The following is a 72,089-nucleotide window of genomic DNA, read 5'->3' on the forward strand; positions in this document are numbered from 1 at the left end:
AATTAAAATTGGGTGAATAACTTCAAGGTAAGCAAGGTAATATGCTCATGCATAAATTATTTTCCAGACTTAATTACTTATTTAAAATATGCTAAAGCCTATAGTAAAGATTTTGAGATGTATAATAAATCATAGTAAAATAAACTTGAAGCTTTAGATAATTTCCTTCTCTAATTCATATTTAATTCTCCAATAAACATCCTAAGTATCTATAATATCACTATTTACATAAGAGAAAACAGAGCCCCTAAGTAGGTTAAGTCATTCACTGGAGGCTACACAGGTACTAATAATATTATCAGGGAAGAGTGTTCTAAGTCTTAATCCATCACTCTTTTTCGTATATCATATAGACTCTTAGCCACAAAATTTTTCTCCTTTAAAAACTTTTTCATTCAAGACTGAAAACAACCAATATCCAGAGGTGAGTAAAATTAGGTTTGCAGTTGGGAGTACATGAAATAGTTTATTCTTATATTATTATTTATTAATTATTGTATTATTTATTTGTATTACAATAGTAAAACAAGTGTAAAATTTGACCACATTATCAAAAACAGCCATTTAAGGGCTCTGGAAATTGAACAGAGACAAACAACAAATCACATAGCGCTTACACAAAAAGCTGCAAATGTGGGTATTTCTGTCTTCTCTGTGAGAAGCTGCTCCCATCCCTCTATACCCAGCTCTGCTGCCACTGAGCACAGTACAAAAGGACTCCATTCAAATCCTTTTAAATCAGGGAAATCTGTTTACAACATTATCCTATATAATAAAGAACTAATATACAAATTGACCATCACACCCTCTCACAAGATAGCCACCTCCATGTGGGCACAAGATGGCCACAACAAGATGGCCAGCAAGGGAGAGCAGTTAGGGGTGACCAGTCCGGCAGGGGAGGGCAGCTGGGGGCGATCAGGTCAGCAGGGGAGAAGTTAGGCATCGATCAGGCCGGCAGGGGAATGGTTAGGGCGTGATCAAGCTGGCAGGCAGAAGTGGTTAGGGGTAATCAGGCAGGCAGGCAGGCAGGTAGGGGAGCGGTTGGGAGCCAGTAGTCCTGGATTGTGAAAAGGATGTCAGACTGCCAGTTTAGGACAGATCCCACAGAGATCGGGCCTAAACCAGCAGTCAGACATCCCCCGAGGGGTCACACATTGGAGATGGTGCAGCCTGGGCTAGTGACACCTCCCCTCAGTGCATGAATTTCATGCACCGAGCCCTAGTATGTATATAATCATCTATATCCTATATAATAAAAGCCTAATATGCAAATCAACTGACCGGCAGAATGACCTGGTAGAACAACTGGACGTTATGATGCACACTGACCACCAGAGGGCAGACGCTCAATGCAGGAGCTGCCCCAGCCCGTAGGCCCCAGGCCAACCAAGGTGGGTGCCAGCAGAGGGCCCCCCAACCACTCCGGTGGTTGCACCACATATAGGCCCTGATTGCCACTCAGGACTAGGGACCCTACCCATGCATGATTTTTGTGCATCAGACCTCTAGTCTATACTAATAAAAGCCTAGGTGGTCTTCGCACCCTTGTGCGACACCCTCACGTCATCACAAGATGCCTACCCCCGCATTGTCACAAGATGGCCACCACAAGATGGCAGGCAGGGGAGGGAAGTTGGGAGCAATTGGGCTAGGGGAGCAGATAGGCGTCAATCAGGCTAGCAGGGGAGTGGTTAGGGAAGGGGTCCTCAAACATTTTAGACAGGGGGCCAGTTCACTGTCCCTCAGACCATTGGAGGGCCAGACTATAGTTAAAAAAAAAAAAAAAAAAAAAAAAAAACTATAAACAAATTCCTATGCACACTGCACATATCTTATTTTGAAGTAAAAAAACAAAACGGGAACAAATGCAATATTTGTATTTGCATGTGGCCCTCGGGCCGTAGTTTGAGGACCCCTGGGTTAGGGGGTGATCAGGCTGGCAGGCAGAAGCAGTTAGGGTCAATCAGGCAGGCAGGCAGTCGAGTGGTTAGGACATCTCCCGAGGGGTCCCAGATTGGAGAGGGTGCAGGCTAGGCTGAAAGACACCCCCCCAGTGCATGAATTTTCTGCTCTGAGCCTCTAGTATATATATATAATTATGCTTTCACTTTAAATATCCTACAGTTTTGTCAATAATTGAGGGGAAACAAAGTTTGCTACCTAAAATGTGTCTTTCGGGATATTAATGATTTAAACTGGTTATTTTTAAGAAACAAAACATTCAGGAAAAAAGCTTCCTTACCTGCCTAAAGAAATTTAGATAGATAAACAAAAAGGAGGGAGCTGTCATCTTAGCATAACATAAAAGCATGGCGGACAGAGAAGAAATGGCAAAGTCTGTTTGGCAGACGCCGCTCTCTGTCCCATTGTTTCTGGGTGGCCCAGTAAGAAATTATTTAGCACATATTTGTTCTTTCTTATCTACCTGTGCGTTTCCTACTTTCCCTTTGAAATCTCAGACCCCTGCCTTCTTTCCTTATATATCCAAAAGGGCATATAAGCCTCAACTGCTCAATGTGTCCTCAAGGCCTATTCTTGTATGGAATATCAAATGCACATATGTAATAAATTTGGTCATTTTTTCTATCAATCTATCTCATGTTAATTTGATTATTAATTCGGCCAGAAGAATTTAAAAAGGTGGGAGGAAATTTATCTTTTTTTCCTCTGCCACACAATTATACTTCAATAAAAAAAATAATAAGTTTCTATAACAATCTGGTGATACAATTTAAAAATAATAAAAGGCCTATACTAAGCAAAACAAAATATTATATAGAGAAGATAGAGTATCTAAACAGTGGTTCAATAACACATGCACATTAGTTGGAAAACTCAATATTGTTAAAATGGCAATACAGCACTCAGCAAAACAAGTTAAGGATTCAACATAATCTCTATCAAAATTATGTTCAGCATTATTCATAGAAATCAGTAAGTGATTTATAGCACATATATGATCTAGTTCCTGCTGGTTTACCTGCTTCATCCATGGCCACTTTTTCCCATATTCTCTGTACTCCTGCCATTTTAACCTTTCTACGTCTCTTCTATGCTTTATGCTAAGACAGGCTTTTTGTATCTGCTATTTCCTCATGAGGGAATAGTCACCCCCACCTTCACCTAACTGCCTTCTTCTAGTTGTCCTTCAGATTTCAGATGAGATGGCTTTTCCTTAGTGAAATTTTTCCAAGCCAATCTTCTGTCTGTGCTGTGTGCTCTCCTATTACCACTTATCTCTCCTCTAAGGTGCTCATTGCAATTCTACTTAAATAATTAATTGAATAACTCATTTATGTCAGTTTCTCCAACTGAAATGTGAGCTTCAGAAAGCCTTAAAAATAACTTTGAGCTTTCCATGCCCATGTGCTGGGAATTCAGTGGTGCTGTTGGCTATGACGAGAAGTTAAGGGGCCTCACTTTGAGTTGGATGGTAGTCACATGGTGCTAGTCCTCAAGACCCCTCAGTTTGTTATCTGTGGGGTGCTCTCTGTCCCCACATGCTGCTGATGGAAGTAGGCTTCTTGGGGTTGCCAAGAATAAAAATTTCCGGAGGCCCCCATGGAGGATGAGGTATTGTGGACAGTTTTATTGATGAGCTAACATTAAGGGAGTTTCCTTCTAAGGTCCCATATCTCTCCTTCCTGCCATGTAAAAAGTCCCAGTTGGTCTTCAGCAGAGCCAGGATTAAAGCCAGTGTCCAGAGTTTTCACTCCAGGTTCTGGCTACATTAGCTTGTGTTCCCAGCTGCAACCTGGGGCCACATGGCAGGAGTGAATGAGGGTCATGGAGCAAGTGAGATCAGGAGCACAAACCACAAAAGGAACTAGGGAGCGATAATCCCATTGTCTGGGGATTGTGTACCCCAAACATTCACAGGTTTGCATGGGGGCCTCACTCCTGGCCAATGACCTTTGTTCCCCAGTCTAGACTGACAGGGAAGTGCCTTTCCTATGTCATCCAGACTTCAATGCACAGGCACCCATCTTCCCCCTTGTTGCACACCCCCCCCCCCGCAAAGATTTGCAGGGAATTCACCTGTGGTTCTCTGGGTGCGGCGGGGGGTGGGGGTGAAGTTACAGGTTCCTGGTAAAGCTGCCCAGATGACCATGCTTATAATGTCTCACCTCCCCTGTAATCCTTTCTTATTATGAATATTAACTAGCTAGTTACAACAGTAACAAGTTCAATTTTACCTTTCTTTATGTGCACGTCAGTTTAAGTCCAAGTATTGCTATTGGAGAGTATACATACATTTCTTTTTGATGGGAAAAAAAGCATTATCTAAAAATGATCTCCAGTTATAGTTGACTACTTAATATTCAGGATAATTTAATTGATGCCAAATTAAAAATAACAGAAAACATCATTATATTATTTTTAATATAATAAATGCATATGGGAACCAATAGTTTTATTACATCAGGAATTTCAAAACATTCTATATGTATTTTAATTAAACATGATTAGTTTCTTATGGTAAAAATATTACAGATTTCTAAACAAAAATCTTGGCACGTACTATTATATCCCATCTGTAAAATAGGTCATATATTTAACAGTCCTTTCTCACAGGTTTCTAGTGAGGATTAAATGAAATAACATGTTTGAAATACCTTTATACACTCTAAAACACCATGCAAATGTTAGTCACTGTGTGTCCGTTACAGAGAAGAGATGAAATAATTCTATTTTATGTTCCCAGTGGACATAGACTTGAAACACATTTCTTACGCTGTCAATATCTTCCATGGGAGTTCTGCTAGCATAAGTACTGCAATAGAAATGCATTATTAGACCCAAAGGAGATATTTTATTCTTAAAAATCATGTGCATGCAGCAACTATAAATGTGCTTGACGTTCCTCTGCACAAGGTGTAACTGTACACATCTACAATGCCACAAATTCGATTATTTAAGTGATGAAACCTTGATGTGACACATTGAAATTTCACACACACACACACACACACACACACACACACACACACAATCTCTAACTGAACTGAATCATGTCTATTTTTCCTCTTCAAGCTAGAGAAAGGGTGCTGATTGGTCCACCTACAAACTTGAAGTTTCAATGTCCATGGTATTTAAATTGTCTGGTTAATGAGAGAGTAATGCCTATTAGTACAGAATCTAATGTTTCTAACTGTTAATATTGACTGTTACATCAGATTAGAGAGTATAGAAACAACTAAGTTAATCAGCTACATTGTGTCCTTTGAGAACCAGGAAAATTTGTTCTCTAGTCTACTCCAGGAGCATATCCTAGTGATGGGAGAAGAGGCATAAATTTAGAAGTATTATGTCCTCCTCCTCATAAAATGCATGAGCGACTTCATTTTTATCTGAGCAATGATGCAGGACTAAGGCTCTGGCCAGTCCCACAGCACACAGAATCACTGCAGGAGAAATCTTCATTTCACATACCCGTACCCTGCCTCTGATTCTTGATTTAAGAGGCATCCGTTCATTTTGTGTAAATGTTGATGATAAGCTAAGCTTCAGCAGTTATTTGGGGGAAAGAAGGTTTGGAATAGCTCAAATGAATTTAATGAATATCTAACCTGTGAGCAGTAATATCAGAGCTGACAGCAGCAAAATTACAGAAAATTACAGAATCAGAGAAGCCAGAAACATTAAGGTGCAACTGGATGACATCCTTAGGACCAGGATTTCAAAGGGTGGCAGCGACTCTTGTGCATATCACATTAGTCACCAGGTCAAATTGCAAGTGAATTCACCTTCTGTGTAAAACTCTGGAATTCCCACAGAGAGGACTTGGAAGGCAAACATATCCCTAGGTGAGCAGTCAGAGCACCTGATCCTGTATAATTACATAGAATGAGAATTTGATACATGACAGTAATTACCTAGCTGAAGTGCAATTAGCCATTCGTGACCTCATTCTGAGTGGCAACTAATTAACCCTTAATGTCAAAAATGTCAACCTTCATCAAGGCACCAAAGAGAACTACTACATGATCAGCTAATACTTGTTCCAACCTATTAATGGTTGAATCTGTCATTAGAAATGTGAATATATCATTTTTACATAAGCATTGTATGTTAAGATATAGAATATGCTTCATTTCTTTTATTTGTGACTGCAATTTTCTTCCATATGCTTGTATGGGTAAAAGTCCTTTTCTAAAATAAGAGTAAGTTTCCATATGCATACAAAATCAACTTACTGTGAGATAAAACACGGGAGGTATAGAAAGAACTATGACTTCTCAGTGACATGTGCTGTCTCGGGGTGATGGAAATGGCACCGAATCTGAAGAGATTTGTGACTGTGCCACTGTTGTCATCATCAGTGCCTCTCGACTCAAATGTTGGCCTCTTTGGAAACTGATTCTGAAACCTTGTTTTTATTGTAAATGCTAAAAATATAAGAAACATTCTCTGGGATTATATGGGGAAGCCTAAGACCATGGCCCTTTTTTAAACCACCAAATACTGGGTCACGATTACTACCAGTCTATTTTTCTCCTTGTTATTTACTATCAATAAAATCACAAATTTGAAAATTGACATAATGTATATGGGTTTTCTTCAAATAAGGGAATGTGCTGTATATTTTCTTCATAATAGTAGAGTTCAGAGGCCGAAACCGGTTTGGCTCAGTGGATAGAGCGTCGACCTGCGGACCGAAAGGTCCCGGGTTCGATTCCGGTCAAGGGCATGTACCTGGGTTGCAGGCACATCCCCAGTAGGAGATGTGCAAGAGGCAGCTGATCGATGTTTCTAACTCTCTATCTCTCTCCCTTCCTCTCTGTAAAAAATCAATAAAATATATTTTAAAAAAAAAATAGTAGAGTTCAGAGAAGTAACCTCAAAGACAATTTTTCAAATAATTATCATAGACTTATAGTCATTTGTTCTGGAATAAATCCAGTTATTAAATAAGATAGATGTGACAAATATTTACATTGCAGGTTAAAAACAACATTTATCATTAATGTTTCATTGTTTTGGATTCATCATTGGAAGCATTTGATATGTGCTGCTGAAATTCCGTAGGCTGTTCAATTTGATTCTTCCCTTTCTTCAAGGTTTTTTTAAGGGTCTACACTTAATCCAGGTCATTTAATTTTTTTAAACAGAGAATCAAACTGTTTTCTCAAGTACCATACAAACTCATATGTCTGGAGCAGTGAGTGGAATAGAAAGAAGTACACAACAAATCTAACATCATATTCTTTAACTTGTGTGTGTGTGGCAAAGAACTCTGATCTCTTTGTGTAGAAGTTCAGAAAGGATAACTGATTATAACTTGTTCAAAATTATATTAACAATTTTTATTATTCAAATTGCTCTAAAAACCTATTTTTGACTTTAAATAAACATAAGAGGAAAGACATGTCATTTCAATACCCTTAAATAAAATCTAAAATGAAATATTTCCTTGTGTGTACATTTAGAAATGTATTTCATAGCCTTGCGATTAGCTGAAGCTACCATGGGAACCCATGTATAGTGGAAGTTGTTATGCTCAATTCAAGGTGAGAAACAGCTTTAGAGATTCAATAATCTTTCAAACCAGAAAGAAGGTAAAACCTCTTGTAGAGACAGAGAAGTGAGGGGTAAAAACAAAGAACAAAAGTTCAAGTACTACTTACTAATTAATGGAAGAAAACACAAAACTCCTGCTTTATGATGGGATATAAAGTCATGTGGTTACAGGAGATGCTCTGTTTCCAAGGAGTCACTGTGTTTGTTCTTGTTTTCCGTTTGTTCTGGTTAGAAATTAGCACTACGCAGCACAGACTGTAAGCTTAGCCACCAGCATGGCACATTGAACCAGCCTTTTCCACTGCTTGTTTTAGCTTTCATAGCCACACTTCCAAGGCCCACAATATTATCCCTGTCTCCTCCTTTCCAGTAGTGGAGGGCCATTGTGGGCTCCATAAATGAGGGATAAACCCCACTACTCAACAGGTGTGGATAACCACTTTCTCAAAGTTACACTTGTTTATTCAAAAGCATATACTAGTATTTCCATGTAACATGTGTTGGCCAGTGGAGAAATTTACACATACGTCTAAATGACAAACACAGCTCTTAGAAGCTGATTTTGGCTTTTCTGACAGAATCACACAATAAATCTAGGAAGCTTGTCCATACTCGGACATTTTACATGCGTAAATATAAGTCACTTTATCATCAACAAGGTTTTCACTGTTATTGCATTCTATCGGAATGCTTTCTATAATTGTTAACTGGGTAAATAGTTAATAATTAAATATCTTAACATTTGGCTCAATATTTCAAAACACTAGTTGTGAATTTGTTTTATAGCTAAAATATTTTAATTAGGAAAGATAAAACATTGTCATTGTTAAGAAATCATAAATTATTTTTTTTAAATATATTTTATCGATTTCTTACAGAGAGGAAGGGAGAGAGATAGAGAGTTTAGAAACATCGATGAGAGAGAAACATCGATCAGCTGCCTCCTGCACACTCCCCACTGGGGATGTGCCCGCAACCCAGGTACATGCCCTTGACCGGAATCGAACCTGGGACCTTTCAGTCCGCAAGCCGACGCTCCATCCACTGAGCCAAACCGGTTTCGGCAATAAATTATTTTTAAAGTAACATAATAGAAGAGCTCATAAGCTATAAGAGTTCACAAATAAATTTCTGCATTAGCCTAATTTTTAAACTATATAGCAGCATATTTTAAATTGATAGTTTATCTATTTCTAGTCTTTTAAAAAATAATGTTCACTCTTATTCATGGGATTAAACTTCCAAATTCTGGAACTATCATTTACACTCTTTTAACACAAATTTTAGTAAGCAAGGAACTGAATTTCAAAAGCAAGGGGCTGCCATTATCTCATTTGCAAATAATAACTAGATTTTAGAAGAAGGGTGGGAAACCTTTTTTTCTGCCAAAGGCCATTTGGGTACTTATAACATCATTCACTTAATATAATTCACTTAATGTAAATTTATGTTGCTATGAAAAAAGCTCCTAGATTTATTGAATTTCTAGTCCTGCCTGCAGTTGCCTTGGTCAGGCCAGACCAAATGATTCTGTGGGCCTTAAAGGCCCTCGGGCCGGATGTCCCCCAACCCTGTTTTAAAAGAACCCAAAACTTCCTAAGAAAAAGTCAGCCCTGTAATTGAAATGCAGAATGTGTTATATTGTTTTTTCTTATGGAGAATATCTCATAGCAATCTACTTTTTGTGTTACTTGTCAGACAAATCATAGAGACAATTGCACACACAAAATTATAGAGATGTATGTAGATACATATTGTTATCTAAGTCTTTCTCATCAGTTGATATTCAGAAGGGTGAGGATGTTTGCTGTTGGAAAACATAATTATCTTCCAGATGGTCAGAAGAAAAGATTCAAGGAGAAAGTTGCTTTTGAGAAAGTTTTGATTTTGAATCTCATCTAAATGTGAACAGTATTTTTTGCATTAGAGAAATGGAAAAATAATGTTCCTAAAATATGTGCATGTATGTGCACTTGTGTGTGTGTTGGGGGGGGGGTGTATTGTGTGTGTTGGTATGGAGGAAGTTGAGTACAGAGGTGAAGTTCAGAATAGATAAATCCATAAAGCCAGAAAGTAATTTAATGGTTGCCAGGAATAGGTGGTAGCAGAGGATAGGAGATTTTGGCTAATGGACAGGGTGCTTTGTTGGCATGATGAAATTGTAAAGGAGTTGAGTAGTGGTGATGGTTGCATGACCGTTTGAATATACTAAAATTCATTGAACTGTACACTTTAAAAGTGTAAATTTTATGATATGTTAATTTTATTTCTTGAAAAAAGTTTCAGGGAATACCATCAAAAGATATTAAAACTAAAAAGCAAATCTATGATTAGAAACATGATATTTTTGAAGCATAGTAACCCCCATCTTGTATTAAAACTGCTGTTTAAAATTCTCTGCTATTGTTAGATAGTTCCTTGTTCTGTAAACTCTGTCATTTTTAGACAGTCTCTTATTCTGTAGCATAACTGTTTTAGTTTGAATAACAGAAAAAGATAAAAACTTAACTGTCTGACCTTGCAAGCTAGCCATCTAACGTAATGGACTAATACTGATAATAATTCCCATATCTTTATGCCAAATGTTTGTTCTTTATGTATCCAAGATTACACACTGTCTGTAACAATAACTCACAGAGTTCTTTGTAAAATCTGCAGACAATGAAGCTCAAAAGATATAAATACGGAAAACTTCTTGTGTGACTTTGCTCAGAGATTTGGAAGAAACACCTCCCTCTGGGCCACTTGCAATAAGTGACGCCTAATTAATTGGCTCATTAAGGTGTCTTGTATCTCACCCGCTGATTTACGACACAACATTTTCATTGTGTTTTTATCTGCCCACCAAACAAATCCAAGAGCAAAACAAAATGCATATTTCTTAAGTGTGTAAAGACGTATTTTCTCTCATACATGTGTAAAAGGATATGTTATAGACAACAATTAACACTTAAGCTAGGTCCATCCTATGTCACAGCTAAAGAGATCATCGAATTTAAAATTTACCATCTTCCATCAATTATGACAATGCTCTTACTCATGCTCCCATCCACAACCTCACCCTTCCCTCTGAGATTTATCAGTCTGTTCCATGCTTCTATGTCTTTGGACCTATTTTGTTCGTTAGTTTATTTTATTCATTAGATCTCACATATGAGTGAGATCATGCGATACTTGTCTTTCTCTGACTGGCTTATTTCACTTAGCACAATACTCTCCAGGACCCTCCATGTTGTCTCAAAGGGTAAGAGATCCTTCCTTTTTACAGCTGCATAATATTACATGGTTTAAATATAGCATGGCTTTTTTGCCACTCTTCTACTGATTGGTTTGTTTCCAGATCTTAGCTATTGTAAATTGTGCTACATAGAGGTGCATATTTTCTTTCTGACTGTTGTTTCAGGTTTCTTAAGTATAGTTTTAGAAGTGGGATCACTGAGTCAAATGACAGTCCCATTTTTAATTATTTTAGGAGACTCCACACTGTTTATGTAAATACACACATTCTGATAAATAGTTCACATTTAATTTTGCAGCACTCAAAATGTCAAATAATATTTACTACAAAGTTCTTAGAAAATATGTATACAAATACTAGTCATATTTAACAATGCGAAGTTTATAATATATGACAATATTATAGCCTAATGCAGTATAGCTCAATGCAAAATAAAAACATAAAAAATAATTGAAAATAAAAAAAAAACTAATGAGATTTAACAGGTTCAAATATTTAAACAAAAATTTTCAATAGAAAATGCAAAGTATAAAAATTTCCAGAAATACACACACACACACACACACACACACACACACACACACACTAGAGGACTAGTGCACAAAATTTATACAAGGGGCTCAGCCCTTGCAGCTGCGGTGGCTTGCCTTGACCCTCGCAGCCCCGGCTTCATCCGGAGGGTCATCCAGAAGGACATTGGGAAGGATATCCAGAAGGTTGTTTGGCTGTCCAGTTTAATTAGCATATTATGCTTTTATTATTATTGAGATATATATAGATAGATGTATACATATGTATATACACACAGATGTTTGCATATAGATTATACATACATACATATATAAAATATATATATTTATGTATAAATTATACATAAAAGTTTAAAGGGGGAAAAACATGAGCATCCATATATTTCCTAGGCCTTTCAAATCTCTGTATTCCTGTTGCAAGGCACCTCACCAAGCATGTCACCTCCTACCCCACAACAGGAACCCCTATACTGGCCTGTTTCCTTATTCACCCATTCTCTAAGAAAACCATCCTTTTCTATCCTTGTAATGTTGGTCACAGATTTTCTTTTCATATCCACAAACCACCCTTTCAATTTCCTTTACCTTCTAATAGTTTTTGACAATATTTCAAATATATTTTTGCCAACTTCTAAAATCATTCTCTAAGTATACCAACCAATAGTGATTTCTATGATTGTTGATCTCCCATGAAAACAATTCAATATATTTTTAATTATTTAGTAAATTATATCTAGCTATCACACTTATGTAAATTTAAGGCCTACGTCTTATATCCACATATACTTACGTTTCTCAAGAATAGTGAATTTACCTTATGTTGTTTTTCATATTCCAACAAGAGACATACTAAGTAATGCCATGCAGAAAGATTTGCAAATTGAGTGAATGAAAAGATGAAGGAATGCCGAAACCGGTTTGGCTCAGTGGATAGAGCATCGGCCTGTGGACTAAAAGGTCCCAGGTTCGATTCCGGTCAAGGGCATGTACCTGGGTTGCGGGCACATCCCCAGTAGGAGATGTGCAGGAGGCAGCTGATCGATGTTTCTCTCTCATCGATGTTTCTAACTCTGTATCTCTCTCCCTTCCTCTCTGTAAAAACTCAATAAAAATATATTTTTAAAAAAAAGATGAAGGAATGACTACTAGTGGTCAGAATGTGGAAGGAATGTCATTTGAAATCTGACCTATTTATTTGTTACCACCAAATCATTGCTAACTCTGAAGAGAAAGAACCAGAAGAAATTAGACTGAGACCTAACAATGCCTACATTATCTCATGTGGCATATCAGTGTATCAGGGATTCCAATCATCTTAAACAAAGCATAACACATAGCAACACTATAAGCCATGAAAACTGAGTTTTCAGACCTGTTATAATTCATTTGAGAAGCTAATCATTATGATAAATTATATTTGGGAAATGTATTGGTCTTAATGTTCAAATATTTATTTTAAACATGCATCAGCAATTATAGTTGAATGCCATAAAAATTAACTGTGATCAATTCCACATTTCTGGAACTGTGCAAAGTCACAGAAATGTATGGTGACCCATCATCAAACATCATGCAGGCCATGAGATATTTTAGCCATAAGGTGCTTACTTAGTCTTTAGTAGCATTATTATGAGTGAGAGAATGGAAAACTAGTTCTGTGTCAGGTGATTTTACAGTTTGTTGGCTCAGCAGTCTATAGGAAAATGTAAATGCTCAACAATAAACACATTATAAGGAAGAACTCTAGCCTAGTTATTCTCTTGTGTCTTTTACACATTCAGTAAACTTCAACTTGCAACAATGTAGTTTCAAAAATAAATGAAACAGGTTACAAGGCTAAAGAAATTTAATTTTAAGATTTTTCTTTTCTTTACAACAGAGGAATTTAATAGAATAAGAAAATTAAACTATTAAAATATGTGTGTATATGACTTTCAAAGGAATAAAGAAGTACCAAAAATTCACTGAAACTCTTAGAAAAAAAAAAATGTCACCAAGTTGCAATTGGTACCTTTGAAGAAAAGACAGATTTTGGAGGGAGAAATGTTCCCTTTTGTAGTCTACATATTAAAACTTTCAGTGTAGGTAACATTGTATGGTGATTAAGACCACAGCTTCTGATGTCACACCATCTTGGATAAATCCTGGCTCTTCCACTGATAGGTGTGGGACTGTTGCATCAGTTTCTTCACCTGCAAAATGGCATAACTATACTGCTTACCTGTGGCAAAACCTTCTGACTGACAATACTTATTTTATCTTTCTTCCTTTTAGTCTCAGAAACCTTTGGGTTTCAACTGGTCATATGGCATGCTACAGAGTTAAACTCCAAGCCTCCCTTGCAACCAGTTGTGACCATGTGTCCAAATACTATATAATGGTATATGAGTGTTCTGGGTCTCCCCTTATGGATAAATAGCCTGTCTAGCTTCTTTGTTTGCCCCTTATCACTAGTTAGTAATGGTCAATAACTGAAGCAATGGCACTAGATCTAGAGGTAGAAACTACCTATTCAAGATGACAAAGCCATTACACTATTCTGGGTCCCTAGACAATGACAGAGAGTAGAACCTATGTCACCAACACAAACTAAGAACAAGAAAAAATAAAATTCTATCTTCTTTAAGCACTACAATTATGTTATTTTTCTTGTGGTAGCTTAACTTATGTTTGTACCATTACTAAAACACTATTATATTGTATTATGATGAGAATTAAATGACCTAATATGTGTAAAACATATAGAACAGTGCCAGAAAAATGTTAAATTCTATAGAATTGTTTGTTATTACTATTTCAATAATTGTTACCATTTTTAACCACAAAACAAACAGAAAATTGTACTTAGTACCATTGTACTAAGAACTCTAAGTCCTATATAATAAAGGCCTACTATGCAAATTGTCCCCTTGACTGGGAGTTCATCTGGGAGTTCTACCAGCCGGGGAAAGAGAGGAAGACCCTGGGCTGCAACCAACAGCCACTCGGGACCCTCCAGTGCACGGATTTCATGCACTGGGCCTCTAGTAAGGTATAAAATTAAATAGAATCTCAATACCCAAGATTAGCTACTCACCCTTAACTCATGTAATACTGGCTGATTCATTTTATATCTCACCATGACACAAAAGCCAGAGGGAATAGGTGTGATACTTAGAAAGCATTATGTTTAATCTATTTTGTCCCTTTTTTCCAATTAATGCATAGAGTAAGAGAAAATGAAAAGTGATTTGATTAATAGTGTGATCTTTGAAATCTTAGCTCATGCTCCAGCTCTAAAGATTTACTGCCTGGGCAAACCATTTGAATTTGCTAACCTTCAGATCCTCCTCTATAAAATCATGGTAATAATAGTATGTACATAGCTGGCATTTTATTGCCTCTTTGCATCCCTTACTCTCCTCCTCATGTGGCTTGGCCTTCTCTCAGATCCAACACTGGGTCTGATTGGTCTGACCCAATATGAGTCACCATCACTCCCTTGCCATAGTGATTAGTTCATAAATCTAAGCCAATAAGCACACGGCATCCTTTGGCCAGTGGTGTGTGTGTGTGTGTGTGTGTGTGTGTGTGTGTGTGTGTGTGTTCAGGGAGGATAAAATTTATATGAAGCCTGGCATTGCATGAGGGTGTGCAGACAACCAATGCATGTTTCCCCATGTGGCCAAGGAGGTTAGAGCTCTAACGGCAGCTTGAAGCCACCTTCCAAAGCTTGTGCAAATTCGATAGCCACACAAAGCGGAGTCTTAAGAACCTTATGAAAACAAGGCCGTGGTTCTTATTGACCCAAACACCCTCTGGACTTTTCAGTCTTGTAAATTGCCTTTAAGGTTTGAACCAGTTTAATCTTGGCTTTTTTGTTAGATGAAATCAGAAGCAGCATAACTGTTTTAGTATTTTTATTGTATATAAATAAACTGTTGTAGGAAATACAGTGACTGCATATTGTGGAAATCCATTTACTACTAGATTTATAATGAAATATAAGAGTAGTTACATTTATACGCATTAAGATATTTGTGAAATACTATTATTATTTGAAAGAATGCTATCCAAATATGTATATGGAATGAAGCTGTCATATGCTTTCTTTAAAAATCAGTATATGCACTTTCCAAAATACAATATATCATTTCCATAACATGGTTTCTAGAAGAAATTTCCCATACTGCCTAGGCCATAGGAAGAGCTCACTGAATGGTAATTTTCCATTTTATACATTAAATACCATTGAATCCTAAATCAAACTGAGTCTAATTTTAGTCCATCCATTTTTAGCTGTTATTGGCAGTTAGGTGTATCTCAGGAAACCTCCTGCTTAAACATGGAAGGCTTGAATATGGCCAGTTGGAAACTTTACTTCTGAAATTACTAAAAAAGAACTCAAATTGGGTAAGCAAAGCACAGACTAAAATTAAACGCATTCCATACAGCAGTGCAATGTAAGATGAAAAGCAGAGGGATGCTAGGAGAAAGGAAGCTTGGCTTTAATTAAAATGGAGCCTTGGGAGTTAAAATGTAGCTGTTTCTGAAAAGACAAATCCAGAGGGTGAAATTTCAATGGGGTATAATCACAACCTTTGCTGAACAGCACACCAGGAGACAGGGCCTCATGGCTAACAGATACCTACCACACACAAATTATGCTACACCACACCTATTACCTTCCTGGTATTCCTTAAACATCCACTGTAGAAAAATACATCTATTGTATTGGCTGTGCTTTTATTACCTTTCCTTCTTTGATGAATTGACCAGCTCTGTGACCGCCAACAGTCTACTATATAAAGGAAGCATTACTGATAATAAGTTCCAGTGTTGGGATATTTCAGGTGCGGGCGGGGGAATCCAAGCACCATGCATGGAAATAGAAATCTTGCTTTGTTTAATAAGCTAAAATAATCAATAATCTAAATCAATACTGTGCAATTCAAGCATGTAGAAAAGTAGAGCTAGTATTAGTAAATGATAAATTACAGAAGGGAAAATTATGTAAGAAATTGATATTTTTGAAAGAAATAAAAAAGTGGGAATTCTTTAGTTTCACTTTGAGGTCTTTTTGGTTGTTTTTGTACAATCAGCCGCAGCTATGTTCAGAGCAATACTAAACGCATCATGGCTTTGGGTTCAGACAGTTCTGAATTCCCTTCTAGGTCTGTGATTTGCTGGCTCTGTGATAAAATCTCACTTAGCGTATTCATGGTACAATAGAGGTTTATCCTTTAGGCTTGCTCTGAAGATTAAATTTTAAAATATGTGAGTAAAATGGTTTGGAAATTACAAGTCACTGAATGTCTATGTAACATCCTCCATTCATTGAATAGGGAAGATTTAAAAGATGCTTAAGCTCCTAAATAAAGGAGCTCTCTTTCTTGCTCTCTTGGGACTCATGTTGCAGGGGGTGTGCTCTCACGCTCCTGCAACACCTACTCTGGCCAATGACCTGTTCTTAGGTGTGGCTGACAAGAAAGTACCTCCCCTATGTCACCCAGCTTTCATGGGCATGCCTATAATATTTGGCCTTTCCTTTGATCCTTTCCAGTGATTAATAACTAGGTTAATTATACTGAACCCAGTATCACTTTCATAGAGCTAGTATTGAAATACTTAGGCCATATTCCAAGTTGTCACAGGCTCAGTTTTACCATGGCATATGGGTCACCAGATTTCAAAATGCCCTGGTATATATGTTTGTTTACCACCCACTACACTACCACTATGTCAATACAGGGCATGTGAGTATTTTAACATTTTTATTACACGTTTACTCTACTTCAGGTTTTAATAGTTAGGGTTTGCTAGCTTCTAAACTTCAGTAGACTCTAAAATTTCATTCATACAATAGAAGTTTATTCTGTTCTCACTTAGTCTGGGTGTGAGTGAGGGCAATGGGGCACTTTTGTTAGAGGAAAGAGACCAGAGCACAGTATGAACTCAACGGGGCCGAGACAAAGGGTACTTTAAAAATTGGATGAGGGGAGAGCATAGACCATCTTTGTTTTCTAATTCACTTTCCCCAAAAGCAAATTAAACAGGTGCTTTTATCTTCATGACAGGAGGTGGTTTGACAACTTGGAGGACGTCCCCGGGTCAAATCTGGTCATATTAGGCTACTGTCCTTTAAAAACCGAGAGATAATAGCTTTCCCTTCCTCTATGATTGCATTTCAGAAGGATGGCCTTCAGGTCCTTGAGAAAGACATTCCTGGGTTGTAAAACTGACAAGAACCTTTCTAAAAAATTTACATCTCAAAGGGGCAGAATAAGAATTTACAACTACAACTTTCCTAAAACAAACGCCCTATGAAAAGGGGGGTCAGGACCCTAGAGTCTACAAGAAGCCTGCGGAAAGTTCCGTCAGGTTGAAGAGCAGGCTGAGGCCTTGTTGGTCAGTAGGCACTCAGATCGCCAGGCCGATGGCATTCTGTCACCTTTAGCGCAAGATTTCCAAGGCCACCTTGAAAGGTCAACAAAAAGACAAACAGCAGAAAGGAGCTGATCAGGGATTTTTCATCTCTTCTATTCACATGTCATGAAATGCGTATAGACATATTTCATTAGAGGGTACTGGTAACTTCTTAAGCATAGCTGCAAAGGAGGCTCAGGAATGGAGCTGAGTGCCCAGTGTAGAGATGGGATTTTGGTTGTGCACGTTCTCTACCACCATCAAGAAGAGAACAAATACAGAAATATTTAAAAATCATTCCTCCCTCACATGAAGCAGCAGCCAAGCTGAAGAGGGTAATGAAAATTTAAACTAGGAAGGAATACTGAGTGATTTTTAACCACCATCAATAAACTGATCACGACAGCATGAAAACTTTACAGACAGTAGACTTCAGGAGGACACTGCAGAAAATAGTGCATAGTGAAGATTAATTTTTAAGAAATAAAGTTTAGGTCATCTAAATAGAAAGGAAACTATTTTTTAAAGAACTATTAGATAGCAGTGGCCAGTTTTTCTCAGTTGCTAGAATGTTGGCCTGAGGACCAAAGGGTCTCGGGTTTGATTCCTGGCCAGGGCAGGGTGCATGAGGGAGGCAACTAATCGTTGTGTTGCTCTCACTTTCATATTCTCTCTCTTTCTCTCTCTTTCCCTCTCCCCTTCTCTCTCTCTCCCTCTCTCTATCACTCACTCTTTCTCACTCTCTCTAAACATCAATGGAAAAAATATCCATCAGTGAGGATTTATAACCAGACAATCAATGGGTCCTTGCTGCCTGTCACTATTTGAGCCAGTTAAGCAGAGACAGTGTTGAATCATACACAAGCGCTTATTCCAATACCCGGCAGTATGGGAGAGCAGCAGGCCATTCACAAAAACCTGATCTTCCCTCTGCCCCCCTAAAGCTAGCTGCTTATATGAGACAGAAGGAGTAGGCAAAAGGTATGCCAAATGGGCACTTTACAGGTCTGGAGGTTTGCAAAGGCTGGGGGTCTTCAAAGAGATAGTGATATAAAAAGGGCTAGGATCTTCAAGGAGCTTAGTGATATGCAAAGGGCTGAAGTCTTCAAAGGGCTGGTGGCTCTGATTTCTGCAAGAGGAGGTTGTTAATCTGTCCATGGTAATAGGCAGCTCCCTGATGGGGAGGATTGGATGCATTTCAGGTCCCAGGTCCCATAAAATTCCCAGCCTTCTGTGATCAGAACAAGCACAGTTAACAGAGCAAGATTAATATTTTTTACAATTATAGCTGGTCCCAAATATTTTATTTCTACCCCTAACAGATTGACAAAAACTAAAATAAAAATAAATAAGTAAAAGCATTAAAAATAATTTTTTAAAAAAACCTATTAGATTGTTCACTCAATATACAGAAGTCTTAGAGAACATTCCATTAAAAGCTACTCACTAAATTCAAACAAAATTGGCTAATGGGCAGAGGCAATGTTTTTCCTGCTGATTCTGTCATCACTGGTCACAAGAGGCACCATTAGAGTGAATGCTGATACTGAATATGAATATCAAATATGATTTAAAGGAATTTTAGGGATAAAATAGGAAGATTTTGATATGTGATTTTTGGACTGGAACACACCGTGTTTCCCGGATTCTTTGTTCATTGGAGTTGTAGAATGAATCCATGGACTGAAGTGGTATAGCAAAGGTGGAGATTTATTGAAGAACAAGTACAGACTCCCACATGGGGAAGGAGAAAGAATCTCACAGCATGGGCTACTACGAGGGAGGGGGAAAGAGTCCCACCGACTTCCTATTTCCACGGTTTATAAAAGCCCGTGTCCTGTGTCCTGATATCCCTTCTTGATTAGTCAATACTCCCTTTTGAATTGGTTACTATAGTAACTCCCAAGGCCCTCCTCCCTCATTGTCCTCCTATTCCCTCTGGGATTGCTTCCTCATTCTTTATTTTATAAATATAGACCTTTTGACTACTCCCAGTTCCCTTATCCTATGTACTAGCAAATGTACCTTCTTCCAGCTCTTTTGTCTTATGGAAATGTAACTTCTCCTAGTCTGTAACCCTGTGTTTTTTCCATGGATCCCCAATTCTAAAAATTCCCTAAACCTGCCTATATCCCCCTAAAATTCTTATTTCAGTTTAGGGAGTTTTAGGAATAAAGATGATCCATAGGGGAGGAATGCATAGGTGAGGGCTTGGAGCATCCAGAAGGCATACAGTCACAGAGAATAGAAAGGAGCCACATGATAAGGGGAGAGAAAGACATACATTCACAGAGGATCAAGAAAAATCAGAGTATAGGGGAAAAAGGAAACATACTTTCACAGAGGATGGAGAAATGACTACAAATGCTGGGAAAGGGAAACATGTTCATAGGAGATAGAGAAATGTTGCAAGATAAGGGGGAGAACAAAAAGGGGACACCACAGTGGGTTTTGGACTTTGAAGCTGATATTCTGCAAAAGACTGACCAATTAAAAAAGCAAAGGTCATAAAATGGGGAAGGGGTCCAGTTAGAAGGGAGCATGAAGAGACAAAGAACTACAGCCTTTATAAACCTTAGCACAAAAAGAGCTTAGCGGGTTACCCTCTTGGGAACCTCCCCCCTATGTGTGAGTCTGTATTTACTTCCAATAAATTCCCACACTTTTACTAACAAGTCCTTTTAGTTCTTGACTTTTATTTTCAAACTTAGTGAGACAAGGACCCGCAAGGGGGAGATCTCCTTCTCACACCCCATGTTTCATTATTGTTGCTACCTCTTCCAATTCTTTATTGTTTGCTTCTGTGTGTCAATAGTGGCCCATTCAAAACATGGAGTGGGTGCATCCAATTGGTAGCCAGAAGGTCATAGTTTCATATTTTAGTTGCAAAGTTAGTCTGGGAAATTTAGTATCTGGCATTTTTGAATTTCACAAAATATGAAGATGGATTCAAAAGATTTCATAAATATGATAAATGTGTTATGGGACTGAATTGTCAAAAATAAATAAGCAAGTAGTAGTTAGATAAATAAAAGAGAGGTAATAATGGTTTCAGGTTATATGATCCTAGTTATATTATCAATTCAAGATTAAAAGACAACCTCTGCTTATAGAAAATAATTTATTTTTGGAAAAAAATTTAAGGGATATACTTTTTACATAATATATATATATTTTTTTATTTAGAGAGTCAAACTTTTATTTTTTAAAAAAAGAAACAAATGAAGACTCCTTAGTATGATTCATAGTCTACAAAAGACCCAATTTTTGTTCAAGGTCACTTTCTTATTCACTACACAGGGACTTGAATAAAAATTCAGAAGAAAAATATAATGCATTATCACTCAAAATAAAGATATTTGTATCTTAGTGTTTACTTTATTATTTTGACAGAATAAAATTTCAACCATCAAATTGACAAATGCAATGTTTGTCTCACAGTATTGAAAAAACCAGACACAACTGTCATTTGGACAAATTCAACTAAATCTATTTATCTTTAAGATCTAGAAAAAACATGATCAGATAAGCAAGCATATTGAGACAGGGAAAGTATGAGCTTTTGTACACTATGAGCCTCAATGAAAGATACACAGGTGTAGGTGATGACATCTGAATCAATAAGAATCACTTTAAACTTTCTGGACACTGAAATGCTAACTCTGTGAGCTCAGTTTCCTGTCCATAAAGATGGATCAATCCTGGTCACAGCCTTGTCTGGATAACAGCTAAAGATTTCAGTCCTGGACAGGTGCACCTCATCAGTCTCAGGATTATGTACTGCCTGATATAATTACTAGGTACTGTCCACAGAAAAACAAGTCCTGAATAAACTTCCCATTGATCCTTTCCAAGCTAAAACAATGTAAGATATGAATCTTCACAAACCCCCTGTGTTAGGATTAGAACATGGGTGAGTTGTACAGAAGTTTCTCAGAGTTATGTTAACAGACACTTTAACCAATTATTTGGGAGGTGAAGGGAGAGGGAATTGGTAGGGAAGTGAGTGGCTTTAATAAACCAAACATTTTAAATACCAAGATAAAGCAAGGTAAACTATTTACAAACTGATTCTAAACATCTAAACACTAAAAATGTAATATAGTGCTTTTGTGTAGTGATTTATGTGTTTCAAAATATCTTTGCATAGCAAATTCCTGCAAAGGAATTTAGTTAAGTTGTAGTGCAAATTAAAACCTAGGGAAATAAAATTATTTGCACAGGAAAAAAGAATGATTAGTGTTAGAACAAATATCAGAAATTAGGTTTTGTAATTCTTAACCGGGTATACAATGCACTATAATAATGTTACTTGATATATATTTCAGACCAGCAAACCTAGAATTCATAAACAATTCTGAAAAAAATATCAGGATCACAAATCTCAGAATAGTCATTAAAGTTGCATTTAATTTATTTACTTTACGGTATAACAAGATGAAATTTCATGGCTTCCATCTGTGAATTAGGACAGAGTTAGAGCTATGTCATCCCAAAATAAGCTTGTTTGCTATTAAATGGATGGCGCATCTAGGTTTAAAAAATGCCATTCATCTAAACAGTGGATAGAAAACTTATGGTGGGACGGCTTTTTTAAAACATAAATTTGTACAAGTTTTAGCACAGATAGGAAATCCTGACTACAATTCTTTCCTAATAGAACTGCTATCTGGAAATTGATTAAAAAGTAAACTTTCCCAAAACAGCTACTAAATAATTACCAAACAAGCTTTCAAGTGAAGACCTAACAAAAGGACATCACAAGAAAACGAGTTATTCTTCCACAGTTCAAGATAATTAAGTTTTTCCTTGGGGCCCTCCTACTTCTCTATTAAGTGTCCTTTCCTCTGACTCCTAAATTGTATCCAGATCAATATTTTCAAGTGATTTTAAACTATTACACAATCAAGTATTATTCCATAGAAGTCTAAAATATTAGCACTCTAATATTACATAGTGGGGCAAGTAGGTTTAGAGTTGTGAGTACATGAACACAGAGATTATTCTTATATTATTATTATTTATTAACTAATGTATTGTTTTTCACATGAATAACTTTAAGAACCTCTTAAAGAACATGCTTAAAGTACTGGCTCTTATCTTCACTAACCAAATCCACTTTTTAAAAAAAGATAACTCTTGATAGTATTATATACTAGTGGCCTTGTACACAAAATATGTGCACATTAAAAGGGATTAATTAGAGGAAATATTTTAATATTGCTATTTGGCCTTTCTCTATAATAGAAGTATCAGAGATGAAAGAAAATTAGTAAAATGTATATGAAAATCTCCCTTCTGTCAGAGTCTGGGGCGCGCCGTGGGACCCAGAGTCCAGTCCCCACCCATCTTCATGTGCCTTGAAATTGTGTGAGATCCAGACCCGGCCAGCCCCACCCCATCAAGCCCACAGGGTAGGGGGCCCAGCCTCAGGTCCCCTGACCCTAGCGCGAGGGCGCGGCGAGAGTGTGCGAGGGCACAAGGGCATGATGACCATTTGCATATTACCTCTTTATTATATAGGATATCCCACTTTTCCCCATTGACCCCCTCAAGTCCGCCCCCTCCCCCTACCCCACTTTTTATAATTATCTCGATACCTCCAGATATCCTTTCATGGACCTATAGTCATGCAGTTTACAAATCCGTTAAGGAAAAATTTAAATCTCCTGACCCTACAAACAGTGCTCTTTCTATTACACTTTATCAAAACAATGACAAACATCTCAGTGAAAAGGGGAAAATTGATTAGGCTGCTTGCCTGCAAGAGGCCAAACAAATGGACATTTTAAACCAACTGGATGGAGGACTGAACATTTTACATTTTACCCAAATATGAAAAGTGAGTTTATATCTATTATATATAGAATTGTAACAACAAAGACAAATATTAATATAACCAAAATAAAAAAAAAAACAGAGTCAAGAGCCATTTTCATGTTGTTTTAGTTGACAGAAATGAAAAATATCATGTAGTTAAGGTCTACTATTTAATACTGCTAGCCAATGTCTTTAATATGTAAATAAACAAACTAAAGTGCATGTAAACATCTTTATGCAAAACTAGTACTGGTAAAGAATATTACAAACTCCAACTCCTACATCCTTTCTTGACAATATAATTTCTACCCAAAATGAAAGAGGAGACTCACTAAGGACTGAGCCACAAGGACAAAGATGAATAAACAGGGGAAATAACTAGCTTTCTAAAAGTAATCCTGCCTAGTTCTCTCAAGGATTGTTTTCTCATTTTATGTTAATGACTACTTAATCAAGCTGTATTAATTTTTCCCTGAAATGGTGAAAAATTCAGGATTAAAATTAAAGCAATTTAAAATCAACTGGAGAATATTTTAAGGGTAGGAAATCTTAATAAATATGAGTGATGAAATGACAAGTTCTGCAGCAGTTGAGGATAAGCAGAATATGAGAATAATTTAAATCAACTATGCATTTAGGATTTTTAAATGACAGATTATCCACACATTCACTGTTTAATAGCCAACTCTTGGGTTTATGAAGCCTACTCACTGGGACTCCAGGGAGCTCTATGTTTGCCAAGAGATGCAATGAAACCCTCAAAACATTCTTAAGGAAAAATTAATTACTAATATATATATATATATATATATATATATATATATATATATATATTCACAAAATAAATTATTAGTCATAGAATATGAGTTGTATTACTTGACACAATACTAATTACATAGCTGTTGTGAATTTAAACAATTATTGATAAGGAAGATATTGAAATTCAAAAATCTCTTGGGTATATCTAACCAATATCAGAAACACTAAGTTACATTTTGTTTAGAATTTATGGGGAAGCTATACTGTCTATTCAAAAATTATTTTTACTACAATCTGTTTGAAATATATTATAATGTCAAAGAACATATCTGCTTTTCAGGAAACACACTAAGAAAGCTAAGCTGAAGGGAGGTGGAAGCGCTTGAACATCACAGTTGGGGAGAGTAATCCCGGAGAAAATATAACAAGAGGTCTTGGGCTCTGACATCAGGCAGACCTGACTGCAAATCCTAGGTATACTAGATATACCTCAGGCCCATGATTTATTTTTATCTAAAATTCTCCAAAAATATGAAAAATAAGAAAATGTTTTCTTTTCCAAAATGCATCTGGAGACAAAACCTAATCTGATGTGAAATAATTGATAGTCATTAGGGATGCTCTTTACTGTGAGTATTCATCTATTGATTTGTTTAATTACAAGATATATCTAGACCAAACTAGGATGTTTTGTATTATAAAGCATACACTCTATCAGCTTTCTAAAGCTAAAAATTTTCATTTCCTAAATAAACGTTTGTAGGAAAGGCCTGGACCTTTCTCTGTGTATGTGTGTTTATGGCCACTCTGGCCTTGGATAGCAGCTCTGCTTGCCTCTGGGATAATTATAGGGCATGGGGAGAGTAAACAAGGTCATGTTGAAAAGTGCCTGGGACACACTGAGGACTCGTTACACGGCAGCTAGTACTACTAACCTGATGCTAGAAAGTGTGGATGGAGGCCAAGAGTAATACTTTCTCTCCATGGAGAGAAATTATTTTCTTTATTCATACAAACTATATTTCTTGAACATCTGAGTTACATTTTGGGGATACAGTATGGCCCTTTCAGTCTAGAAATGCAAGATGGATCCTTACAATCCATGTCTTAAGACTATATGGAAAGGGTATTTATACCCAGTGATTTGGGAGCTCAAAGACAGGTTCCTGGAGGTTCTGTCTGAGCTGTTTTAAGAGAAGAGTTAGTAGGAAAAAGTAGGCAGGATGAAGAAAAGCCACATCATTTTCCAAGCATTGACCAAGTATGGGCAATCTTAAGGTAGAATTAGGTGGTCAACATTTCTTGTTTGCTAAGGACTTCTCTGGGAAATCCCATATCTCTGAGCAAAATGAAATGGCTAGTCATCCTGCTGGAAATAGGGCGTGACAAAAGACAGTGAAAGATTAAGCTAGAGAAGTTGGCAAAAGGTAGATAAGTATGTCTATTTTTATCTGAGACTGTTTTACTATTTTAAATATGCTTTTATTGATTTTTAGAGAGAGAGGAGGGGAGAGGAAGAAAGAAGAGAGAGAGAAACACGAAACATTGATCCACTGCCTCCTGCACATCCTGTACTGGGGACCAAGCCTGCAACCAGGGCATGCCCAGGCTGGGAACTGACCCGGCAAACTCTTGGTGCTTGTGCCAATGTTCAATCACTGAGCCACAGCAGCCAGGCTATCTAAGACTGTGTTAATTTAGATATATGGCTATAGAAAGGTCATGATTGCCCTCTTAGAGCTTAAAACAAGAGAACATAAGTACCATAATTAAATAATATAGCCCAGTGTTCATATCTGAGAGTATCACAGTGGATAGTCAGAAACAAATCTGCCTATGCCCAGGGTGGACCAGAAGACTAGAGGAAAAGCAGCCCCGCAGACTACAGACATAGAGTGAAGACATGAGAGAAGATTGATTCTGAGATTGATTTGTTAGTCTGTTGCATGCTTCCATGTCTCTGAATATATTTTTTTCATCAGTTTATTTTGTGCATTAGAAGGCAGAAGTGGAAAAATTGACATGGGAACTTATATACACACTAGAGGCCTGTTGCACAAAAAGATTCGTGCAATAGGCTTTCTCTTTCCCTGGCTGCCAGCACCAGTTTTCCTCTGGCACCCGGGACCCAGACCTTCACTCTGGCCACCGCCTTCCATCTTCGCTCTGGACCCAGTCCTCGCTGTCGCTGGAGCCTTCAGTCTTTGCTTCTCGCTCCAGTGGGAGTCTTCAGCCTCCGACCAGAGCTGCTCCTGTAGCTCCTTCCACGCCCCACCCTCCCCCTCATAGCTTGATCACTGCTTCACCTGCAGACCTCGCAGAAGGACTCCTGGGTCCTGGGGGAGCCGCCTCGCCTGAGGCCCAGCTTTCAGATCTAGATCAGGATCACGGGCTTCGGGCAAGGCAGTTCCTGGGTCCCGGGGTTACCACCTCGCCTGCGGCCCGGCTTTTGGATCGCAATCACCGGCTGGGGGGTGGGCAAAGGCTGCCCTGGTTCTCTTGCCTGCCACCTGGGTTATCTGTCATCGTTCTTCTGTCCTTCCCCTTTTGCCTCCCATCATTGCACCTACGTATGCAAGTTAACCGCCATCTTTCTTGGCAGTTAATTTTCATATTGCCCTGATTAGCCAATGGGAAGCATAGCGAAGGTACAGTCAATTACCCTTTTTGTCTTTTATTAGATAGGACTAGAGGCCTGGTGCATTCATGCACTGGGGGGGTGGGGGTGTTCCCCTCAGCCCATCCTGCCCCCCTCACAGTCCAGGAACCCTCAGGGAATGTCCTACTGACAGCTTAAGCTCTCTCCCCATGGGGAGCAGGCGTAAGCCGCAGTCTGGCCTCCCTCTGCGGGAAGCGACCAAGCTGATCAGGGGAAGGCACCACCCTCATCACCCTGCTGCTGCTTCTATTGCCGGCTGCCACAGCTGCCAAGGTGTTTTCATCAACACTCCAGTCCTTTCACCACAAAAAAAATGACAACTTTCTTTAGGCATTTTCAAGATGCCTCTTTCATAGGATATGACATTTCTTTTTCTTTTTTTATCCTTATCTGAGGATATTTTCCCACTGATTTTTAGAGAACATTGAAGAGAGAGGGAGAGACAGAGAGAAACATCAGTGTGAGAGGCACACTTTGATTGGTTGCCTCCTGCATGAGCCCTGACCTGGGCCCCAGCCAGGGAGGAGCCTGCAACCTAGGTACATGCCCTTGGTCGGAATCGAACCCGGACCCTGCAGTCCACAGGCTGAGGCTCTGTCCACTGAGCCAAACCAGCTAGGGGAGGATATGACATTTCTTAGCCCCTCCAGCAGTGGACCTTAGTTTTTTCCTCCAGGAGTGTGGTGGAAAAACCCTAGATAACCTTCTGGGATTCTCATTTCCCAAGTTACCAAGAACACTGTCAGTGGCGTACCGGGAGATTAGCCAATGAGCAGTCAGAAAAGGTGTTTCCTCTGCAGCTCCCACACAGAGGCAGGACTGCTGTCGTGCTGAGGCCACAGGGCTGCAGGGGGCCGGCCCCCCTGCCGGTTTGTGTCTGTCTCCAACCGGCCGCCCCCCCACCCCACCCCGCGCCGTGGTTTGTGTCTGTCTCTGCTTTGGCCCCCAGCAGCCCAGTGCTGCGGCCACGGGGCTGCTGGGGGCTGGGCTGTCCCTCTATGTGTTGTTCTCTCAGGCTCAGGGCCCCGCCCAGCCCCTCCCCTGAGCTGGTTGTGACCATTAAGGTGTCCTGGACTAATTTGCATATTACTATATATATATTAGAGGCCCAATGCATGAAATTCGTGCACTGGGGATGGGGTGTCCCTTAGCCTGGCCTGTGCCCTCTTGCAGTCCGAGACCTCTCCCTCCTTACCACCTGCTTGCTGCTTCCTACCGCTCGGCTTGCTGCTCCTTAGTGCTGCCACGAAGGCTCCCGCCACCGCTGCTGCACTCGCCAGCTGTGAGCCCTGCTTCTGGCTGAGTAGCACTCCCCCTGTGGGAACACACTGAGCACCAGAGGGCAGCTCCTGCCTTGAGCGTCTGCGTTGAACTACCCCTTGGTGGTCAGTTCATAGCCACCAGTCATTCTACTATTTAGCCAATTTGCATATGAGGGTGTTATTATATAGGATAGGATATTGAATGTGTACTGTAAATGAAAAATAAAATTTAAAAAAGAACCAAATAAAATTTTAGATCTGAAATTTTTTTAAATTTATATATATATATATATATATATATATATATATACACACACACACACATATATATACATATATATTTAATTCTCACCTGAGGATGTTTTTGAAATTGATTTTTAGAGAGTGAAACTTCCATGTGACAGAGAAATACCAGTAGGCTGCCTCTGCACCTGCTGACCCACCGGGATCTAACCTAAACCTAAGTACGTGCCCTAATCTAGAATCCAACAGGAAATCCTTTGGTGTACAGGTTGAGACACTGACCAAATGAGCCACCTGGCCAAGGCAGATCTGAAAAAAATTTTTAAGTGTACCTTCAGGTCCTGGTCAGTGTGGATCAGTAGTCAGGAGTGTCCTCCCATGCACCAAAGGGTAATGGGTTCGATTGCTGGTGAGGGCACATACACAGGTTGTGGGTTCCATCCCTGTCAGATGCTTGGGGAACATTCTCTCTCCCTTCCTCCCTCTCTAGAATCAATGAAAAAAACATATCTTTAGGGGAGGACTTAAAAAGAAAAAAAAAAAGCTGGTTTGGTTGAGTGGATAGTGCTTCTGCAGGCGGAATTAAGGGTACTGGGTTGGATTCCAATCAAGGGCACGTACCTGGGTTGCAGGCTCAATCCGGGTCCTGGACGGGGATTCAGCAAGAGGCAACCAACTGATGTCTCTCACATTAGTTTCTTTCTTTCTCCCTCCCACTCTCTGAGAAAAAAAAAAAAAAAAAAATCAGTGCAAAAATGTCCTCAGGTGAGGATTAACCAAAACAAACACCCATCCCCAGTGTGATTATTGAAGGAGCATATGAAGTATTTGTTGGATGAGAGGGAAGGGATGGGATTTTACTTTCTAACTTTTTAGCAACTCTGCAAGCCAGAGGGTTTATTTTTTATTTTAATTTTTATTGATTATTTTAGAGCGAGGAAGGTTGCGAGAGAAACACCAGTGTGTTGTTCCACTTACTATGCTCTCTTTGGTTGCTTCTTGTCTGTGCCCTGACCAGGATCCAACCTGCAACCTTGCTGTATCAGGAGAAGGTACTAACCCACTGCTCAGGGTGCTGCCTGTCAGGGCCCCTCAACAAAACTCCTCTGTCTGCCCTGGCCCCTGCAGTGGGGTCAGAGCTCCTCTGCCACAGAAAGGTTTGGGTTCCATTCTGCCAGGGCACCTACTTAGGTTTCGGGTTTGATCCCCGGTCGGGGCTGACTGCTGCTCAGGAAGTGACTGAGGACTGTGTGCTCTAGTCATTCGGTGGGAAGCTGGGGTTCCATTGCCAACCTGGCCGACTCTGATCCCCGCTACCCCCGCTCCTACATCAAGGAAAACTTCAACTATGGCAGCTGCGTGGCCAGCGTACACATCCGCATGGGTAGGTCACCCTCTCCGTGGCTTGCCAGGCATGGCTGCTGCACAGTTGCCCCAGAGGCGGATTTCTGGGTTCCCAGGGAGAGCGCCTTCGGGCTGGACTCCCAGGGAGAGCGCCTTCGGGCTGGACTCCCAGGGAGAGCGCCTTCGGGCTGGACTCCCAGGGAGAGCGCCTTCGGGCTGGACTCCCAGGGAGAGCGGGGTCAGAGAGAAAGCACTTCGCCTGGAGCAGAGCACCCGTCCTGTGCAGGGCTCCCAAGGTTTGTGTCTCCAATCCTGCCCCCAGCAGCCCCAACACTGTGGTGGTGGGGACCACTGCACTCTTCAGATAGACAACCTAACTTTTCATTTAGTGAAAGAAGCTTCAATATCCAACCACTAAGTCACAGATGAATATGGAAGACTTATGGAAATGTACTTGCCAGATTTAACCTGTTTAATTGTCGGAAAAATCTCTGGGATTACATATATTTAGTTTTATAAGGTAGAATTTGTAATGAAAATATTGTCCTGGACTAGATTTAACCAAGGATGAATAAGTGATGTTGAGTGCTTTACTCTTTCCCATTGGCCTGGGAGAAAAAACCTACTCTCCCTATATAATTGAACTTAAATAATTTTTAGATCAACATATTTCCCTAAAATCTTCAGGATGTCTTTTATGCCACTCCCCATGCAAAGGCTAGATTAAAAAAAATAATAATAATAACTCCAAAGAAATAACAACAAAACAAACAAAAAACAAGGAAAGAAGAAGCTCAGTGTGGCATGTTGGGGTGACATGAATATAGCTACTGAGAAACATGAGGCCCAAACTACTACATCCTCTCTTACCAAGCTAATGTGGATAGATTTTCTCTTTTGCAATGGGAAATCAACTAAGGATTACTGTATAATGAAGCACCATAATGATCATCTGAGTTAGGGCAGCATTATTAGAAAAAAGAAAGGAAGGGATTAATTCAGAAGACATTAGGACAATAGAATCATCAGGAACAAGGGGCTGCCTAAATGTGAAGGGGAAAGCTAAGAAGGCTTATTCTAGGTCAGTGATGGCAAACCTATGACACACGTGTCAGGGGTGACACGTGAACTCATTTTTTTGGTTGATTTTTCTTTGTTAAATGGCATTTAAATATATAAAATAAATATCAAAAATATGTCTTTGTTTTACTATGGTTGCAAATATCAAAAAAATTCTATATGTGACACTGCACCAGAGTTAAGTTAGGGTTTTTCAAAATGCTGACACACCAAGCTCAAAAGTTTTGCCATCACTGTTCTAGGTGCTAAGGGCTAGGTGTCAAGAAATACTTCTCTTTAAAAAAAAAAAAATCCTATCTAATAAAAAGGGAATATGCTAATTGTCCCTCACAGTGTCCAAAGATGGCAGCACCCACAGCCAATAAGGAGATAATATGCTAATTGTCTGCCACACCCTCAAAGATGGCGGTGCCCACAGCCACAAGATGGTGGTAGCTCCCAATCCCCTTAGCCCCACCAGGGCAGCATGCACCTGCCTCCAAAGTCCCCCAGTCCCCTCAGCTCCCCAGCTGCCCAGGGCCAGCTTGAGGCACAGGCAAGCCTCAGATGGCAGCTGCCCAGCTGCCTAGGTCTGCCCGAGGCTCAGGTAACCAGGGCTGCCTGAGGCTTACACTGCCAGCAGTGGCAGCAGGAGAGGTGTGATGGGGGCATCGCCTTCCCCTGATCGCCGGGTCACTTCCCACCCCTGAGGGCTCCCAGACTGTGAGAGGGGTCAGGCTGGCTGAGGGATGTCCCCCTCCAGTGCATGAATTTTCATGCACCGGGCCTCCAGTGTTTAAATAAAGAGCTGGATTACTTTAAAAACATATCAAGTTAGTTTTTTTCCTGTTGAGTTTTAAATCGTTAGCAACACTGGATTCCATTTATTGAACACTTTTTAGAAAATAATAACAAAGAGTAATGTATTTTGAATGTCAGTTGGTGAGTCAGAAATTTCTGAAGATCTTGTGGGGGAAAAATACAGATTCTTGTACCCAAATATCAGATTTTCATTTAGAAATTTAGTGAGTGCTCTGGGAATCTGTATTAAAAACAAAACAAAACAAAAATCTTCTGATAATTCTGATATGGAGCCAGGTACAGGAAACACAACTCTGTCTTTGGCTAAACACCTAAAACATTTTAGGGAATTTTTACTGAATAAGAATGCTGAATGATGTGAAATATAAATAATGGTAAATATGTAGGTGTCAACGAAATTTCATGATTAGAGCATAATTTTGAACAAAAAAATTAAGTAAATATATTTGGACACATTTAGAGGTCTAATAAATTTAGTCTCCATTACATTTTTATTTTGAATTTGGAGAAAAATATGATTTATTTTTTTAATTTCCTTTGTAGTCTTAAATACCTGCTGTTTAAATGAATTAGACCTTCTATTCGAAATTTTACAAAATAGCTGGAGGAGATTCTTCTTTTTCTGTTGCACAAAGGCATTGGTTCATGGAATGGTTATTTTAGTAATGTTAATATTTATCTAATACAAACAATGTGTTAGGTGTTGACAAACTCTAGTCATTTCACAGTAGATATACTATGGCTTATCTTACTTATGCTTCAATTTAAAAGTTCTTATCGCTTTCTTGGTAAGCCAAGAAATCCTTCTGTGGGTATTTACGCTAAATTTTTCAGGCCTGGTACCCTATGTGTTATTTGTCATGAATAACTTTACACCTAAAAGTGAGATGATACAAAAATAGAATAAAAGAACCTTTTAATTTCTTGGAACATGGTATAAAATATCAAGGAAACGAGGGCAATTAGAAAAGGCATTAAGAACAAATTATATTCGTTAAATCCCCTGGCATTATTCCAAATGGAAATTCTTTCGATAAGAGAAAACTATGTGATTTTTAACAAAGAATGAAGAATAGTAGGATGAATCCAGGGTAAATGTTATGTTTTAGAATGCTGAGACTTGTATATAAAGGTGTGTTTGAGCAGAAATATTTGTGACTTGTACTGGCTGCATCCACTTAGATGTCCAAATTAACCAATGTCCTTTACTCTGAAAATTAACCAAGATTCTACCAGGTACCATCCTCTTTGGCTAACAAAAAGGGATCTTTGGGGTGGAAAGTTGAAAGGGCTCTCAGCTTTCAGCAAAAACTCTGACAGGTTCATGACAAGAACAGTTAAATTCAAGAAACTTGAAAGTGACCCCTCCTCACCTCAGAGCTATTTCAAGCTTTCCAAGTACACATCCAAAATTACATCTATTGATCTTTATTTTCAGGGATAGAAGACACTGGTTTTCAAGAACTTCTTAAAATGTGTGGAGCAGCTGTAAACAATTTTTCTAGACAAATTTTCTTTGGGAATAGAGTTTCTAAAACGGATCAGGAGGTCTTTTCACCCCTGACAATTGGAACAAGCAGATAGACACCGTATTACATGGTTGCCACCGGTCATTAGTTTTCCTAGGCAGGATGACCAAGTGGACTGAGTCCAGTCTGAAGTCCAGTTTACAGTCAAGTCTAAATTTAGCATCCCCTATGACTTTCCTATTAACCTCAGACACAAAAATTAAGCCACAGCAGAGTAACCCAGCTGAGTGTATAAAGTAGGACCCATGTCCATCTTCAGATATGTTGAAGGCTTACAGCCTATTTTTTTTTGGCTGAAGGAAGGTCAAGAGTATCCCAAATTGAATCAGGAGACTAGAAAGGAATGATTTTACTGGTTAGACTACAGGAACAGATATGACATCCTGTGGAGAAAAGGGGGCAAAGGCTAAAGCTGACAGGACAACTTTTATGGCAGAGAACAGCAGGGAGTAAGAGGGACATTTCTTAATTCTGTGCTTTCAGTGCAGTGACCCATGAACCACCGAGAACTGGCCTCTCACAGATGCTGCAAGGGGACTCTTTCCAAAAGTTTGAAAGCAGCAGCTTAAGAAGCTGCCAGAATGGAACAACATAAAGCAAGGTTGTGGGATCACTTTTAAGCCACCTGAGTCCTGAGTATGTCTAGACACAACCACCCAGATTTAGTCGGGGAAGATCGGTCTTTAATAACAGAGATGGGGTAAGAAATTAGCACTATATTTCATTATTACCTACAGTAGATGAGGCTGAGAACTATTCAGATTTTGAAACTTTGTGGATGTCTTCTGACAATGTAATAATAATAAATTTTCCATTAAATTTTTGAATAATCTTTTTACTTTGGAATAATTTTAGTACAGAGTTCATATATACTGTTAGCCATCTTCTCTAGTGTTAACATATTACATAACTGTTATATTTGTCACAAGAAAATAACTTCAGCATATAAATATGTATTAATAAAACAATATACATACTTTATTAAGAAATCACCAATTTTTCCATTAATGTCCTTTAACTTTTCAAGGATTTGATTGAAGTACATAGAATTTAGCATGATTTTTAAAATTACACAGTAATTATTTCAAAAATATATTCTTTTTACCTAAGTAGTGTGAGAGGCAAAAATCTCTGCCTTCAAAGATATTACAGTATAATAAGAAAAATAACCAAAAAAAAAAAAAAGGTGTTAATTGTTGTATCTCATGATAAATGATATGACAAGAGGAGGGACAGTATCATGTGGAATGGAAGACTAAGATCGCTTGGAGGAGGTGACACTGAACACTGATTCTGAGATCCTCAAAGGCACTTGGAGGAGGTGACATTGACTCTGAGATCCCCAAAGGCAGATAAGAGTGAGAAGGCAGTTTACAGAAAGTACAGGAAGCTGTCCCAGGCAGAGGAACATATTTTAGGTGAACCTCTTTTAAATTTCACTAAACTATATACACAAATGGCTTTGAAAGCTACTTTTGTTCAATTTTTCATAAAACATATTTTTATCTGTTACAATGCTAAAAATGTCAATTATTAAACATTGGCATGGGTGGTTATGGGTAAATTTATAGGTATTTAGATTCTTTAGCCTAAATTGTCTTATTATTTAGTCTTAATGGTGGATGCATAATCCTGTACTGTATCTTAGTTTTCTATTTTAATATATTTTTGTGTATTATTTTAATGTTAATATTTTATCACAATTATTTTAAACTACAGGCCTGGTGCACAGATTCATGCACCAGTGAGGTCCCTTGGCCTGGCCTGCAGGATTGGGCGAAAATAAGCTTTCTGACATCCCCAAAGGGTCCTGGAATCCAAGAAGGTGCAGGCCAGGCCAAGGGTCCCCACTGATGCACAATTGGGGCTGGGGAGGAACGCGGGAGGTTGCCCAGCCAGGGAGGGACCATGGGAGGGCTTCAGAGGGACTGTGGGAAGGCCCAAGAGGGACTGTAGGAGGGCTCCAGGGTGCGTCTGGCCCATCTCACTCAGTCCCAACTGGCTGGACCCCAGCAGCAAGCTAACCTACCGTTCTGCCCCCTGGTGGTCAGTGCATGTCATAGCAACTGGTCAACCGGTCAACTGTCTTCCACTTGGTGGTCAGTGCACATCATAGTGATTGGTTTATTGGTCGACTGTCTGCCCTCTGCTGGTCAGTGCACGTCATAGCGAGTGGTTGAGTAGCCTTAGCATATCATTAGCATACTAGTGGCCCAGTGCACGAAATTCGTGCACGGGGGATGGGGGTCTCTCAGCCCAGCCTGCACCCTCTCCAATATGGGACCCCTCAAAGGATGTCCTACTGCCGATTTACAGGGATCTGGCCTAAACCAGCAGTCGGACATCCCTCTCACAATCCAGGACTGCTGTCTCCTAACCACTCACTTGACTGCATGCCTGCCTGCCTGATTGCCCCTAACCACACTGCATGCCAGCCTGCTCAACCGCAACTGCCCCCCTGTGCCAGTGTGCTCACCCCCAACTGCCCTCCTGGCAGCCTGCTCGTCCCCAAGTGCCCTCCCCACTGGCCTGCTCATCCCCAACTGCCCCACTGATGGCCTGTTCACTCCAAATTGCCCCCCGCCCCCCACTGTCCTGATCACCTCCAACTGACCCCCACTGATGGCCTGCTCACCCCCAACTGGACTCCCGCTCATCTGCTTACCCCCAACAGCCCTGCCCCCCATCAGCCTGATCACCCACAACTGCCATCCCATCCTGGCCTGATCACCCACAACTGTCCTCCCCTCTTGGCCTCTAACCACCTCTACCTTGGCCCTGGAATGTCTGGAAGGTCTCCCAGTCTAATTAGCATATTACCCTTTTATTAGTATAGATAGAGGACTGGTGCATGGGTGGGGGCTGGCTGGTTTGCCCTGAAGGGTGTCCTGGATAGGGTGGGGGTCCCCACTGGGATGTCTGGCCAGCCTGGGTGAGGGGTTGAGGGATGTTTTCAGGCTGGCCACAGCCCCTTTAAGCTGGGGGTCCCCAATGGGGTGCCTGGCCAGCCTGGGTGAGGGGCTGGTGGCTGTTTGCAGGCTGCCCACAGCCCCTTCAGGATGGGGGGTCCCCATTGGGGTGCCTGGCCAGCCTGGGTGAGGGGCTGGTGGCTGTTTGCAGGCTGGCCATGGCTCCTGGCGACCCAAGCTCCCAGACCCTCCTTTTTTTCTTTTTTTTTTCAGCACCTCCTTGAGTGGAGGGAAGCAGGTATCTGGGATTTATCTTCTATAACTGAAACTTTGCAGCCTTGAGCGGAGCCAAGGGCCTGTCAGGACAGGCGGGAAGCTTGGCTTCCTCCATCACTGGGGCAATCCAAGCCTCCTGCTCACTCCAGCTCCATGGCCGCCGTCATCTTAGTTGGGTTAATTTGCATACTTGCTCCTGATTGGCTGGTGGGTGTAGCAGAGTGATGGTTAATTTGCATGTTTCTCTTTTATCAGTGTAGATTATACTTTGATTGGTTGAACGGACAACTGAAGAACCAGACTCTTAGCATATTAGGCTTTTATTATACAGGATATAATATGCAAATTGACCGAACAGCAGAACGACATGAGGAACGACTGGTCTCTATGATTCTCACTGACCACCCGGGGGCAGACACTCAATGTAGAAGCTGCCTCCTAGCCTGCAGGCCCCAGACCAGTCAAGTCAGGGCCCAGTGTGGGCCCTCTGATCACCCTACTGGTCACCCCACAGATCAGCCCTGATTGCCAACCAGGCCTCGGGACCCTACCCATGCACAAATTTCATGCACTGGGCCTCTAGTAGGATTATAAGCCCCTAGGAGGAAATAACCTACTATATCTCTCAAAATTACTAATTTAATTCCATATACCAATGGTCCTTGGTAAATACTGTTTAACTATTTTTCTCTTAGTAAATTTGAGAAGCAGGTAAATACTGTTTGACTATTTTTCTCTTAGTAAATTTGGGAAGCATATATGTGTGTGTAAGTTTTGGAGAGAGAAAGAGAGATTAAGTTCTTTATTTTTTCTTTTAAGAAAGTACTGTTCTGATAATGATAGAATGAAATAAGAATCTGAGCTCCTAAAATTATAATTGAATGTTAAATAGAACCATGAAATCTTTTAATTTAATAAGGTAGCGAACTAAGGAATTAGAAATACCTTAATTTCTTACAACTTCCCATGAAAATTTCAATGCAGATACCCACATAATGTTCATAAAGCTATAAGCCAAATCATTCCTAGAATGTCATTGTAGTTGGAAAAATATACATATACATAGACATACAAATATATTTCATGTTTCCAAGTAATTCTTGAAACAACTAAAATCCTTGGCATGTATTTCTTATAGATGGCTATGCATATACAAACCTCAATATTTCCCATTTCTTTCTTTTTGCTTTCATATGTCACAACTGTTCAATCTACTTTCAGAAATTCATATTCTCAACTGAAAGAATTTTATTCAACTGCCAACAACTGCAATGAATCTGAGATTTTATTCTACTTTCCAGCTTAAAAGGTAGACTCCAGAGTTTTATGAATGCTTGGCAGAAGATATGGGTCTTTTGGGTCAGAGATGAAGAGCACTTTGTTACAGTATAATAGTCAGAATGTCCACATTATGTGTGAGTTTCCTAAGTCTCAATTCCAAAGAAGTGACACAAGAATGCTACATAACAAACCACTGGGTTATATAATAGGAAAGGAACACTGAACGCAGGGAACTAAAATATTGTATACTGTCCTAGTCCTTTGCCCTAGTGAAAGACATTATCTCTATTTTCCTGGACATTAAACACACCCCCCTTTGCTCCAGAGGGAGACACGTTCTTCATCCACCAAGGCTATCCACTATCTATATGTTATTTCAAGCGTAGTCTAGAACAACTACAACAAAAAGAAAACAATCATTGCCTTATTCACAAGACATGCAAAAATGTGAGACAGCCCATTGGTGAATTGTCTTCTTATAATGACCTCCTCCCAATGTGCCTTTTACTGTTTTCTTCTTCCCTCCATCTTCCTATTAGTTCTCAAACACACAGCTCAGTGCTCTATTGGGCAAGGCCAGGCTCTCTATGAAGAGCCATGAGACAAAGATATCTGTATGTGTGTGTGTGTGTGTGTGCCTGTGTGCATATGCATGTGCGTGTATGTGTGTGTTGTGTGTGTTAGGGTGAAATAGAGATACCCACAAACTATAGCTTTGTATATATTATACAGAAAGAAGATACATATGGCACTTGAAAAATAGATATGCGTTTATACAACATTTAGGGAGAATTTTTATTAACTATAGGTTTTGAAAGGTATGTTTAGCAAAACTGTTTTTGGTAAAACACACATTATGTGAAAAAACATAAAAATAATAATGCTATACATCCACCCCTTATTCTGACACCCAGGCAGCTTATCAGAAGAACTACTGATCCAGAAATTCAGACAGCATCTCCCTAGCACAGTGATCCAGGAGAGGCAGAACCAAATCATGTTTAACAACAAAACACTGAATCCAGCGTTTGGTCTAACAGAATTTGCAAGTCATTGATGTATACTGGGTATTATTGTACTCAGATATAAAATAGCAGTAATTGTACATGCCTTACTGGAATACTGGGGAGATAAAATGAACTAATAAATAAAATGCATTTAGTACCACACCTGCAGAATAAATGCTCAAGATGTGTTAACTAATTACCTACTGAAACAGCCAGTGTAATCACAACACTTCTCCATTATCCTTATATCATCCCAATCACCCTCCTACCTTTCAAGCAAATGATTCTATATTTATACTGACATTACAAATTCTCAGTAGACTTGTATCTTGTGACTCACCAATCTTGGGAGTTTTGTGCCTGCAAAACATAAGATGTATTTAAAAGAGTAAAAGATGCCAAAACCGGTTTGGCTCAGTGGATGGAGCGTCGGCCTGCGGACTGGAGGGTCCCGGGTTCGTTTCCGGTCAAGGGCATGTACCTGGGTTGCAGGCACATCCCCAGTGGGGGATGTGCAGGAGGCAGCTGATCGATGTTTCTCTCTCATCGATGTTTCTGGCTCTCTATCTCTCTCCCTTCCTCTCTGTGAAAAATCAATAAAACATATTTAAAAAAAAAAAAGAGTAAAAGATATCCATAATGTCTAATGTTTAATGCAATATAACTTACTCCTAACTAAAAGAAACCTATTTGTTTCTATTTAAAAAATCAATTTCATTTTCTCAGTAATTTGAGTTATATTTATTAATTTATATGTTTTCACTCTTTTACAGTGAAATGATTTAATCATATAGAAAATTACTGTTGATGATATAATGAACTCTCCGCCAGCTTGAACAATATCAGATCTACTACTCCCAATCTCAGATCTCTCAGTTATATCCCAAGCTACTCCCAATATGCAAACATATTTTGAAAGAAATCATAGACATTCTAATGATTTCTTCTACATATACTTAAGTATGATAATCATATCTAACATGATTAAACTTTTTTATAAACCGATTCATACTATTTTATATCTTTAGCAAGCCATTTCAGTATTTGAAATTTTACTTCAAAAATATGTTTATTTGTTATTTTATTAATTCTATATTTCTCTATTATATTTTTATTCTAATGCCATTTATACATCTTCTACAGTGTTACTGAGATATAATCACTATATAAAATCTGTACTTATTGAATGTATATTAAAAAATGAGTTTGGACTTATGCATTTAGCCATGAAACCATCACCACAATCAAGGCAATAAACATATCCATCACCTTTAAAAATGTCTCATGTTTCCCTCTTTTTTATGATAAGAACACTGAACAAAATATTTAAGTTCATAATATAGTATTGTTAACTATAGGCACAACCTTGTACATTTGCTCTCTGGAACTTCCTCATTCTGTATAACTGAAACTTCAGAGCATTGAACAATTTCCCATTTACGCCCCAAAGCTATCATTCTATTCTCTGATTCTATGAGTCTGATTATTTTAGGTAACTCATACCAATGGAATCATGTAATCATTGCTTTCCTGTGGCTGTCTTATTTCACTCACCATCATGCTCTTTAGTTTTACCATTTTGTCACATGTGGCAGGATTTCCTTCATTTTTAAGGTTGAATAATATTCCATTGTATGTATATTTCACATTTCTTTATACACTTATCCACTGATGGACATTTAAGTTGTTTCTCTATCTTGTTTATTGTGAATACTATTGCAATAAATATGGGAATGCAGTAATCTCTTCAAGATTCTGATTTCAATTCCTTTGTATACATACGCAGTAATGGAATTGCTGGTAGTTTCATTTTTTAGGCACCTCTATACTGTTTTTCATAATGGCTGCACCATTTTATAGCTCACCAACAGCATACAACAATTCCATTCTTCATTTCTAAACACAAATTTCAGAAAAAAATTGAAGCACTGAAGGTGTAACAATAATACTAATATCAAAATGTGGTTCAGTGAACACACCTTAGAACATAGAGCATTGCATATTTATTATATACTAGAGGCCTGGTACACAAAATTCATGTGCGGGTATGGTCCCTAGGCCTGGTCCAAACAGGGCCATCTTCCCCGGCTACCTGCAGCCATCCCTGCACTTTCACTGCCACCCAACCCCAGTTCCTCATTCACCATTGGGCAATTTGGAGCCTGATGGCCAAGTGAAGGGACTGAGAAGTCAGCTTTACTGCCCACTTCCTGGCCCCACCCCCATCACGTGTTTCCCTCTGTATGTGGGGCGACTGACAGGGTGGGGACCTTAGCCTGGTGCACCCCCATCCCCTACCACCCACCCCTGATTACCCATTCACCATCAGGCAATCATAGCCTGCTGGCAGAGGAAAGAGACCAAGAGGTGATCAGTGCTCCTCATAGTGACTAGTCAAGCAGTCGTTCTGGTTGTTCTGCTGTTAGGGTCAATTTGCATATTACCCTTTTGTTATATAGGATAGAGGCCTGGTGCATAGGAGGGGGCCAGCTGGCCTGCCCTGATAGGGGCACCAGATTGGGGTGGGGGTCCCCACTGGGGGGTGGGGCCAGCCAGAGCAAGGGGCCACAGTCATTCTGGTCTCTGGTTGTTCAGGTCATTCTGCCATTTTGGTTGCTGGGCTTTTATTATATAGGATATGTAAACACTATATTTTCTGTACTGATGAAAGAATATTCTAGCAAAACTAAGGACAGGTATATAAAAATGATCAGCATAAAAATGTCTTAATGGGAGTTAAGTATATATTGTTGGAAAGTAATAAGGACATTTAGCCCTAGTTTGAGAATGGCTTTCTCCAGAGGGGGGAAAAGATATTTAAGAAGGGGTAGAAATACAAAGAATAGTCTTTTAAAGATTGGATGCTGAGCGCTATATTTTTTCACCTTCTCTACTATGCAAAGAAGAATTAGACTTTGGCTATGCTACAACAAAAATAAAAACCTTTACATCCAAAGATCCTGAGCCCAGGAGAACAGAATAAAATAACTGAGAAGTTCAAAGAATTAATCTATGAACCAAGCATATCTATTCTAGGAAAGGTAATCTGTCAGGATCCAGGTGTACAGTCAGGGGAGGGAGGTGCAAATGGAAATAAATAAAAAAAAAACTATATTTGCAAATGTCAACCAGAACACATGGCTTAACTTTGAATAATTAAAAGTACTGTGGTCTGTTTAAACTATCCCACAAAAGAAACAACAACTATCATATGTACTAGTATATATATATATATATATATATTCTACATAAAATAATATAATAGTAATATTTTAGAACATCTATTTATTTTCATCAGATATGATGACAGCTAAAATTATGTATTAAATTCTTAATTAATTAAATAGAAACCAAAACCTTCTATATACTGTCATAAGAGACGTACACAATACAGATAATGTAGAAAATATAATAGTTAAAGCATGTGCTAACCTACAGAAGCTTAGCACAAGTGAAAAAGAAGAGAGAGTAACACTATTAATATCAAAGTAGAATTTAAGATAAAAGTAAAAGTGAAAATATTCCTAAAATATACATAATAATCATAAAACTGTATTCCCTAAAAGCACAGAATTAAAAGGCATCTTTAAGAAGCTACTCAGAATGTTAGGTTTAAGAGAAACACAATTCAGATGATATAATTAGTAGCTATTGACAGATCATTTAGGACATGGTCTGGATACACACACACACACATACATTATAGAGAATAGCTATGTATTTTTAATTCTATCTTTAAGTGCCCTTGAACCATATATGCTACAAAAACCTCAATAAATATTTTAGGTAAGAACTGAAGAACAAACATTTTCTAAATGTGATGCAATAAAACAATGAATATATGATAAAGAGCTAACTTAACTGTTAACTGAGGATGCCAGGACTTGTTCTTGGCAAAATTTTATAAAACAGATAAATATAACTTCATTAAACTTTTACATACTAGTACGGGAAGACTGATAATAAACAAAATAAGGAAAATATATATAGTTTGTTACACAGAGATGAGACATACAAAGAAAAAAGCAGGAAAGAGCAAGAGTACAGTTGTAAATAAAGGTGAACAGAATAGCTTTCACTGTGAAGATGGCGTTTGAGTAAAGAAATACCTGAAGGAGGTACAAGATCATTCAAGGCAGCAGAAGTAATTCAAGCATAATTAAGAGAAGTGGAATAAAACATTTTTAAGATAAAAACTGAAAAAAAAATGTTGTCAAATTATGATTTTAAAAGTTTCATATTTGGGCAGTTTACGATTTAAAAATGATCCTCATTAAATATTCTTAGCACCCAAGGAGCTCACTATAAGTGAAAAGTATATCTATGATTAAAATGTATTATATTAAAGGAGGAATTACCTAATTGTGCATGGGTCTGTCCCCAGGTGGTTTCCAGAGAGGTGATATTTTGTGAAGACATGAAGCACAGATAGGAGTTGGGAAGTAATGTCACCTTTTAGACACAGGATGTTGAAACATGTGAATGCACAGAGATGAAGAAGCCTGGATGTGTCTAATGTCACATGGCAGAAGTTAGGCGTGGTGGATACCAGTCTGCTTAATTTGGAATCTACTGAGGAATGGAAAGGAGCATTATAAGCAAAATTAATTCTTCATGCCAATTATCAATCTATATTTTAGGAATATCTATGGAGGTTTGGTTGAAGAGAAGGAAAACATGATAAAATAAAAAGTATAGATAAGTCCTAACCAGTGTTGCTCAGTGATTAGAGCATCAGCCCACCCACTGAGAGTCAGGGGTTCCAAGCCCTATCAGGGGCTCTTCCCTAGATTTCTGGTTCACTGCCCCTCCTGGCCGCTAGTTGGGGCATGTGCAAAAGACAGCTAGTCCATATGTCTCTCTCACATCGATGTTTCTCTTTCTCTCTCTTTCTCCTTTCTCTCTCTCTCTCTTTCTCTCTCTCTCTCTCTCTCTCTCTCTCTCTCTCTCTCTCTCTCCTCTTCTGTCCCTTCCACCTCTCTGAAGAGCAATGGAAATAATGGCCTCCTTTGAGGATAACAAAACCAAAAAAAAAACCAAAAAAAAAGGATGATAAAAGGCTGTATATGTGGTCTTGATAAGAAATGATAAAGACATGACTTGAGTAGTAACTACTGGAGTATGTTCATTAAAAATGACTATCAGCCCTACCTGGTTTGGCTCAGTGGATAGAGCGTCGGCCTGCAGACTGAAGGGTCCCAGGTTCAATTCCGGTCAAGGGCATGTACCTTGGTTTCAGGCACATCCCCAGTAGGGGGTGTGCAGGAGGCAGCTGATCGATGTATCTCTCATCGATATTTCTAATTCTCTATCCCTTTCCCTTCCTCTCTGTAAAAAATAAAATATATTAAAAATTGCCGGGAGCCGGTCCATCCTTGCTGTTTCAAGGGACCTGGCATATACTGAGAAAGGTTGTTTCCCCAGGTAGGGATTTTCCCCTGAAGTTAGGGAGGGAATAAAACCCCTTAACTAAGTGCCAGGCTGGTAATTAATCACTTTAACTATGAGCAATCATGCTTAAGGTACATAATCTTTACTCCCTGGAATGGAGATAAGAAACGCTCTAACCTTTGGAATAGAGATTGATAGGATTGGAATAAACTGGTATAAATACAGATGTAACAAGACAACAAGACACAGAACCTAGACACAGAACCTACACAGAACCTAGAGACAGAAGAACTTCACTGGAGAGAACATGGCAAAAGATCCTGGACAGAAACTGGAGACAGAACCTAGAGACAGAACCTAGAGAGAGAACATGGCAAAAGATCCTGGACAGAAACTGGACACAGAAACCTAGAGACAGAACCTGGCTACAGAACCTGGATAGAGCATGGCAAGAGAACCTGACTAGAACCTGGTGACTGAACCTGGCTGGAGAACCTGGAGAACCTGGCTGGAGAACCTAGCAAGAGAACATGGACACAGAACCTGGCTGGAGATCCTAACCAGAACTTCGCTGGAGATCCTGACCAGAACTTGGCTAGAGATCCTGGCTAGGCTGCTGATCAACTGAACACTGTCTCTGTGTCATTCCTTCTTCTCCGACTCCGTCCACACCTTTGGGGACCCCTGGACCTGCTGGGGTTGGACCCCAGCAAAAAATGACTATGAGCCTCTTCATGCTTGAAGAACCACCTCTGCCAGCACTATTGTGATCTCCAGTGTGAACCTCGCCACTACCACAGGTGATCTTTCTATAGAGAGACTTCCTTTACCAAACTCTCACATCAGGACAAGCCATGATAGAACCTCCATTGTTCCTCAGCCATTTACAACACCGCCATATTCCATTCAGCCTGTTTAAGCAACTGCTTGATTTCTAGCAAAGAAATGAAATGAAATCCTGTACATCTACGTGACTAGGTCTGGACACTATTCGAGAGGCCTCTGACACCTGGCTATGATTCTCATTTCTTCTTATTTTTCTGAAACACAGGCCTTAGATTTATCTGGAGACATTCATGGAAACTCCTTGTGGCCACATTATATGTAGGCAAAGAAAACAACCTATAATGTCAAAATATATGTAGTCATGGAGTGGGAGTGTCACACTATAAACAAAGATGTGCAGGCATGCTTTGGATTACTGATAGTAGTCATGGTTCATCTTTCCACTGACACTGACCATCCAATAATCAATCTCCTCTAAAAGGACCATGCCATGACCATAACACTGCCACCATGTCCCTATACTTTCACTGGGAAGGAAATATTTAAGATATGTGAAAGCATTATTCACCAAATAGGGGTATAGTGCTTGGAATTCAGGAATCAAACAAAGAGGAGAAACACATAATTTCTAATGTCCCTTCCAATTCTCTGATTATATGATAAGCTATCTGTCTTGTAAAACAATACAAATTTACTCTTGGGCATGGTTAAAAATATATCTACATATATCACTGCCATAATTTTCCAGGAAATAGAAGCCGCACAAGCTGTAACCAACTCAACATGCCAAGGGGTTTAATGTGATGTATGGCCCGACTCATTGGACTGGACTATTTTATTGCATTCCCCAATGTCAGCAGGCTGTCAAGAGCTGAGAGTATGTTAAAGCTACCTTATGCACAAAACATTGAAGAAGATGTTAAGTGTTGTAAACTCTCTCTATTTTTCTCCTACCTGCATTCGTCAATGCACCCCACTATTTACCAAGTCGTACTTATTTTACCTTAATTTGGGTACTTGTTAACACCTCTTTTTATTTTTCTTTGTTGCATGAATTTCCATTCCTACTATACAAGAGTATTATTTCTCCTTTCAATGCAATTTTTATATCTATCGAAGACATACACACATGGTTTTAGATAAGTCAAATAGTTCTCCAAGGCTAAAAATTAAATGTAGCTGTTCCCTAGCCTCCTGTCCCCAAGGTGATTATCTGCTTTTCTCTTTCTAAATAATATGCTTATTGGGCTGTTTTTCTCTCTTTTTTTTCCCCCTTGTAGATATTATCTGTTGATGTCCTACTACTAAGGAAATTGAGGACGTTACCTTTTTTTACTCCTTCCTTGCTTTCTCTCCTCCCTCCTCACACACAAGATTCCTACACTTTATTTCTCAATATAGTTATGTCTGTGTTTATAATCAGTATTAGTATTCATTACTGCCTCTACTTCACCTTTTTAATTTTATTTTTCTGCATTTCTTGATCATATTTTCACACTATTGCATGCAATTATTATTCTATATTCAGCCCTAAACTTTCAGGCATTAAATACATTAAAAAACATCAAGTACTTCAGAGACTGACTTTCAAATAACCCTGTTTTTAACCCTCTGTGCCTTAACTTTTTAAAGTAATTGGTACTTCTGATTGTTTTGCTTTCTGGCATTCTGTAGTGTGAGCCTGCTTCCTCCTGAATCTCCCCTGCCTCCTAAACTACCAACCCTGCCCCCACCCCCCTTACCCACACCAGCTTACTTGTTTCCAGCTTCTTAACTTTTATTGCTATCATCTCTTCTCTCCTCTTTTCTTTCCCTCTTGACTTAACCCTTCGAAAAAATCCTTTTAAAACATCAAAGTTTATTCTTTTTCTTCTTTTTTTAATTGCAAATCTTCTACCCAGTACAGAGTTTGATTCTGTCTCGTAATAATTGTCCATTTTCTATGGCAAGTCTTTGATTGGGCATTATACGTACCCATTTCTTTACATAAATATTTCATTTACTGTTTCCTCATTTTTCATGAGCATAGGTTACTAGAGTAGGCAATAAAATTCAATTGCTCTAGTGCCCACAATATTTGAAGGTCCTACTTATAAAAAGAGTTAAATAAAATTCAGTACCAAGAAATGTAATAATAGATAATATTATCAAACATTTGTTTTATTGTAGGTACTGTCTGAGAGTGTTTTATAGACTAACTAGGGGCCTGGTGCACAAAATTCTTGCATGGAGAGGAGGATCCCTAAAGCCAGGCCTGTACCCTCTCACAATCGGGGATCCCTTGGGGAATGTCCGACTGCCAGTTTAGGCCTGATCCCCATGGACATCGGACTGGCAGTCAGACATCCCTCTCACAATCTGGGACGCTGCATGCGCCAGTGACCATACTTTCCATACAGGTGAAAGGCATCTTGCTGTTGTACAGGCAGCTACATTTTTTGCCCTGACAATAAAAAGTAGTACATAACATGATCCTTCTGAGGCAGTAGTACCATTTCCCCATCTTATGGGTGGAAAAACTGAAGCAGAGAGAAGTTAAGTAATTGGCTTTGTCACATAGTTATAGGTGTCAGAAGAAGGGTTGACCACAAAATGTGCAAGCCAGAGTCCATGTATGTCATTGCTGCATCATCCTGTTTTTTCATTGTTAGAGTAACCTTGCCAGGTTTTAATTTTTAAATCTAAGAGACTGTTCCTAATATATAGGGTAGGGTCCCTAAGCCTGGCTGGTGATTGGGGTCGATCTGTGGGGCAACCGGCGGGGTGATTGGGGGGTGTCCCTGCTGGCACACGCCTTGGCTGGCAGCCTAGTGTGCCCACTCACAAGTCCTGAACAGGAGAAGCTCCTGCATAGGTTGTCTGCCCCCTGATGGTCAGTGTGCACCATAGCAACCAGTCATTTCACCATTCAGTCGACTTACATATTAGGCTGATACATGTGGGCTTAAACCCGCAGGCGGACATCCCTCTCACAATCTGGGACTGCTGGCTCCCAACTGCTCACCTGCCTGCCAGCCTGATTACCCTCTAGCCACTCCCCTGACAGCCTGATTGACGCCTAACTGCTCCCCTGCTGGCCCAGTCGCCCCCCCCGCAACTGCCCTCCCCTGCTGGCCTGGTCGCTCCTATCAGCCTCCCCTGCTGGCCTGAGTGCCCACAACTGCCCTCCCCTGCCGGTCACCACAGACCCTTCTGCCACCACACCCCAGCAGCCGGGGCCCACAGATCGCTCCCCGGGCCCACAGATCTCTCCTGGGGCCCACAGATCTCTCCTGGGGCCCACAGATCTCTCCCACCTGCCAAGCCCCAGAGGCCCAGAGCCCACAGACCCTGCCCGCCTGCGTGCTTCGGCGACCCACTGTTCGGTCTCCATCCTGGTCATGACGGCCCTTAGCTATTATTAGTACAGATGATTCAAAATATCTGACTAGCCAACACATAGGTTGTTTATATAAAATATACCAGTCTTAATAAACATGTACACATTAAATTTATAGATATTGGATATCTTGGATGAAAAATAATTTATCATTATTATTCTACTATATGTCAAAAGCAGTACAGTGATATGGTTCAAGTCAAAGCTCTGCTATTTTCTAGCTGTATAATATTCAGAAATTTATGTAGCCTCTCTTATTTCAGTTTATTCATCTGTAAAATGGAAGTAGTGATGCCATCCTCATAGAGCTGTATGGATAAAAGATGTTAATCTTACATGAATAACATTTGGAACATGATTTGCCATATAATAAGTGTTGACCATTACCTAAACCATAGTAACTCTATGGTTTCCAGAGTAATAATCTTTTCAAAACTCCCACCGTCAGTTAGATTAATTGAATAACATATCAATTGTGAAAGAAAGTTGTCTTCTCAAAATATTCTAAGTCAAAGAATATGGAAATGATGAACTTTAACAGTTTAGTGGACCCCTAATCTTTCTGTTTTGAATAAATATTCTGAAAAAAAATGTAGCTCTGAAAAATAAGAACAATTTATATTACAATTTTATATTCAAAAATTATCTCCAATATTAATACTTAAGGATATTTTTGAAGTTGAATACTATTTTTAATCATACCAAATCATGCTCAACACACATTGGTCATGTATGATCTTGCTCCTCCAATGTCTCTTAGCCTCATATTTTGCTATTCATTCTTGCACTATGTATACCTGTCACACAGGATTTATTTGTTTATTCACCATGCTATTCTGGCTTCAACCCTGAGCTTTAACATATATTGTTCTCTCAAACTGGAATGTCTTCCCTTCTTACCTTTTTTATAGCAAATATTAAAACTGAGGGTCCTGATTTAATGTATGATTTTGATTTAATATGTAGGTTCAGTTTCTTCCTAGCATGCCCTGTAAGCCTTGGCCCTTTCCCTTAAAAGTCATTAACACCCTGCAGCAGTCAGAAACAATGGCCATGCCTCTGTGGATGAAAGGAGCCACATGCCAACCTGACAAACTCAGGGAAGGTCTGCATAGCAGTCTTACAAACTCAAAGACCTAAAATAACCATAAAGAATGACCTGAAATTAAACTTTAACTAAAAGCAGTTATGGAGGGTAGTCACCTCCTAGACCGTCATCTTCTCTGACAAAGTCAATCTTTTCCTTAGCTGAACTTATTGTCTTTTTGCAACTATGACAACACGTAATTGAAATGTCTGATTAACTTGTAACTTCCCTTTTTTCCGGACCCCTCTGGGCACAGCCAAATGCCCTGGGCACTAGGACAGGTGACCACAAATTCCTTCATTGTTATGTTATTGTTAGCATGTTAATTATTGACTGTTAACTATCCTGTACCCACCTAAGCAAAAGAAGTATTTTCCCCACTTTGCTTCCTCCCACCTCTCTAATTTATCACCAGTGGATTTCATGTAACCCACCCACATCTCCTTTGATTGCAGTGCATAAAAATAGATGAAAAACTGCCATTCTCTGGAGTATTATCTCAATCCATTGAGATTCTACTTTCCGGCAATTGTCGACAGTTTGGCTCAAGTAAACTCACAAAAATTCTTTACAGGATTGAATGTTTATACCTTAACATCTGGAACCTACACACCATTAAGGAGTAGGATCTTTAGAGTATGAGCTTCCCATCTCCATATTGGCCAATTCAATAGTAAGCCATTTTTTTTCTATACTGGAAATGCACCAGACAAACAATGGGTCCATGCTGCCTGTCATTACTTGAGCCAGTTAAGCAGAGACAGGGTTGAATGATTGTGAGAGTTTATTCCAATACTGCAGGCAGTGCTGGAGAGCAGCAGGTCATCCACACAAATCTGCTCTGCAGCCCACCAAAAACCTGTTGCTTATATTGGTAGAAGTACAAAGGAAAGTAGGCAAAAGGGTAAATGGGCAGTTTACAGATATGCAAAAGGCCGAGGGATCTTCAAGGGGCAAGTGATATGCAAGGGCTAGGGTTACCTGGGGAAATAGCTAAAGGGTGGGCCAAATGGGCAGTTAAGAGGTAAAGAGAGGGCTGGGGATTCTCAAAGGGCTTAGTGATATGCAAAGCCTGGGGTCTTCACAGGGCGGGCATTGATTCTGGTTTCTACAATAAAGTGGTTAATCTTTCTGTGACAATCAATAGCCAGCTCCAAATTGGGAGGGCAGGCTGCATTTCCAGGTGAGCTCCCAGGTCCTGAGTGCAGCTGCCAGCCAGGTTAGAATGTGCCTTCTTTAATCAGAATAAAGCAATCACTGTTAACAGAGCATGATTAGTATTTCTTACAATTCTAGCTGGTTCCCCAACATTCTATTTCTGCCCGTATCAGGAACCCCTGCTTGTGCATTTCTTTGGGCCAGTGCACACAGGCAGGTAGACCCCCCCAAAACAACACTGGGGCTCTGGTAACATTCAGTCGCCTGGGAGTTTTGCCTGTTATAAATCCAGGCTTAAGTTTTTCTCTCCACTTATTGTCTTGATTTTACAGGAAGGGGAAAAAAACCTTTTTTGTTATTAAAAAAGTCAAGATGTTCTTCTAGCTAAAATTATTTTGATCTGTTCTCTAAAATGCTCGAAGTAAAGGAGAAAATAAATCATGTTTTATAGATGTATGACCGAGAAGAGCTTTGTACCCTACAAAAGTTATTCAAAGTTCCAAGTAACTCTTCCATAACAAAAACCCACCAGGCAAATGACCCCCTTTTTCTGTGTGATAATCTGACTGTGTAAGAAAAAAAAAAATTCACTTATGAATGCTTAAGGGAAAAAGTCAGCATCAATAGGCTTTTATGGTTAACCAATTGTCACTGTTGTACAGTCTTGTAAACATGCAGATGAGACAACTGGGATTCATTTTAGAGATCATTAGAAAAGAGCTGAGATGGACAAAGTGAAATTTTAAAAGTCAATACTTAATCAGGAGCACACATGCCAAAAGAGAGAATGGTATTTTCATCTGACAAACTAAATATCAGCTCCAGGACCATTACTGTAAAGCAGAGTTGATTCTATAACTCCCAGCACACTCAGACAAAAATTTACCACTAAAGTCTAATTTGATTTCCTTATCAGGCAATTAGTATATTATTAAAAATTCATGGCAGAGTCAATCTCCTGTTGATTTGCATAATTAAGTTACCTTCTTAAAGTAAGGGAATTTTATTCATTTCTGGGGCAGATTTTGAAGGATGGAAAAGATTTTTTTTACATCATAAACCAAGCTACCCATGGCCATATATAGATATATATGTGTTGTGGGTTTTGGGGTTTTTTTTTGTTTGTTTGTTTTTTTTTTTTAGTTTTAATCTTTTATAAAGGTCAAACTGTCAGATTCTGGCAAGAGATGCCCATTTTTTTTTTCTTTCTATTCTCTTATCTGCTTGCTTACTCTCTCAGAAATATCTGTAAATAAACAGCTATTTTTTAATATATTCTGAAAGCATACTTAGTGCATCCCGAGAAAGTATTTGCTGCCTGTCACTAGGAAAAGGAATAAACATTAGTGAAAGCCAAACCTCATGAGGATTATAGGATTGGTATCAATAAGAGTAAAAAAAGAATTTTCCAGATTGTATTTAAATCGCCTGAGTCCACAAAGTTTGGCTAAGGCTTCCCCTTTAGATTTTGCTGTTGTTAATACTTTTGCAAGTAAAAAACAGTTGCTTGTGGGAATTCTGATTTGGATCTTAGATCCAGAAAACTCAGAAGTATGAAGTAATTTTTTAAAAGGTTAAATTTAGTGATTATGAAGCAGTTTATGGGAGGAAAAGGTTTTCCTTGACTCTCTCAGGGTCCTGGCTGGGTCTAAACATTAAACTGAAAAGACAGATTATCAGGAGTAAAGCATACAGATTTCATTGAATTTTTTACATGTACATCTTCACAAGAGATGAAGACCCGAAGAAGTAATCAGAGAAGGAAGCTTTTATAACTAAGAAATAGTACATTTGTGAAGAATTGACAAGACAAAGGAATTTGGGAAAGGGGTAATGAATGATAAGGTTAACTGGGATATAAGGGATAGTTTAACAAGGTTTATTATACAGCCTTCTGGGTTCTAAATTCCCTCTCTAGTCATAAGGATGTCACATATGCTGCTAGCACAGAGAGGGAAACTTTCATATGGGAAATGTATCTCCTGTTTTTAGGAAAGAAGGACAAGAGTGGGGCCAGAGGTCAGAGTGACCTCTTTGCTTCTTTGTCTCAATTCCTTCATCTGACGGTATTCAGTATGCCAAGGTGCCATACTTTGTGGTAGTATCTCCTGAACCTCACTAATAGGTTGTTTCAGTTTATTCTTTCTGCTTATTATCCAGTATTTACTGGGAGCCAGGCAATACAGAAGTCAAAGAGGTCAACAAGTTTACTGCCTAGTGAGGTGGCTAAAAGAAACAGATTATGTAGTTAATACAGGGTACCTGGGAGCCCAGATGTGCACCTTTTGGGGACAATAAGATGAGATGGTATATTTGCAAGAAATTATTGTTTTTTCTGTGTTACTAGTTAGAACATTTAAATTTTATATCTGAATTTTCCAAACCACCTATAATTCATCTCCAGGAAAGAAAAAGATACAAGAAAATCTGTTAACAACAGTGTTCACTGCTTAACATCATTCCTGTTTAAATCTGTGTCTCTGGTAAGATTTAGGGCGAGGCCTTGCATTTCTAGTACTGAGTACATAGTAGGCGTCGAGTCAATGTTTGTGGAAGGAATGAAGAAAGGAAGGGAAAAAATCAGTATGTCCTTGGTTTCAAAAATTATATACTTTTTTTAGGACTCACAAAATTAGTATATAAATTATTCATTATTTGAAATGAAATGGATTTTCTCAATGCTAGTCAATTAATGGAGAATAAGAATATTTTCTTGTTTTCTTAATATAGTATCCATCCCATTTTATATAACCACTTGATTTATCTCCAGAAACAGTTCTCTAAAATTAACACCTACTTTCCCAAAGTAAAAATTTGTATTCAGACCCCAGTAATCATCACTAATATGCCATGTAATATGGATTATAAATGATTATGGCTATTGTCTGATTTGTTTCAGAATCCTAGTGAATTAATATCTATTCAGGGCTGCTCACTAAGACATATTTATATTATAACTTCTGTTTATTTCTGTTCTTTATATATGTGCTTCCATTTTTAACTTCAAAGGTGAAAGTTATTAATTTGACATAGGCTTTCAATGTAAGCAATTATCCACAGTTTATAAAATATTTAGAAATAAGTGCATGTTGGAGGGTGCAGTGTAGGAAAAAGAAGGTAAGCAACCATGCTCAGAATTTATAATGAATACTACATAGTATTGTAAAAAAAAAAATGCTCATTTTTAACTCAAAATTGGTCAATTTTGCCCTGTCAGATTTTCACTAGAATGGAGATTTTCCACAAGATAAAATAAAGACAGAAAGACTTTTTTTTATTTAAAGTCAGGGCAAATGCACTCCTTAAAGGTGCTCTTGGAAGAATGCTCATTTGAACAGGCAGAGAGTAAATGATTGACACTCTGCATAAGGCCTTTGAAAGTCTGGGCCTTGGTGTGTCATTTGTTAGAAACCCTATTATAATAACTGACAGCCATACCCTGCAGATGCACCATAGAGATGTTGTGCCAATTTCTTTCCTAAAAAACATTAAATATTGTGAATTTTAATATGGAATATTTGGCAGCAGAAACCAGTCGTGCTATTTCTTGTTGACAAGGTAAGAGCTAAGCATCATGCACAAAATTATAAAAAGGTATAAAGGTTACAAGTGATGAAAATCATGTCAAAGAGTTATAAGGGCTCCATAAGCCAAGTTATTTGAGAAATGGACGGGATAAAAAGTTAAAAGCACAGATTCCTTTTATGTATAAGAACTTCATTTTGAGGGACAAACCTTGAAATCAGCATTTAGAATTTACATAAGTCTACTGCAAAACATGTTATGACACAAGATTATGGATGTCTAAAGAATAGACATGTTAAATAATCCCAATTCACTGCTGGAACTGAGAGATGTACTTATTATTCAAACTCAAGAAGGTAGCAGCCAAGAAACAGCATTTAATCTTTCTCCTACTTGGTGTGGTTAAAAAAAAAAAAAAATGACCATGAAGAAAAGATGAGACAACACTGAATTTTGTAAAGGAGAATTGGGAAATTGGGCAGCCACACAGATCACCTTCTATCACCTCTCCCATTTCCAGAACTTGTACTCTATACCTATGTAATTTGCATAGCTTTGAAAGGAAAGGGCTTGAGAAAAAAGAACAATAAATGCTGCTGACTGCTTATCTTTCCATTAAAAGAGAAGTGTGTGCATGCAGACGGGAGCAGAGCTTTTCTGCATGCACTGGCCAAACTGTAAAGGCAACCCTGTTAGAACACATACCTGGCACCCATCGACTCTAACTTCAGGTGTGGAAAATAGCATTTGAAACTGAAGGGGTTCAGAACAGGCCTCCCCAAGATGTGCCACTTTGGATTATGATTTATTTTGAGTTGAAGGCAATTGAGACCCTTCAGGCTTATGAGAAACTTTTACCTCTCCCTTAATGGATTTAAATTTGGAGCCTTGCCCTTAAAAAAAGTCATCACCAGAGATAACTTTTTATGACCTATCTATTTGGCAGGGCAAGCTTCTAATTACTTAACATCTGCTCTTCTTATCATCCTGTGAATGATGATCCTCCCGTCTGAAGCCCCACGGTGCCTTACCTCATCCTTAGCTCAGAATGACATATATACCTAATTTTAACTTTGTCGCTGAACCTCTCATGTATGTGGAGGTCTCTGACTCTCTCATATGTGGGTTCCCATATATACAGTTGTAATTAAATTTGGTTATCTTCTTTTATTAATCTGTCTCATGTTGATTTGATTATTGAACCATTGGAAGAACATAAAAGGGTACAGTATAGGGAAAATTCTTCCTCCCTCACAGAACACCATAGGTGCTCAATAAATATTTTTTGGATGAATAAGTTATTGTAGTACTTTGTTAAAAATGGTATTACTGCTTCTTGTGGTATCATTCAATGATATTTCTACTTATTAGTTTGGAAACTGAGTCACATTGTAATTGCGTGAGTGCTGGGACACACTGAGATAACAAGCCCTACTACCTTTCCCAAGACTTTTTATTTCTCTCTAAAATCAGTCTTCCATACCCCACCCCTTGGTTTACATATGGGAACATATTATCTGATTTAAAATTAATTTTCTTTTGCTAATATCAATGCATAGAATGAGTATTTTCAGGGGGAAGGGTCAATCATTTTCATTTCATAAGATGACTAGACTGTTAAAAGGTAGAAATAATTCTTGCTCATCTGATAACAGCAATTTATATTGATACCTTGGGTATTGGGAAGAGGGAGTTTCCCTAAGGATGACAGTTAGTCTCTGATCTAATTGCAAAGCTTTTTAAATGCCTCATTGTGGTTTTCACCTAATGGCTTATTGAAGCCTTTATGCTCAGCAAAAGAATCCTTAGACATTGGCACTCTGAATGCAAGCCTAGAAGGCATGTCGCCTATTGATTAACTCATGAATTAATCCAAAGAGCTTGTCTATGTTCCTTACCAAAGGTCTGTGTATTTCAGGCTCAGGTGGTGGGGGGCAGAGGGGGAAGACAGACTATAAATGTCTGAAAAAATAAGGTAAGTTTAAAAATACAAGCTTTTGTCCAGTACCACCACCCCCCCACCCCACCACCACCACCCGCAAAGCTTAACCAATGAAGACAGCAGAATAACCTCTTTGCTGAAAAACTGCTAGAGGTGATTTTGAGAACTTGATTAGTAGTCCTGTGCTCCTCCCATCTGCGTGTAGCTTCTTGATTAGGGAATTACCTTACAATACCCCTAATTAATGCTAATTTATGCTCGTTTAGTGACCATAAAAATGTGTCACCACATTTTAATTGCATAGGGAGGGTAGATAGATGAAAGTACTAAAGAATTAGTGTGTCATTTACTAAAGAGACCTTTAGGAACAATAAAGACCATCTGCCCTGTCAGTCTTCATACCCTGGAGACAACACTACACCTTATGATCCAATGATAAATAAAATTATCTGCCGTAGCAATGAGGATAAATGTTGCCCTTCTTCATTATTTGTGTCAAACCAGGATAGGTGGAACTTTTAGAGAGACAGCTTATTGCAAATGCTGACTGTACATTTTAAAATTAAGTTTTACCGGTAGCAAAGCATTTTTATAGAACAAAGGTGACATCTATTATCCACTTAGGTCTCAAGAGTATATTTTTCATAGGTTGTTAATTAAATAGTTCAGAAGGCAGTTTTTGAAATGTATCAGGTGAATTCTTTATGTATGTATGCCCCAGATTCCCAATACTCTTGTTCTTAAACGAGGATTTCATGTTAGTAGGTTTTGCAGACTGCAGCAATGCTATTTCTAGATACCTCCTAAAATTCCTTTATATTTAACACTCTTGGCTTCACTGGCAACTGACTTCAACATATAACAAAGCAGACCTGCTGTCCCAATCTTAAGGAGATTCAGCAGGCAACAGAAGCATCTTTTATACCTGTGCCTAGTAAAGAGCCTGGCACATGGTACAGGCTCCTTAAATATTTGCTGAGGAGGTGCATGGGTGGCTGGATGGATGATTTCAACCATCTGCCAATGTGGTCTCTATTCTACCTAATAATTCCTGGCAATGTGACAGTTCTTTCTTCCAGGCTCCTCTAAAAGTGGGAAGAGAAAATCAATGAATATGTTCCAAGTAATGATAACTGTACCCAAGCCCCTGTCACAGACTCCTACGAGGCTATGCCAGGTTAATAGTATAATTGCTGAAGTCTTTGGTACTCCACCCCCACACCTTTTTTTTTTTAATTGGAAGGACTCCAGATGATTCAAAAGCTCTTCTGGCTTTAGGTATTCACGGGGAACCTGTAATCTCTCCACTCAGAAGCTCACAGCCTACTTTCCCAGGTAGAGCTGTTCCCGGAGCACAGGCTCCTCCCTGACAGCCACTACCTGCAAAGACTGGACTTGGAGCCTGGGCTATGGCAGTGCTCCTTCCCCTGGTGGCAGCAAGAGTGGACATCTCTGTCCCAGTCCAGGATAACAACAGCCACTGAAGGCAAGCCTGTGAGTGCCCAGATGTTGGGATGTAGCCCTGAGAGGCAGAGTTTTCTTTCTGATGAGTAGGGAAGCACTGATCTAAACTCGTGCTGACCTGTACTGAGGTCTGATTACAGTGTCACAGGAGCTGAGCAGGAAAGAGAGGTTCACAGATGGTCACAACCAGGCAAGGAGTTCCAGAGAAAGAGGGCAGGGCCAGGGCAGCAAGGGCACTGCATTTTCCTGATGGGGAGATCTGAAAAGACTGACTCAGAATGACATACCGTTAAAAAAAATCAGCTAAAATTAGTATGGCTAATATGAGCACCATTTTGTTAACGTGATATGTATGCAAATGTATAGTTCCCTATCTATCTATTGCATTTATAAGCATATGCAGCCAAATTATTGAATGGTTATTTCTGGGTTTTAGGAATAAAGATAATATTTACTTATTAATTTATTTCAGAAAAAATGTATTTTTTACAAATAAAAAGTATAACATTATTCCTGTACAAATTTTTTTTTCACGATTTTGAATAGCAAAAATGATAATTTTAAAAATACTTGGTGACTAAGATGTTCAGTGATCCTTATCTATGACCTCCCTAAATTTTTGATTTCAGAACATGAAAGTCTTTTCATTTTATTTGGAGGATAAGGAACATAAAACTTTTTTTCTCTTTCTGATAATCTTAACATTCAGAAAGTGCTAATATTTTTAATGATGCAAGTAATAAGAAAAGATACAAGATTTTACCATATGGTTGCTTTGTATCACTTTAGAAACACCAAAATCATATCAAATCAATCATCTAATGTACATTTCGATTCATGTTACTTCTGAAACTCTGACCTAGTTTGGAAAACTTTCTTTAAAACCTTCAATGGGTGCCTATATTCATCTACTACATGGAATGCCAGATCCTATTGACAACACTGCTGAATGCTTGTGAAAGACAAAAGGCAAATTCTGCAATTTTCCCTAAGTCTCTAAAACCAATGCCTCAAGCTCTTTGAAACCAAGGCATTTTACAAAATGTGCTCTCTTTTCCAAACATTATATTCTTTAAACAAACTGACACCATCGACTCTGTATTGGAATGAGATTAGATTTAGTTTCTCCTTATTTTACGGAGAGCCTTTTGCCTTAAAAGTTGACGTTACACAATGGCACACTTTACCATCAGGAATTTAATCCATTGTACTGATCCCCATGTGACTCTCGGGCTGTACCAAAGATATGATAGAAGGAGAAAATGAAAAAGGTGAAACAAAACATGACCAAGGTAATCTCAAAAATAGACAAGAAAAAGAAAACAAAAGGGAGATTTTCTTACCCCTTTTTAACCAAGTTCCCTTGGGCACAGTCTTTAATGCTCTAGAAGGTCTTAGGAAGGAAGAAAGGTTATCTTATTGGCATCAGGAATGCAATCCTGGGGATTTTCTTACAGGGGAAGTGAAAAGGAAGCCGTGATTCTCTATCTGGCTCAGGGTCACCTCTGTCTGTGTTGTTCCTTATGACTGGGCAGAATGATAAACATACAGCCCAAACTATTTTTATTAGTTAAAGGCACAAGTAGAACCCGGGCCTTTTTAAAATAAACATCATACTTAATTGAGCTACACATATTTAGAGGACATTTCATGAATTGGTGTCTTCAGTAGTAAAAAAAAAAAAAAAAAAAAAATTTCTTGCCCATAAAAGTTGTTTATTTGTATTCTATATGCTTACTTTTATTCTTTCTTTTCCAGCCCAAGGTCTTTTTTATACAAACAATATATTGTTCTTCATAAAAATGAAATGGTCCTTCTTCATACATGCAGGCTATAATTAAAATACATCAAGATATGTGACAGCAAACATTAAGATACTCGAATACTGACTGCCAGGAACAACTCTAATCATCCCATGAAGAGACTGACAACTAGAATTTCACAGTTGCTGGCATATAGAGATTGTGCTGAGATATACGTGAGACTATACTATGTGTAACAAAGAAGTGATAGGGAATCTGAGCTGCAGAGCTGAGATACCAGCTAACCTTTAGATATTTGGACAGGAACCACAGGCACTAAAATTGTTTATGGCTCTTAAAGGATTAGTTAAGTGCTTGGTGCTGAACGATAACATTGGTTATCACATAGAGTCATTAAGGTTGTATTGAGGAAATAATATCACAAATGACCTGATATGCACAAGAGATATTTTATTTATGGTTATGAATACTCTGAAATTTGCTTTTTGGCTTGCTTGGAATTAAAGGAAACATCACTCAATATGTGAAGCTGGGGAAAGTCAGGCCGAGATAAGAAAACATAAGAAAGAAAATTAAAGCACTTATTTTAACTACAAGGAATAAAACAAGGATACACACACACACACACACACACAATACAAGGGTTTTCACTTACTCGTGTATTTCATTATTTATTAAGTGAAGATGGATAAAGGAAAATTAGGAAACAGTTCAATAGAAAAGCTACATTGATTAGAATGCTGACAGCAGAAAGACACAACTGGAAGACTCTGTGAAAGATGAGATATATGCTACTGCAAACAAGAGAAAATTAAATGATGTAGCACAGGCAGATAACAGAAAATAAAATAGTAACAGCTGAGAGCCTGTTGTTAATGAAAGTTTACTTGGTTAGCGATTCTGTACTTTCTCATACACACACACACACACACACACACACACACACACGTCAAAATTAATTCCCATGTTGCTCTTCAAGTTATTGTAGTTGGTGAATAGGAATTTATCACTAGCAGAAAAAAGAAGGAGAAAGAGAAAGTAACACAGTCCTAAAAATCTAAAAATGTACTAAACGCATGAATAATTCTCTAAATAAAACTTCTGAAAGTGTTATAATGTTCTTTATAATTTACTACAATCATTTCAACTCTTGATCATGTGCATGGTAGAAGTTTGAGATAGTCCAAAGTGTTAATTTGATTTTTTTTATTAGATTATAGGATATACACTGCATTTATATCTGAAAAATAAGAGAATCCTGATGATAGACATGCTTCAATAACATGTAACACTAAATTTAGAAGGAGCATAGAAAGTGTTTACTTTTCTTGCCAAAACTTTTTGCAGCTTAATCTATATAAGAAAACAGTATATCGCCTTTCATATTACTGTCAAATATCAGCCTAAGAAGACATGTGTTTTTTTTTCTGTCTCTAACTCTTTCTGGAAAAGGTGTAATGTGTTTACATTTCAAAGATATTTTTCTACTATGAAATAGGAAATAACAGTGGAGAGGAAAGGTGGGAGAGACAAAGGATGATTTAGGCAGAATGGATGATACTGTCGTCAATCCAAAAAATGTTTTTTGAAAATCTACTAAGTATCAGCAATAGAAGCACAAAAAATAAATACTGTCTGGGTTCTCAAGAGAAGTAAAAACCTAGTAAAGGGTTAAGAAAAGTATATATTAAAAAAATTTTTGGAAAATAAAGTAAAGTAAGCTAAAAAAAAAATACATCCCAATAGCAGATCTGGGATGTATCATGTGTGATAAAGTTGATTTCAATAGGTAGAGCAAGAAAGAGGAGAATTATGGACACATGTTGTCTAAAGCTGGCCACTGTGTGTATTGGTTCTGGGTCTCTTGGGAAGGACTCTAGTGCAAGCCAATGTTAGATGCTACCTGTGAGTGGGCCTGGGCAACCTGTTCAGAGCTGTCGGCTATCCTCACTCTGTGGCTGCCCCTTCTGCACCTGAGTGCATGCAGAAAGGACCCAGATGCCCTGGAAGGCTGGCTTTTATCAGCACTGGGTCAGGGGGCAGGTCATCAAAAGTTGCAAAGCACCCAAAGATTTATGTTAACCTGCTCTCCCTGCTGGCTGATAGTTAGTCTTAGTCACTGGAAGAGGCTTAGACTCTACTCCTCAGCAGGGTGTATGCTCCGCAGCATGGGGTGAGAGGGATCCCCAGGCCATGCTGCACCTTGGGGAGTGCCCCACCCAAGAATGATGGCTTCTGTGGTGTAGAGGAATGACTCAGCACAGGGATCCTGGCGGCTAACCCTTCAGCTCTCTCCCAGAGCCACAAACCCCAGACTCTCCCCATGAAGCTCTAGCCTGCTCTGCCCTCCCTCTGCTGGAGCCCAAGATGAGTTGCTGCAAATGAAATATCCCTCTGGAGCTTCAGTCACCACTCCTGCAAACAGGGGCAGCCCACTCATGCCTCTGCACCTTCTACCGATCTGGATGTGGCTTCCCTGTGCATTCTTGGTTATAAGGCTTCTCCTCAGCTAGTTTTCAGTTAGTTATTCAGGATGATTTTTCTATAATTTAGTTGTAAGTTCAGTTTGGCCCTGGAAGGAGGTTAGTACCGCTTCCGCCTACCTCATTGCCATCTCGGATCTCTCAAAATCAAATTTTAATTCCAAGATCTGAAAGCAAGCCTAGAAACTCACTTTCTGAAAAGCTCATTCTTAGAGCTCTCCTGCTATTTTGATTAGAGTATTGTTTATAAGTATTATGTTTTGTTTTCATTTATATAAATATAATACTGTTTGAATTTTTCTCATTTATTTTAATATAATATAGTAAAGACATCTCTTAGGCCATTGGTTCTTTTGTATTAAGCACATTTCAGAAATTAGCCTTTGCCTTAATGTTTGCAATTATTTATTATTTAAAAATTATGATATAATTTTTCCCTTGAATCTGTTTCCTCACTTATGAAATGAGACAGTGGGGATAGGTGACCTTAGGGTCTCTTCAGGTCTAATGTTGGTTAATCCTTTGACATTTATATAAGAGAGTTGACTATGTGTAATGCTAAAACTGCATAATTATTCTGTTCTCTTGACTCATTATATTACATTTGCAATGTCATTAATATTAAATATTCAGGCAGCTTATGTAAATAACAGTGCACTGACCTACAGCACATGCGCAAAAACTTTTGTTATGGATACTATAGTCCAGTGTATGCTTGAAACTAGAGATACTGGCCCATAATCAACTTCTTCAACTCTGCTTAAAATGTGGCAGCACCTTCTTCAATGGCAGACATAGCCTCTTTAGTAATTTCTATATTTTTCATTCCTATTTCTGAATCTGTTTAACCATGCCTTACTTGCAATAAATGGCTTGGTGTGTCACTCATTTCAGGAGATGACTTGCTGAAGTCTTTGCATAAACTCAAACACTTCTGGCCCAATATGTTGCTGTCAGTTGGAACATATTTTCTGATCATGCCTTCCATCCACATATTTAATGCTTTTCCCATCTAAGTACTTAGCATGCACTGTGGCAATAATTTTTGCACTTTGAGGTGCAATAGTACAACCAGCACAAATTTATTTTCCTTTTTTCATGATTTCATGGATAGAAGATTCATTCTTAATATAGATTATAGCAACTGTAGCATATGATTTTTTTTTTATTAAGTCAAGAATTTTTATCTTTTCATTGAAAGGAAGCACTTTATGGCTTTCCTTTGGAATATGCAAATTACAGCACAACTACTGTCATGCTTTGGGGCCATTCTTAAATAAAATAATGGTCATGCAAACACAAGTACTGTGATATCTCAATAGTCAGTCTGATTCTGAGTCATCTACTCGGTGACCCATGGTCAGGGGGCATGTACTGTGGGTACACTGGATGAGTTACCTACCGGGTGGGACAGTGGAAGGGTGTGAGAGGTCATTATGCTACTCACAATGGCACACAATTTAAAACTTATAAATTGTTCATTTATGACACTTTTCATTTAATATTTTGAATGATGGTTGACCACTGGTAACTGAAACTATGGGAAGCAACATTGCAGATAAGAGGGGGATACTGTATTTCTATTTTTTCTTTTGTAATATTTGCAATTTTTAGACATATTGAAGAATATTCAGATAAGAAACACAGCAGGTAGAAAATATTTAGGGCAGGGTCATTGCTTTGACTTAGAGTTGCCCTTTATGAAGATGTCAAAATACAAAGTAATTTTATTATTAATTGCATTTTCAGCCATTCTCACTTGAAGTGGAACCCATGTAATTGTTCTGACAACTATTGGCCTCTTAAATAATTTATATTTCAGAAAGAATGGCATGCTCTCCATAAATATTTGTTATATTGTTGTTTTTTAATGTACCATTCTTAAGTCTCTGCTTTATACCAGTTGAAATGTCATCATTCACTGTTTGAGAATGATGCTGTAGCATAAGGTTATTGAGGGCTTGTATCTATTATCCAACTGAGGAAAAACTAACTCAACTCTTCATTTTCACTCAATATTATAGAAGGCTTTTAGATTTGCAAGCTTATTGCACTGCCAACATTTGTCATTTTTACTACCATTATCCAAAATAATGTATTTTTCATTTATAATAGATTTATAAATTTGATTCTAGCTTTAGGTAATGAAATTCAGTGTTTCAATTTCTATTTTATAATGATCCTATGCTGGATTATGGAATGGAATAGGGTAAGAATAATGAGAGTAAGAGAATGAATGAGAGAGAAAGAATAGGAATGAAAGAGAGAGAGATCAGTGTAAAAGATGACAAATGATGGTGACCAGAACTAGGGAAATTAAAGTGGGGTTAAAAAGATTTAAATGGATTTTTTAAATACTTAGGTAATATATTAATAGAATAAGTCAAGAACAAATGAAAGGTTATTCCAGATTTCTGACTTAAGTAGCTGGGTGGATAATAGTGTCATTCATTAAGACTGAGAATATCAGAGGAGGAATAAATAACAGTTGTTTTGACATGACGTAGAGAGGTTGAGTAAGTATATAATAGGTTTGCTTATACTTACTGAATGTGTGGTATACATATGATAACATAATGAACACATGCTTGAAACTTAGACCTTGTGCTATACAGGCTCCAGGATTGCCCACAATGATTCCTGCCTCTGGTATCCTTTCTCAATCTCCTCCCACATTGTAGTGGTCTGTGTGGCCAGTGGAATATGGAAGAAATTATTACATGTCACTTCAGAAGCTAGATCATAAAAAGCAATATGGCTTTCCTCCTGGCTCTGTCCTGGGTTACTCCAAAAGAAATTAGCAGCCCTGTTTTAAGGAAATTCAGGCAGCACTGGGTACAGGGCCACATGTCAAAGAACTGAGATCTTCTGACAACAGCCATGTGAATCATCTTAAAAGCGGATCCTTCCAAGCCCCACTCAAGTCTTTATATAACTGAAGCCCCCACCAACAGATGTCCTATAATATTTATGACATAATTGAACCGTAACATCCAGTTAAGCTGCTCTCAGATTTCTGACCCTCAGAAACTGTATAGGAATATATATTTTTGTTGTTTCAAGTTGCTATGTTTTGGGATAAATTGTCATGGAAAAATAAATAACTAATACAGACCTCAATAATCAGATCTAAACCGGAAATATAGATGAGAACCATTGGCATCAATTGCATAGTTCTGGATGAGTTTTACTTTGATACTGTGTATAAGAAGAAGAAAAATAGTCCTGGGTGATGTGGCTCAGTTGGTTGGGAGTCATCCTGTGCATGGAAAGGTCTTTGGTTGGATTCCTCATAAGAGCACATACCCAGGTTGTGGGTTTGATCCCAGGTTGTGGGTTTGATACCTGGTTGAGGTGTGTGCAGGAGGCAACCAATCTGTTTCTTTCTCACATTGATGTTTCTCTCATTCTCTCTCCCTCTCCCTTCCTATCTCTCTAAAGCCAATAAAACATTTTTTTTAAAAATATATTGTATGGATTTTTTAAGGGAGGAAGGGAGAGGGATAGAAAGTTAGAAACATCAATGAGAGAGAAACATCGATCAGCTGCCTCCTGCACACCCTCTGCTGGGGATGCACCCACAACCAAGGTACATGCCCTTGACAGGAATTGAACCTGGGACCCTTCGGAGGAGGAGGAGAAACAGGGAAATCTTAAATATAGAATTGGGCGGGGAGGGTGTCCAAAAGAGACTAATTAGCTAGAAAGACAAGAGGAACATAAAAAAAAAGGGGTGGGGGCAATGCTATGAAAGCAACCAGAAGAAATATTTTGAGGGGGGAAAGGTGGATAAAAAGATTACAGAACTAAAAAATTTCTGCTAAGAGATCAAGTTAAAGAAAGACAAATACAGTGACAATCATGAGATCTTCTGTATTGAAAGCAGTTTTAGAGAAGAGTTAAAAATGAAAACAAACAAACAAACAAACAAACAAAGCTTGATTGTCCTGAGGACAAATGCATATTATAAACACTACCACAACTTAATACTAAACTTTGGTGGTCTCTCATGTACAGCATATTCTTCATTTCTTAACAGAAGCAGATTTCCAATGGTAAAGATGTACCCTCTATGAGCTCAAGTGAAAGAATAAAAAAATACACAGAATACTAATCACCATAAATGAGCATCAAGAGAAGAAAACTGATTAAGATTCTCAAGAAATTCATGTAATTATATTTTCAGAAAATTTCTCTCTGAAATGAATAAAAAAGAAAAATAAAATAAAAAAGATTAGATATAAATGCATAAATAGTAAAATATGGATTCACCAAATGATCAAGCATCACAAGAATTCCAGAACTGAATAGGCAGAACTAAAAAAGAATAAATAAAACAAGGCTCTGAAAATAAAATTATTAAAATTAAAATATTAAATGGACAGGTTAATAAGTAGATTTGACATATGTAATAAAATAATTAATTGCTTTAGGCTATTACTAATATGGAGACCAAAAGGGGGAAAAAAGAGGTAAGACTAGAGGAGGTTAAAAATATTTATGTCTCTCTCTACAAAACTATGAATCAACCTTTAGAAATGATTCAAAGTTCAGCAGAGAGAGACGCAAATATAGACAATATATATTTTTAAAAAGATTAAAGATGGAGGATAGAATGAGACCCATGAAAGATAATGAAAATCAGACCAACCTATATATAAAGGAAAGTAATATATGACAGGTGATTACTCAGAACAATTCTATAAATGATACTGGGACAAACTATATTCACATGGGGAAAGATCAAATTATATTGCTACCTCGAACTATCCCAGATATACAATATCTTACTGAGCAATTATCATTTGCAGGCAGTGCATTTATTATTGAACATTCAGCAATTATAGTTACAGTATTTTTCTTCATCAATATATTATACTCAGGTCCTCTCTCTCTCTCATACTATTTGGATTGTTGAATCAACCTTCTCGATGGTATTTCACTCTTCCAGTGTGGCTTTAACCTCCACACTCCTTCCGGAATAATCTGTCTGTAATGTAAATCTGATTATGTGCTTCTTGCTTTAATGACTTCTACTCTCTTTGGGGGGAAAATAAACATGCCATAGCATGGCATGCCAAGGCATTTTTCATCCCTATTTCACCAGCTTCCTCGTGTACCATTAAAATGTGGACTTAATGTCCTGAATATTATACTACTTTCAGCTTCTCAACCCAATGTTCTCATATTCCTTCATTCATCTATGCATTTGTTTATGCTGCTTTCCTGTCAAAAGACGTCCCATACATCTAGCTTTGTCCCCAGGCAGAAGTGTTTCCTTATCTTTTTTAGACTCAGAATAAGCACGTTCTCTTCTGTGAAGTAAGCAGAGATTACTCCCCCTAACTTTCTGTACAGGCTTCTGTCAAAGAACATAAAACATTAATTTACAATGTTTGCTTACTTTTCTATCTCTCTACTAAAATATAAGCTCCTTGAGGACAGAAAAGTATATACATTACTAAGATATAGAAGAATGCTTATACATTTTTAGGTGGACTCAAAAAAATAACAACAAAACCAAATAACAGCAAAAAACAGCAGCAAACATCACCAAAATCAAAAATAAACACAAGCTCGTGCATTGATTCTTCTTGAAATTATTTTAAATCACATTCTGGATTTGTTAAGTGGTATTGTATTAGTGAAAACTACAGGAAATAAAAGTCTAAATACCAGCATGGTGATATGAAAGAAGTGATTATAATGACAGCCTTTGCCTTTGGTTTTGGGCCTGTTGTTTGCTTTGCTCAACAGGCTGTTAGCAGAGAAGCCTCGGGCAAGGGCCTGGAAGTGCCGAAGGGCAGGTGTTACCTGCTTTCCCTTAGTCTGCAACCATGAGATGAAAACGTCCTGTCTAGCCCACTGTTGTTTTATTATTTGCTTGTCGTCGTTTGAAAAGGCAAGCGCACACGTGATAATTCTTTGCAGGTAACAGGATTTTGAATGAAAGGCTTATTGAACTGTGACTTATCTCTCTACTTAGAATTTGCAAATGCTAATGAATTTCCATATTTGTCTTATGTGCAGCAGGACATCCAGTTCACTTTGCTCCCACCTGATTTCCAGAAAAAGCAGCAGATCCTACGGCTGTCCCAGTGCGGTGCTTATTTTACTTATCCAAAACTGTTCACCTCTGATAGTCACACATAAATCCCAAACCAAAGCCATGCCAATCAAGATCCTAACTCGGAGCAAACAATTCCTCCTAGACTAGCACTAGATTTGCTTTTTTTCTTTCTTTCTTTCTTTGTTTCGGTTTTTTTTTTTTTTTTTTTTTTTTTTTTTTTTTTTTTTTTTTTTTTTAGCACAGTTCTATTGACAGGCAGAACTCTTCCTGAAGCTATTTGAATCAGTCTATAAATTTTTTTTTAAAGTTTTGTCTGACTCACAGGGGCAACATAAGGAAAAAGACAGCCCCGAGAGGGGGAAAAAATGAGGTCACAGCAAGAAAGGAGTATGCAGGTTACTAAAAAATCTCGAACACCATAGAAAGTAAATCAAAGAGCCCTAACAATTTCTAGAGACATCAGTGCTTCAGTGACTTGGCAGCTCAGTTTATTAGAGTAGTGATAATGAGGCCATGCTTTAGGGTCCTGAGAGAACCACTTACTTTGGCTGTGCTCCAAGGCCACACAATCACCCCTAACCCAAATCAGTAGCTGTGAAACAATTGCTGTCACTTACTGTGGGACCTGTGAGAAAGGGTTTTGATGGAACAGTGCACATCACTGCCCACTGAGAAAGCAGGTCAAGGTAAAGGTCTTATTAGTGGAGTGTATGAGTGATTGAGCAGATTCATCTCAGGATGGAAATAAGATGTTGCAGAGCTAAAGATTTATCAATTGTCAGTTTCTCCTCATGTCCTTTGTTGATGTTTTCTTTTATAATTTACTAGAGGCTTGATGCACAAATTCATGCACTGATGGGGTCTGGTTGACCCACCCTGATTGGGCGATGCGGCTGGGGTGTGAGGGGGGAGGGGCTGCGGGTGGTTGGCGGGCCAGCCCCGTCCCCTGGTCGAACTCCCGGTGGAGGGGACAATTTGCATATTATTCTTTTATTATATAGGATTAGCTAAAAATAGACAAAGGGTCAGTTATGGTAGTGGGTAACTTGGGGCTATTGATACCTGGGATCTGACTAGCCCACAGGAAGTATGATTCTAATATAAAAGACATTCTTGGAAACAATTCTAGCAATACTGCCATGACTATCTACATTTTAGGCTATTAGAGGAATTAAAATACATTGTGTAGAGGAGGCACAGGGAAATACTACTTTAATTTAATATATTGAAAAGTTAGATTTTATTATTATTGATATTTTAACTGCTGGTTTCTTTGTAGAGTTAATAACTAAGTTTCCTAATGAAATTAGTCATTCATATTCCATATACAAGTTCTCAAAAATTGCTATTTATTAGGAAATACTTTATTAGTTTGGATGTTACAATGAGAAATGTTAGTAATGAGGCTGATATACATTTCATATGTCAAATAAATATTTATACACAAATTCTAAGTATTTTCTACTTTGATAATTTTATGTATAATCCCATGAGTAAACTATTACCTGGGACAAAATATAACCCTTTGTTCTAGCAAATGAGTCCCTAATAAGTAAGAAATAAAATATGATATAACCAGATAATAGGACTTGGTAAATTCTGAAAATGTTGGTTGCTCTTTACAAAACTATCAGTGATATGACGGAGACTTTAGTGAAAAAATAAAGTTAGAGACTAGGAATTCATGATTCTGTACAGAAATCTTTTTTAAAGGTTATTGAACAAAACAGTACTATAAAAAGGGGGGAGAGAAAGAGAAAAATTTTAAGTTTTAATAGCAGTAAGGATAAATAACTCAAATTGCTGTCTCAGATATTTTCTTCCAAAGTGGTACAAGCATGACAATCACCCAAATGTAGAAGGAAGCCCTATACCAAGGGTATATATGCACACATATTCAAGCAGACAGCACACATTTTCAAGCACTGAAGAGAAAAATGCCCTCCAAGGAAAGTAGGCCATCAAGGAGGTATGTGTAAATGATTCAAGCTAGCATTATCAAGTTTCATAATTGTGAGAAATTAGAAAAAAGATTAATTCTCGAATAATATAGAAACAAACAATATTTTCAGTTAATGAAAATATCCAAATAAAATTAAGAACACAGTCAAAACAATTATAGAAAGAAAATGAAAGTTGTAATAAGAGGAAAAAAGTGACTTGTCAAGCAAAAAAACAACAGTGCTAGTCTTTTAATTATGCAACACATGCACTAGGGCCTTCATACCTCCAAATACAAAGAATTGGCGATTCCAGAAAGTGTTTTTGAAATTAGAGACAGGCTAATAGAAATATAGAATAACCATAGAAGAGGGGAATATGTAAGGATATAATTATACTGTCAATTTCTATGCATATTTTAATGGAAAAATGTTGCTCACACTTTGAGAATATATTTTCATAAGCATATAAGACCAGTTCATTAAAAATTCCGTGAAAGATTTGAAAAGCTGTAATGTTCCATTTTATAATGGTTTAGCAACTAATAATGGAAAAGAACAATAAGAAGAAATAGAAAAAAATAAAATGGAACAATTTTCAGTATCATTGTCTTTTCTCATTGATCTATGAGGCCAAACAATGGCTTGGACCTTTTTAAAAAATCTTCTTTACATTAATTTTCTCATTTCTATAGGAAAAGGTATGGTATTTAAACTTCCTCAACAGAAGTTTTGCGTAGAAAAAGTTGGGAGAATAATTTATTGTAGTTCTCAAAGTTTCTAAGGTTGCACAGCTCTGTGCTATCTGGCGGCTTCCCTGCCAGGCTTGCTGTGGACTGGAACAACTCTGCCCCGCCTTCTCACCCAGAAATACCACCTTGCATGCCGCTCTCACAAGGGGGACTCAGAGCCTCAGAGAGTGCTTTGAACCTAGTTCAAAGCCCAGTCTGAATGAGCCCATTACAGAGCTGAAATTTATTGTAGAAGGGCAGGAGTCTAAGTCAATACCAGAGACTATGCAGTGAGATACGCCTTCATAAGTCTGGAGAGGCGTCAAACCCGATGGGTGTTGCTAAAAACAGGTGCAAAAGAGAGGTGCTCATTCAGCAGTTTTAGGATAAAATATAATCTGCCTCGGGGTGTCATACCCACATTCTTAGAATGACATCATCTACACAGATTCAAAATACAGAATTGTTTGGCTTCATTTTATACGATTTCATGAAAAGAATGTGTGACTCCTTTTTCTTTATTCTGTACTTTGTAATTCCACTCACTCTGTCCTGTCGTAGACTATTAAAGCACAATCCACTCTCCTTCAATTTTCGAGGGGATGAGACTGGATAGAAGTGCCACGTAGCTGACAGGTCATAACTTAAATTAAGTTTCCCAAATAAGAATTTAATCTAGTTTCAATAAAAGAGTCATTAACCACTTTTAATTAGGAAAAGCAGGCCTGAACCTGCGGTACTCTCTTCAGCTCCCAATGCAAGGACTGGTGACCGCAGGGCTTGCCTTCAAAGGGCTGTGTACAAAACAGAGGCCCACCGAACAAACCTCAGGGAGAGGGGAGGGTTGAAAGGTACGCTTCTGGGGATATTCCGGAAATCTCAGTTTGACTTGATTTGCAAAGACTTTATCTTGGACTCCACACACAGACAGTCTCTTTCTAAACTGGCTAAAACTTTTGGCAGTCACTAAATAAGGCCAATCAGGAGAACTCATGGCTAATAAAATATATGAGTTCACTGCTACTACAGGAAATACATCTGTATTTATTTAGTATGCCCATGTATATTAGCAAGTTAGAAATTTTGTAACCTAATTTTATTTTTCATCGCACCTGCTTGATTATCCAATAACAGAGTGTTGCCCTTATTTGTCAAATTACAAATCAATGGCAGATTTAGCCTGAAATACAGTCATGTGACCACAGGGGAGCACTCTTCTATGAACTACTATACATGCCCCTCAAACCCTGATAGGTATGACAAATGAAATAGAATAATGGGAGCAAACATTTATTAGTGAAAAGTTAGAAGAATATCTACCACTCTCATTTTATGCACCTTTAGGCCCTTCTTCCAGATTAGATACAGATTGAACTGAAGTCAAGATAAAAGAACCAACTTGTTTCATTAAAGAGCTTAGAAAGTAAGCAGGAGGAAACTTGATAAAGCCTCACAACTACTTCTCACCTTGAAAGAGAGAGAGCAGACCAGTAATGGATACCAGTGTGACGTTAAGACTTTCTATTATGGCGATTACATAAAGTGAACAGAAAGCCACATATTAGTTTCTTCTTAAAGCTATAGCATGCCAGTTCCGGAGAGCACCCTTCAAATCAGAAAGGCAGCAAAAAGTCTACATTGTCAAAATTCAATTTGGGGGCATACAAGTACATGAAAGCCTTTAGAGTCCTAATGTGTTTCTG

The sequence above is a fragment of the Myotis nattereri genome (assembly GCF_964212035.1).
Source record: "Myotis nattereri genome assembly, chromosome: 2".
Taxonomy (NCBI): domain Eukaryota; kingdom Metazoa; phylum Chordata; class Mammalia; order Chiroptera; family Vespertilionidae; genus Myotis; species Myotis nattereri.